Here is a 72,089-nt window from a genome sequence, read left to right on the forward strand (position 1 = left end):
CCCCTCTAGTCGATATAACACACTTTCACCTCTACCTTCTCCTCTTTTTTTTCTTCTTCTTCTCTTCTTCTCTTTTTTTTCTTCTTCTTCCTCTTTATTTTATCGGGAACGAGGGTCGTCGAGGGTCGCCGAGCGGTAGAGGAGAAACCCTAAATAGAAAGTATCGTCGGTGTGAGATACATGTACCGTCGGTGTCGGACACTGCATCCACGTCCCACAAGTGGTGCGGGCTTCGACGCCCACGTCACTTATGGGACGTGGATGTAGTGTCCGACACCGACAGCCACATGTATCTCACACCCACGATACTTGCTATTTAGGGTTTCCTCTACCGCTCAGTGACCCTCGACGACCCTCGTTCCCGATAAAAAAAGAGGAAGAAGAAGAAAAAAAGAGGAGAAGAAAGAATAGAGGAAGTCTTACTCCTCTATTCTTTCTTCTCTTTTCTTCTTCCTCTTCTTTTTTTATCCTTGAAGCGTTGCCGAGGCCACCCCAAACCCTAGAGAAGCAGCGTCGAGGCCACCCCAAACCCTAGAGAAGCAGCGTCGAGGCCACTAATTAATATTAGTTATACGTTTGCCACTAATATATCCATCTGTCATGTTTGAATAATAATTGCCATGTTGTCAATATTTGTAGAAACTATGGACATCGCCCGAGACGAAGTACAAGAAGAGTTGTTGGGGGACATAATCGCACGAGGAAGTGATGTCGTCTGCTCGTTGTTTCTCAACGACACCGATGGTCTGGAAGCAGCTGGCTATGATTATGATGGCTCCGCTGACCTAATGCCGGTGCAAGAAGGAGACCGTGAGGACGGCTCCGGTGACCCAATGCTGGTGCAAGAAGGAGACCGTGATGACGTCTCCGGTGACCGAACCGAGTCCGGCCAGGTATATATATTAGTTAAGCTTCTGCTGGCTAGCTAATTGATGCATTCATTATTTTGGTATGTACACATATTAATTAAGTCTTTGTTCTTTTTTCTAGCCCTCCGGATCGAGCACAGCTTCGGTAAAGAGACGAGGCCCGAAGAAAAAGTTGAGCTCGGATGAAAAGTTTGAGATCATAGCAATCGCGCCCGACGGCCAACTGATTGAACCCCTCCGAACAAAGAGTGCATTTGTTGCTCAGTGCGGGGTTTTGGTTAGGGACAAGATCCCGATCAGCATCCAGCAATGGTTTAAGCCGGCTACAGAAGACCCTGAGGTGTCTTATGTCAATGATATGCAGAAAAATGATCTTTGGACTGAGCTGAAGTCAAATTTCACCCTACCGCCAGAGGATAATCCAGAGAAGCCAGTTAAAGAGCAATTAATCAAGTCTTTTGCTCTTAAGAGGATGGCAGAACTATTCAGGAGGTGGAAGAAAGAGCTGAATAAGTTTGTCGAAAATAATGAGACACCAGAATTCAAGGGCAGATATGAGAAGATCAGAGATCACTGGCCCGCATTTGTGGCCCACAAGACATCGGAAAAGAGTAAGAAGATGTCGGCGACAAACAAGCAGAATGCTGCGAAGAAGAAGCATCACCATCGCACGGGGTCAGGTGGCTACCTCGTAGCCCGGCCTAAGTGGGCCAAGACTGAGAATGATCTGGTTGATAAAGGGATCAAACCAGAGACAATTAACTGTCCAGACCGTTGTCGGACTTGGTTCTTAGGGGCTGGCGGAACCTTGGACCCTGTAACAGGGAAGTGCATTTGGACGAACGATCAAATGGACATACCAGACAGGAAGCTTCAGCACTATATCGAAGCAGCGCAGCAAGGGACGTTCTTTCCAGACAGAGAGAACGACAAGCTCACAATGGCCCTCGGGAATCCTGAGCACCCTGGACGGACAAGAGGCACGCCAGGCTCCATTCTGTGGAAGGTTGGGTTTCTGGATGCAGGCGGTTACAAATCCCATGAGAGGAGGAAAAAACTGCAGCAGACCCAAATGCAAACGCTGCAAGCAAGGGTACAAGCGATAGAGGAACGAGAAGCAAATCGCAGCAAACGTACTGCCGAAGCTTCCCCCGAAGCTACCCCGCCATCTCAGCGGAGAAGCAGCGTGGCTTCCACCGAGCTGCTTCAGCCGGAGCATGCCTTGACGGCTCCTGCCAGCTATCCCGTGGATGCTATCACGGAGTCTCAAAATTGCCACCTTATGACGCAATGGATGAATTTGAAGGTCAAAGCGGCTGTTGGCTCTGTTTATCCTACTGAACCCGGCGCAACTTTTCACTGCTGGCCGATTCCAGAAGGATATGCTAGGGTGATGGTGGATGAAATAACGGAGGGATTTGAGGTCATCCAGCTTGACCACCCTACCGGTGAAGGGGAGACTAGGCTGGGGTCTGCTCTGAAGACTCCATGCCTATGGTGGAAGGAGCTCATCAATCTTCCGAACTGGACGCCTCCGCCTCCTCCTTCTCCTCCGGCAAGTCAGGGCACTCCGCCTCCTCCACCGCCTCCTCCTCCGGCGAGTCAGGGCACTCTGCCTCCTCCACCGCCTCCTCCTCTGGCGAGTCAGGGCACTCCGCCTCCTCCACCGCCTCCTCCTCCGGCGAGTGACGATCAGGGCACTCGACCGGCTCCTTCTCCAGCGCGTGGCGGCACTCCACCTCCTTCTCCGCCTGCGGCGACGCGCCCGAGCAGCCAGCCTCCTCCTTCTCTGCCTTGTCAGCAAGGGCAAAAGAGACCTGCCGCCGCTCCGGCTGCTCCAGTGTGTCGTAGTCCTTCTCCTCTGCCTCGTAAGCAAGTAAAGAAGACAACCACTCCGTCTGCTCGGCCGACGTCTAGCAGTACAGCCAGAGGCGGGAGGACATACAGATTCGGTCCTTCTCTGAAGACTCCAGAGAAGTTACCATACGAGAGGACCCCGGAGGAGAACGCCGAGATCGCGCGAACCGAAGTGGATGACTGGTTTCAAGGGTTGAAAGCAAAGAGACATCCACCTCCGGAGGAGAAGGTAGATCCGGTGAAAGTGAAGCGCACTCTGGCTGCCCTGACAAAACCACCCAAGTCTCCGCCGAAAGGAAACTATGAGCGCATTATTGGAAAGGAATTTGCCAAAGCGGAGCGGTCGGGAAGTACTGTCAGTGATCAAAGGCTGAAAGAACGACCAGCTGGGAAACAAATTGCCCAGCTCGGCGAACAAGCGAAGCAATCGTGCCCCCCGCTCAAGGTGCCTAGCGACAACGTCACTAATGATCCGAGGATGGTGCCCGGTTATAGCAATCTTGTCGATTACCTGCCCGACGATGTACATTATGAACCCATGGAGGTGCAGATACAAAGATACGAGTACAGGAAGCCTCTCGTCAAAGATGAAAGATCTCTATCAACGATGATGCGAAGATTGCATGATTGGTACTTGAAAATCTGCAGAGACTCTGGGGGGAGGAGTACTTTGTATGTGAAAGTTAAAAAGGAGCATGACCTCGTTGGAATTGAACTGTTGCCTGTTCCATTTGAGGAGTTCTTTCAGTTTTTCAATCAATTGGCCCTCGATAAAACAACAGTCACCTGCTACTGTCTGTAAGTAGTACTACTTCTGTCATTAAGTCTCTATATAGCTCAGCTCTTTCATTGCATGTATTTATAATCATCCTCACTATATTATGCAGATTGAAGATTGCCGAATTGAAGAAAAGACAAGTCGGTGATATTGGATTCATTAACACATATCTCATAGATGCAACTCAGGTTAAATTTCATGCGCAGATACCGAGGCCAACTTGCTACGATCGTTGGTAATAAATGAAAACAAAGATATAATACTCTTTCCTTACAACTTCAAGTGAGTGTTACTGTCTTGTGCATATTCGGTTTCCCTTATATATATATTAGTCAAGGTTATAGTAATGTAATTGATGAGTTATGCATGTGTGTGCAGTTACCACTATATTCTCCTAGAGATTAAGCTTGAGCAGGGACTAGTAACTGTCTTAGACTCAAAACGAAAAGATCCCCAGGACTATGCGGACATGACTCAAATGCTCGAGAAGTAAGTTAAATCGATCATTATCCACCATATCAGCAACTTTGTTCATTTTCTGATATATCAAGTAATTGTTCTCTTTGTCTGGCAGGGTTTGGAAAAAATTCTCCAAAAAAGCTCCAGGACTCCCGAAGAAGCTGCAATTTAGACACCCGAAAGTAAGTACTATAGTAGCATGTTCCGCGCATCTCCTATTGATTTGGCATTCTTGCTTATCAGTTTGATTGACCTCTATTTCTTGTAAAGTGGTTGTGGCAGGAAAAAGGGAATGATTTCTGTGGATACTACGTTTGTGAGTCCATCCGCCACACGACCTGTGAGCAGGGCTACACTGACGAACAATATGAAGTACGTAAATAACAACATTCACAATTTTATTTTATTACCATCATTTGTGTTGAGTTTCATTCATTCATATATATATGTATTGACCCCCTTCTTCAAATTAGATGTTTCAGAAGCGGGATGAACTCCTAGCACCAGTTCGCATGCGAGCAATTCAAGAGGAATTGGCGGCATTCTTTCTTGACCACGTGATCGCTGAAGACGGAGAATACTATGTGGACCATGAGTCCGTATGATTATATTTGTAAGAGATAATTATTGTATATATGTAGCCGGTAGTGTCGGATAGATATACGAGAACTTGTTGTTCGACCAATCTCTCGGAGAAGGAGAGGTGGTCGATATCACTTCTCTCTGTATGCATATATGTTCATGACGATCTTCTGTTTCCTTCCTTTGCTTACTAGCTAGCTAGCGTGTCTAGTCCTCTCTATACGTATGTATAGTACGTAGCGTCGACCAAGCACGAACATAAGAGAGGACACTTCTCTCTATTAATTATAGCTAGCTAACACAATATATGAAACACCTAAATTAACCCCCCAAAACCCCCAAAACCCCTTTCAATAAAAACAAAAACCCCAGCCACAGAAATGCTGACGCGTGGATGCCTATTGGTCCCGGTTGGTGCCACCAACCGGGACCAAATAGTCTCCTACCTGGGCTCCGCGCACAGGCCACGTGGAGGCCCATCAATCCCGGTTCTGGATTAAACCGGGACTAAAGGGGCAGGACATTAGTACCGACCCTTTAGTCCCGGTTCAGGAACCGAGACAAAAGGCCCTTACGAACCGGGACAACAGGCCCTTTTTCTACCAGTGTACATAGAACATTGCTACACGTACAACACTCCTTGTACAATTTTTGTACAACAATTCAGCTTAGCCCTCCATTGCAAACAGTCGTACATGAAGGAGCTTTAAATAACTTAGGCTGGTCACAATGGGGAGGAACTTTGCTTATGTGTCACATATTTAATGAAGAGAGAAGTGCTTATGGTAACTAGCTAAGTTACCGGAACATCACACACTCCAAGAAACAATGAGTATATAACCTAATAAATACATTGTTGCATGACACTACATAGATGTTCCTACCCACTGTGGAGGTAGTAACATAGTCTAGGGAAGTGTGTAAGTTACTAGACTATGTTCTTGCCCATTGTGACCAGCCTTAGTACGTGGTTGTGAAAATCCGCTAAGCATTCACTCCTAAATGTCTCCCAGTCCCATGCTCTCGAGGTAGCATCGATTTCTTCTTGCATTGTCGTGTGCTAGCAGTAGGTGTTCGAGAGAAAGCTGACCTCCCACACTCTTGGAAAAACATACACACTATCGGGCCTGCTTGGTAGTATATATATGCAATGATCGCTAACAATGTACTCCCTCTGTAAACTAATATAAGAGTGTTTAGAACATTAAAATAGTGATCTAAACGCTCTTATATTAGTTTACGGAGGGAGTACCTTGTGATTACTAGGATTTGACTTTTATGAGATAGTTTTGCACGGAGGATCTTCAGATCTTGCTACCTTTAATTTGACTTTTGGTCAGCTTGTGGACGAGCCAATCTCTCTCCCTCCCCCCCCTCTCTCTCTGTCAGAGTAATATTTAATTAATTTAACCAGCATTGTGGTTGTGCAGTTGCACGAGCAGAATCTTTAACTGCATTTAATGATTTAGAAAAATGAGAATGTAAAACCCAACCCAAACCATCTATTTCACCAAACCACAATGCTGGTTAGATGGTTTGGGTTGGGTTTGACAACCACAATGCTGGTTAAATTAATATATATGTGAACTTCTCATCTATTTCACCAAACCCAACCCAAACCATTTATCCACTTCTACAAATAAGCATGTAAAACAAATCATCGATTTAGTCTGGATAAACATGATGCAAAAACACTCTACCACAAAAAATATATTAATCATAACATATTTCACCACGTGAAAATGAGAATGTAAAACCCAACCCAAACCATCTATTTCACCACGTGCAGATGCAAAGAGAATGTGTGCATAATATATATGTGTAAAATTTATTGCAACACACTTAATTGAAATTTGGCTGTACAAACATGTAAACAACAAACCATAACATATTTGTTCTTACATCTTTACTTTAACTAACTAAAAATATAGAGAAGAGTCATAATTTAGAAAAATGAGAGGAAAAGACAAAATCCGCTACCTTAAATTATAGACATATCTTGTATGTACTTTTAAATGTTGCAAAAACCATGTGTGTGGGCCAAATGCTACTTCTCTCTTGAATCCAGCTAAAAATCTTATGATTGGTTCATCTATGCTTCAATTAAAGAGCATAAAGTATTGGATTGGTACAGTATATAGGTATTTAACAAAAATAATTGCAAACATATTTAATGATTTCGCATAAGCGGGGTGGGAATCATATGTTTAAATCCTACACTGGTAAATTAGGATTAATGATAAATTTCATCCATTGAGTATTAACGATAAATCTCTCTCTCTCTCTCTCTACATACACACACATGTAGCCTTTAATTAACTACCACGATGGCTGAGCAGTTGCATGGGCATCATCTTCAATTGCATAACCACATGTTTTGATGTCATCTATTTAATCCAACCAAACCAAACCATGTATGAACTTCTAACAAATAAACTAGCAGTACACATCAAATCAACAACTTAGGAAACAACAAAGGCTGCATAGACATGATGCGGAAACACTCTACCACAAAAAATCATGCATACAGAAGGTCCGAAGAATCTTTCATAATAAGAAAGGTTGTAAACTGGCCAACTGAAATGAGCTTTTGATGCAAAGAAAAGGCGTGTAAAATTTCTTGTAGCCTAAATTAAATGTTGGTTGTATAAACTGAAGGAAATATGCCCTAGAGGCAATAATGAAGTTATTATTTATTTCCTTATATCATGATAAATGTTTATTATTCATGCTAGAATTGTATTAACCGGAAACATAATACATGTGTGAATATATAGACAAACAGTATGTCACTAGTATGCCTCTACTTCACTAGCTCGTTGAATCAAAGATGGTTAAGTTTCCTAGCCATAGACATGAATTGTCATTTGATTAACGGGATCACATCATTGGAGAATGATGTGATTGACTTGACCCATTCCGTTAGCATAGCACTTGATCGTTTAGTTTGTTGCTATTGCTTTCTTCATGACTTATACATATTCCTATGACTATGAGATTACGCAACTCCCGTTTACCGGAGGAACACTGTGTGTGCTACCAAACGTCACAACGTAACTGGGTGATTATAAAGGTGCTCTATAGGTGTCTCCGAAGGTACTTGTTGGGTTGGCGTATTTCAAGATTAGGATTTGTCACTCCGATTATCGGAGAGGTATCTCTGGGCCCTCTCGGTAATGCACATCACTTAAGCCTTGCAAGCATTGCAACTAATGAGTTAGTTGCGAGATGATGTATTACAGAACGAGTAAAGAGACTTGCCGGTAACGAGATTGAACTAGGTATTGAGATACCGACGATCGAATCTCGGGCAAGTAACATACCGATGACAAAAGGGAACAACGTATGTTGTTATACGGTCTGACTGATAAAGATCTTCGTAGAATATGTGGGAGCCAATATGAGCATCCAGGTTCCGCTATTGGTTATTGACCGGAGACGTGTCTCGGTCATGTCTACATAGTTCTCGAACCCGTAGGGTCCGCACGCTTAAAGTTTCGATCACAGTTATATTATGAGTTTATGAGTTTTGATGTACCGAAGGAGTTCGGAGTCCCGGATGAGATCGCGGACATGACAAGGAGTCTCGAAATGATCAAGACGTAAAGATCGATATATTGGATGACTATATTCGGACATCGGAAAGGTTCCGAGTGATTCGGGTATTTTTTGGAGTACCGGAGAGTTACGGGAATACGTATTGGGCCATACGGGAAAGAAGGAAAAGGGCCTCAAGGGTGGCCGCACCCCTCCCCTTGGTTTGGTCCGAATTGGACTAGGGAAGGGGGGGCTCCCCCTTCCTTCCTTCTCCTTTTCCCTTCCTCTTTTCCTATTCCATATGGGAGGTGGAATGCTACTAGGACTAGGGAGTCCTAGTAGGACTCCACACTTGGCGCGCCCCCTCCTAGGGCTGGCCTCCTCCTCCCTTGCTCCTTTATATACGGGGGCAGGGGCACCCCAGAGACACAACAATTGATCTGTTTGATCTCTTAGCCGTGTGCGGTGCCCCCCTCCACCATAGTCCTCGATAATATTGTAGCGGTGCTTAGGCGAAGCCCTGCGTCGGTAGAACATCAACATCGTCACCACGCCGTCGTGCTGACGAAACTCTCCCTCAACACTCGGCTGGATCGGAGTTCGAGGGACGTTATCGGGCTGAATGTGTGCTGAACTCGGAGGTGTTGTGCATTCGGTACTTGATCGGTCGGATCGTGAAGATGTACGACTACATCAACCGCGTTGTGATAACGCTTCCGCTTTCGGTCTACGAGGGTACGTGGACAACACTCTCCCCTCTCATTGTTATGCATCACCATGATCTTGAATGTGCGTAGGAATTTTTTAAAATTACTACGTTCCCCAACATAAACATGTTAACAATAAGTCATAATGTATTTATTATACTTTAGCTAATTAAAAATATATTGACAAATGCATAATTTAGAAATGAGAGGAAAAGAGAAAAGCCATTGCCTTAAATTTATAGACATATTTTTGTAGGTACTTTCAAATGTTATAGAAAAACATGTATGTGGGCTAAATGTCACTTCTCTCTTGAAACCACCCGAAAATTTAAGATTGGTTCATCTATCTTTCAAAATTAAAGGGCATCAAGTATTGGATCGATGCAGTCTACAAGTATTTAACTAAAAAAAGGTCACACACATATTTCAGGATTTTGGATAAGCGAGATGGGAGCCATATCTATACTTACTACTAGTAGAGTGCCCGTGCGTTGCCACGGACTCTTGAAATAGTTTGCAAGATTTACATGTTAAATTTCACACATACAAACAATATAACACAAACACAATTATTGAATAATTGAAGTCCAATTTTGCAATGTAAATTGATAACAAAAAGAAAGATTAACGACATGTACATGTAACAAACTGAGCGATGTTCGACCTTAACATCTATTACAAAACTATCAATATCTAGATGATGCGTTTAAAAAATTCTTTCACAATATCAGGAAAGTTGCCTTTAGCTTCATTCCCACGATGTTTTAACAAGTATAATAAAAATTGTTTCCTCAACTCATACCCATCTTGCACAAACATTATATGTAGTTGGTATGAAAATTTCACGCCGAAGGTCTTAAAACATGTAACGGATAATAGTCACCCCGCACATCGGCTTACCAATTCTTTACCGTTCCACCAGAGCATAAAATTAAAAACAAAATAGCTAGACACATTCCTGCAATTTTTTAAATTGATAATATAAAGAATATGGTGATAACAAAAATAAATGTTTTTATTATGAATTCATTACCCATCTATACTCGTTGAAATACCAAACGGAAATAAATGTTGCATTTAGATATACCAGAATTTCAACCAGGCAGCTTTATTTCGAGTGCTTCTTTGAAATCTCTTGCAGAACTTTTTAATTTCAGTGCATGCCTTAAATTTTTATCCTCTAACGATCATGATGTTTGAATAGGTTCCATAATATATAGACGACGTACCTCTTTGTCGATGACGTATAAAATGTATCGGCCGATGGATGCATAGGGAAAATAAATCTACAAGTGGAGCTATTAGAAACAACAATAAACCATGATAACAATAGACAAAATACTTTACTTATCATGTTGCACGATGAGATGTCGTTGTCTATCCCAGGCCAGCTATCAAATAATGTTGCCAACGTTTGGATAGTTTCCTTGTCGCAAAACTTCTAACCTCGTGTTGACTCTAGCATAATGGACCTTGTGTCCCCCTCGCAACCGATTCTCTCACCGCAACCACCCCTCTCACTCATTCTCTCTGCCACGGCGTTGCTGCCACCATATCTCCCGATCGTGGCATGTCGCTGCCACCTTCCCATCCACGCTCACCATCCCCTCCCCTCCATCAATCGCTATGTCGCCCATCCCCTCCCCGGTTATATGTTTTGGTTAGATCTGATGAGCTGCGGTGAGCACATATATGTCACGGTGAGTAGCCGGATTCAGCGACGACATCAATATGGCCATCCCATGGCGATTTCTGGTGCCATGGGCTTCATACTATACGATTTCTACCTCGGGCAATCTGTGTCATCGACCTGGCCCTCCCAGGTCGATTTTCGGTGCCGAGGGTGATCTTCGGGTAAATTGGTGTCTTGTGCAACCACGTTCTTGGCTCCTTGCCCCCGCTAGACGTTAACTGGATGGTCTTCCCCTGAGTCCATCGCAAGTTAATTGCCCATCCGTTGCTACAGAGCATACATATTTTTGTAGTTTAATATAAACCTTTAGGACACTCGTGCAAATAGGGTGGTGTTATCGATAATTCTTTGACCATTAAATAACTCTTCATCTTCTTTTCTTTTTCTTATTTCATCCACTATTTTCGTCTCTCCACCATCTATCCAAACTTGCCACCTCTGGCAGTTGTGCATGATGCAGTCAGCTCAAATTTCCTCTTACACCCCAATCACACACACATCAAAATTCAAACCCATCGGTCTGTGGTAGTGAACCCCTGGAGATAGCTAGACCTTCAACTTGTTATAGCTCATGTTGACTGATAATCACATATAAGTGCCTCACCTTGATACTTGATACCACAATAGTTATGGTAGAAACTGGTTGTGCCATCCTAAACGGGTCAAGACAATACAACTGAAAAGAATTTCACACATGACATCTGCATAACAAGATGTCCATACATCCATCCATTTCATCGATCAAAAGTAGTTTTGTAATCACTCATTTCATTTGTCAAGATAGGAGAACATATACCTACAAGCATGCACAACAATTTCATTGATACAAAAAGATTCCTAATCCTATATAGGTACATTATTCCCTGGGTGTTCATCACATTTCATTTCTCAGGACAAACCACTTGATAAAGTCTGAAACCAAATACCTTCCCGAGGAACAAGACAGATAGTAGAATAGGGAAGATGGACTCCATGGCCTCGATCGGGTGCGTTAAGGAGACCAAACTCACGCTGGTGATGACATTGCCCATCAGGTGTATTAAGGGCAAAGGCAGGATCTTTCTGTATTGCACAAAAGTGTAATTCATTCATTACAAATTTGCATTACTTTAGAATGTCACATGAATCATGAATGTGTTACCGAAAAGGAAATATTTAAATCCCAACACTATCAGGTAAATTTTAAAAAGGGACAATTTTTCAGTCACTCATGTGAGGCCTTATCCCATTGTAGAAGCTAAAGCTTGTTTGAAAAAGGTAACCATGGACAAATATATGTAAGAAACAAAATTCATGCCAAGTTATTAAGATAAGCATCGACAGGAGGTTGGGACCTTTTTTATTTTGTTCCTAGGGGGCTCCCAGTTTTCTGTCGCGGCAGCCTGCAACCATGAACCATGTTAGCACGAAACATTCCGTCATGCTGAGTTAATGTAACAAGAGCACAACTGAAGCAAAGAAGATCAAAAGATGAAAAAATAGATCAGCATTATAGACAAAAAATTCCAGATGAATGAATAAAACAACTCTTTCTCCTAAATCTAACATAGCAGAGTATGCATGTCTAGCTACTAAAATTACTACACATGTAATGTACTCCCTCCGTTCCAAAATATAAGTCTTTTTAGAGATTCCACTACGGACTACATACGGAGCAAAATGAGTGAATGTACACTCTAAAGTATGTCTATATACATCCTATGTAGTTCGTAGTGGAATCTCTAAAAAGACTTATATTTAGGAACGGAGGGAGTAGTTTGTTTAAGATCCAATAAGCTCATAACCATGTTTAACACAATTTCTTTCAAACCCAACAAGGATTAAGGTTGTAATACTAAGAGAAAACGCCCAAAAAGCTACTCCCTCCGTTCCTAAATATTTGTCTTTCTAGATATTTCAACAAGTGACTACATACGGAGCGAAATGAGTGAATCTACACTCTAAAATATGTCTATATACATCCGTATGTGATAGTCCATTTGAGATCTCTAGAAAGACAAATATTTAGGAACAGAGGGAGTACATGATTTTCCTGATTGACATACTGTATAGAGTTCTTTCAAGGTCTTTCATAAATGATTATGTTTAGTACAAAACCAACATAAGGAAAACTGACATTGTTCTATCCTTACCAATTGCCGCATTAATTAGTAAGAAAACTGAAACTTCTTTTGGCATCCCCAACAAAGTTGCTTTGCTCAAAGAACGAATTATCTGGTCCTAATTCTTTTGTCATCCAGAAGGAGGTTGCTCTGCTCACAAAAACAAACAAGAAGAAATGACCTTGTAAGAGTGCATGATAAAAAAAGTTGTGACATTAGAACATTGTCAATGACACATATAGGAGCAAGCTATATCACAAATTATTCTCATGAGCTAGTTAAGTTACCAACAATCATTTATTATTAACCTCAAGCACTACTTTAATTCAAAGAACGTAAAAGTGAGGAAAATCTGAACAAACATAACCATTTGGATTTTGGACACTGCTGAGATCAATATACAGATAGCTTGATGTTTTAAAAAGCCTATCAATGCTTTTGGAATAGTTATGGTCAGAATGGGCCATTTGTTTTGAGATTTGACCAATACGCAGTATATTCTCATATGGCAACCTGTACATGAACACCAACCTGCTGAGATCAATTTTTTTGCGAAACGTACTTGCTGAATAATATATAGCCTGTAATTGAAATATTGTATCTCGGTCTTTTGTCAGCAACATCTAAGATTTCGTAAGCTTTGACAGTAAAAGACCAACAAGTGCAAGAATTGGAACATGGAAGAAGCTTACGTGGGCACGATGCCATCGGGTTGTATGCCAATATCGTGGTTGTAGAGCTCCCTCTATCTCCCTTGCCAAGCTCTCCCTCCGACCAGCAGTAGAACAACTGCTCATGCTGCTTTTGAACACTCCTTCCACGCTGCCGCAGATCAGTTGGCGGTGCAGGCCAACTCTCGCTTGTATCATCACGTTGAACACAATATGCGCCTATGTTTACTTTCCTTGTGGGTGCTAATATAGAGGCGCTAGGATATCCATCCTGCTCGATTGTCGGTTGAGCCATCGATTCCCGGCATAGGGGGTGCATTGACACGAGAAATAGCACCGAGTGCCTAGGTATCTCTTGCCGTGTTGGATGGATCGCTGCTACGCCGGCAAATTATATTAGCATCAGGTACCGTCTGCGTTGAAACAGATCTGCGCTTGGGTGTTTCTTTTTACTGTATTTTACAAAAAAAAATAGTTCTCTTAAGCGCGTGTATAAGAGTCTTGCATTGAAGATGTCCTAAAAAGCGCATGTCTTCCAGTTTGGTGATTGCAGAGAGTATAAGACATTCAAAAGGAGTCGAAGGAGCATAAATGAATAATGTAGGTGCAAGAACAGAAACAGGTATACATTTTTTATATGCATTATAAACTCAATAGAGGAAGAGAAGTGCAGAAACATCCTCTTATGCTTTTGCCAGTTGGACCTTTCTTGCCTATCGAGAAAACAAGATAACACTTGGTTCAAAAATCAAGAGAAATGACCGTCCAGAGTTACTTGACACTGAAATGGATGTATCTAGACGTGCATTTCAGCATCAAGTAATTCTGGACGGAGGGAGTATATGATTATTTTAGTTCTCAAGAAATAATTGGACTAAAAGGAGAAAATAGAGGAATATAAAAGGTATGAGACTTGGAAAGGATGTCTAGAAACTAATTGGAGGCACATTGTTATCAACACGTATGAAAGAACACTCTTCAAGTTACAAAAGGAACTTCCTTTGATGTCCCAAGCTAATTTAGTCTCGACTGTATGCATTGTTATTATCTTATAGTACAAAATAAAATAAAAACTAATAATACCTCCAGATGTTTATACTACATGGAAGATAATTATTAGAGAAAAATGACTAATAAAGCATGACTGAAGTTTAAAATTTGCATCCCTAAAAAGTAATCATTGTACCAAAGGATTTGATCTGTGAGCATTTTCCTTTTTCCCAAGCAACAACATTTAACTTTTCAGGAGAAGGGTATATACAATATTTACTAAACTGAATGCTTTCCACCTGTTTCTAAAAGGAATGGATCCTTCATCTAGTCCTTTGCTATCTTCTACAAATTCTTTAAAGAGTACACCTAAACTGCGGCAAATAATGCAATGCCTAGAGGTAAATCTATCAATTTTGGCACATACGTACTTGCATGGTGTTCTCCTCCTCTATCAACATTTGTCCGTCCAATTTGTGCCTACATGAACAATCGACTTCAGTTAAGAACATTGTACAAAAGTAGGCACATTAGTATATTGGAAGTGGTAAGGAATAAACACTAAAACATAGTTCCTGATATCAGCTATTAAAGCAGGAGCATAATTTTCACACCAAGTAAGTCCCTGCAATAAACACACATCAAAAGATGAGAGAACTTTCAGGGACATGAAACAAAATAAATCTGAATGAATCCATTTATATGATTTATATGTAAGAACAATGTGTGGCTGCTGTATTAGAAGATGTCCTTTGAAAGATTTATTCATAGGAAGGCAGCAGGATTTGTATTGATCCTTATATATTGTCCAAATTTCTATATTGGATCGAACCCAACAGAAATTGCACACATTTAGCTTGTAGTGCAGATTTACAGAAATTAACTGTGAGCGACATTCTCTAATAATTAATCGTACATTCTGATTTCCAACTAACCCATGATCACAGAAGCAGAAGCAAACAACTCATTTCCTTCACAATAGCAAGCCAATTTGATCACAGAAGGCAATCGTTAACTGACTTATCCATGTGTGTGTATATTAAAGTTTACAACACAATATCTATTCAGCAGCAGAACTTTGATTTTATTTTCTTATATGTGCAAAGTTGAACCGCTAGTGGCCTCACCTCTGAGCCTATGCCCCACCTTTGAAAGCATGTATCCTGCAATCAAATGAGAGAGGGATTGACAAAGGGGAATTGAAAGTGAACAAAAAGAAAAGCAAATTCTTGAAGTGAACTCTTTCCCAGAACTGAGAAAGGAGAACCATAGATGATTCTTCTATGACCCATTTCTTTTCTCCTTTGATTTCCCAAATCCACACGAACAACTTTCTAGAACACACACCAGTAGTGTGAAGGTTTACCACACAAACAGAACTACTACCATAACACATGCATCATGAAGAAAAGCCAATGCATTTCAATAGGGATGCTTAGTTATAACATGTTAAGAGCAGAGATAGATACATATTAACTGCATTGCAGAGATGAACTGGACCAAACAGAGAGCAAGTTGAGACGAAGTATTCCAAAGAGATGGCTCTCTAGGTTGCCGAAGGGCATGTACTCGTACAATAGCAGGCGCTTGTCCCCCTGCGCGCAGAAGCCGACCAGGCTGACGAAGTTAGGCTGGCTGAGCACCGTCAGCATCAGCACCTCCACCAGGAACTCCTTCCTCCCCTGCACGCTCTCCGGAGCCTGCTGCTTCATTGCCGCCATCTGTGCATCGGAAGCGCCTTGTGAGAAGAAGAAAAATAATCATATTTGTGATGATGATATAATACATATATCATGTATAGTCCAGACTCCAGACCAAAGAATGATCAGAAAATCAACATGGTAGTTGGATTTGTGAAACATCTGCGACAGAAGAGATTAACAATAGACTCCAGAACCACATCATTCCCGAGGAATTAAGATCCATCCGGAAATTTTAATGAAATGGTCAAATTGAATCACAACGGATGGTATAAATTTGATTGTGTCCCTGACTCCCTGTCATAATTCCGAATCCTACACAATGTGAAAAAAGAAAAGACAGATTTGTTAATACAACATTAGGCAGATTTGTTAATACAACATAGTGATATTACATGCACTGACAGGATCGGTATGTGGTATCTTGTTTGCTCCCGGAGAGTGTGATGCCCTTCCTCCTAATCTTATTTGAGCGCTGGATCTAAAGAGGCATCAGCATTATGATATGAACTATGATAGTAGGAATATAATATGAACTAATCTAATGGAGAGTTTGATGTCCGTTCTTCTAATCCGCGCTGCACTGCTCCCTCCCTGTGCTAATCTAACTATAGACAAATCACCAAAAAATGGATTGGGCACCCACCTTCTGTCGGGCTGCTGCTGCTCCACCGACATGGAGGCTCTGCGGCGAATCCCCCGGCCGGATCTGGCCACATCAAACACCGGAGTGGCAAGACCTGGCCCTCTCTCCGTCAGATCGGGTAGGGGAGGGGAGCTCGTGGCCTTGCACGAAGGGAGGAGATCGGGTAGGGGAGGGGAGTTCCTAGCCTTGGGCGAAGGGAGGAGGGAGGCCGATACCCATCGCTGCCCCGCTGTACATGGCTGCTGGGGGAGGGGGAGGTGGCGGCCGACTGGGGAGGGAGGTCATGGTGTCCGGTGGCCAGCTCATCTCGGATCTCGGCGGCGGCGGCTCCTCTCGGATCTCGATGGCGGCGTAGGACTCCACTATGGCGGCTGGGCGTGGTTCTCGTACTCGTAGCTCTGCTTAACCTTCGTAGGTCTTTTTTCGTTGGTTAACCTTCGCAGGTCTATTTTTTGGTACGTGGATGGGTGTGGGTTGAGGCCTCAAGAGGAGGTTTTTTCGGTTTCTGGTGGATAAGTCAGAGGTGGGAGGAGGTACCAAAAAAATCAGGAGAGGTGGGACTAAAGAAAACCTGGAAGCGAGACTACCAACTGCTCCATTAGGAGTAGAGATTCGCAGGTCTATTTTTTTGGTACATGGATGGGTGTGGGTTGAGGCCTCAGGAGGAGGTTTTTACGGTTTCTGGTGGATAAGTCAGAGGTGGGAGGAGATACCAAAAAAATCAGGAGAGGTGGGACTAAAGAAAACCTGGAAGCGAGACTATCAACTGCTCCATTAAAATTATAGGAGTAGAGATTAAACAAGCAAACATATTAGGGACGGACGAAAACTCTGCCAACGAAACGTCCCCCGCCTCGCGTCAGCCCAATACATCACTTCCCTTACCTAAAAAACATCCCTTCCCGAAGGAAAATACAATCCGAACGCGCAGGACCCATGGTTAGCGATGGAAGTTAGGGTTAGAGCACCGCCGCACTGCCCCATACCTTCGTCCGCCATCCGTCCTGCTCCCCTTCCCACCATCGCTCTGCCGTCGCCCCCATGTTCCACCCGATGCGCCGGCACGACGCGCCCGCGGGCCGGTCTTGCCTTGCCGTCCACCCACACATCTCCTCCCTCGGATTCTGGCGAGCTGCGGCGGCAGCCACAGTGAACTGCCATGGGTGCAGCCAATCCGAGCTCCAGTTTGGGCAGGTCAACCGTGTCTCAATGGTGGCGCGGGCCAACCTGGTGGCGCCGGACGCTGCCAGTCTCGGCCGTCGCGCGATTGTGCGGATGACGCTCAGCATGTCCCTGTAAGCGCCGGCTACTGCTGCTCCCCGCCCCAATGTAATTATCCAATGCTCGAAAACTATTTTTTTGTTCAGACCGATCTGCTCTTCAATTCTCGCTGGTTTGTGGTTTTCAGACCCCAACCAATCACGGTTAGTGCTAATGGAGAAGAACCTGTTGTTCCTGGAGGCATGGCAGGCACTCCACCACGCTACCACCATTAGTCTCATCCATGACGAGCTGGTGAACACGTGAGACATGACATGTCTGATTCCAGTTGTGCAAAGTCTGCTTGTATTGCTATCCGTCCTGCCCCTAGCAGGCTAGTAATATAATTTGTCTGCTGCCTCAACGGCTCACACTTCTGCAAGTCATTACAGGCCACCTATTAGTATTGTAGAAAGTACAACTGAATTTAATAATTGGATCAAAATCAAATGCAGCTGTCATGTACCGCCTTTGTTTGAATCTGAAATTCTATTAGAAACATGATGGTGTCGTGTTTTTGCAGTTCTTATGCCGTCTAACGAATTTTCTTTTCCCACATTTTATTTCAGATGCTGCAACCTTGGTCTATCCTTCACTCGATTCTTGAAACTGTTTGCGTTTTCTGAAGTAAGTCTGGCACACGAGGTGCCCTCATGGGTGTAGATTTATCCATTGGCTACCCATTGGAACATCACTTGCAGGACTCTCTATTTTAAACGCAAAATTGATGTACTACTTTTTTTCTTAATTGTATTCAGTAAGGATTACTTTATTCATACATTGTTGGCATAAAATTGATGCTCAGTCTTGTGGCAGACTTCCTGTATTAGGAGACACTTTCCCCAGATCCAATTCGTCGATGGAGTTAGAACAATTCCGTACAACAGATTCTTGGGTAATTTATGTTCTAATCATGTTATTATTATTGCAAAACCAAATACGGATGCTTAATCTGAGCTATCTCTCACCCCATTTCCTCTAGGTCTCTGCCAATTATTGTTATTCTTTTGAGGTGAATGCAGCTGTTGGTCATGCTTTAACCACACGTCAATTGCAGGAGTGCGACAGCGCCATCCTGTTCCACAAACCATGTGAAGAATGATGGGTGGTGTAATCCCATCCTAGCTAGAGTGCTAGACAGATTTAATAAACTCTTTCGAGCTCATCTTTTGGCCTGAAACACAACTAAACTGCCCCAGTAGTGAGCAATCATTAATAAAACGGAGTTCATTTGATCCATCTGATAAAAATAACTATTGGGGAATAAGAATGAAAAGTAATCACGTGTTGTTTTCTGCAGTGGAATTCAGGTATACCCTCTCCTCTATTTATTTGACTGTTGTTAGATTGGTTCATCTTGGTCTGACGTGTTAACGGAGTTATTTCATTCCTCACATGACCCCTTTCAATTGGATCAGTTCTCCTTGTTTGGTTACTCTATATTCCCTACATAGATCTTTATTATGTTCATCGAGACTTTAGAGTAAGACTTTTATTTTGTTCATATTACCTTCAAGGTAACATGGTACCTACAACACAGGGGGACTAATGGCAATCAGTTCTAATTTCTAAATCTAATTAAGTGTAAGCTTCTCTGTTGTCTGTACTACAGCCGTGATGATCACAATCTTACTTTTTTTGTTAGTGCTTCCATTACTTTCTATTGAAAAATGCTCAATGGGCTAGGGAGTGGACCCTTTTAGTAAGTTATATGTATAACCAGAGATTACTTGATTTTCTCATCGTTATCTGGTTAGTTATCCCTCACAAAATCAAGTGATAATATATGCAGTATGTATAAGACTAGGAGTATTGGATGGTTGTGATTCGGGAGTTTGTATTTTGAACGAAGTTTGTAGTACGTATAGGGTGATAGATAGGTTGGGTAGGAACTTATGCTCTAATTTACTATGGTTGTACGTAGTTAAATTAATTTTTGGTCGAATCGTGTCTTTCACACTGATCTTAATATACTGGATAAATTATACAATAAAGTGGTTTGTGATTTTTTGGTTTTACAGTATCCATCGTAATACATAACTTATTATTCGCACTTCAACTTCCCGTGTACTATTAATCCAAATCAATTTGAAAATCCTATAAACTTCTATATGTTCTATATTCTTTTCAAACATGAGCATTGCTGCTTAATAAATTGATTTACATTAATTTCTTAAAAGGGGACCGCACACATGTCCTGGTGCTAAAAGTTTTTAGAAAGGGTTTATGTAATTTTGGTAGTATAAAAGTAACCCAAGATCTTTAGTATTATCCAGAGCTAGGATATGTAAATGTATAAACACATGGTAGAAGGTCAGTCAATTCGCAGGGTCTAACCTTGTAGTGCTGCTATTTGTCCCAACCATCTAATACTCATAACTAACTTCATTTCCTCCATTGTTAGGCTAAAATCTGGAGCCGCAAACGGAGCATTACTAACCATCAGTTCACAGAAACGCAATCTGACCTGAAGGTACAGAGTAGTCAAGGATGATATACGGATATGCCATGACCATTTGATAAGAAGAAAGCAGAATATCTAAAGAAGGAATACATACCCCGCTAGCAAGAGAAAGTTGTGGCGGCCCGTGAGAATATCGATGGACCTCAAAACCCCACAACTTTATTTCTCCATATATATTTTGCCTTCTAAAGAGTAGTTATTGCCAATTGATTGTCAATAGAATGTCTAGATGCATGAGTATTTGACATCTGCGTTTGTTCTGATCTATAGAAGCACTGGAAATAATACTTTATCATTCAGTCAGAAATAACTAAATTTTCATGAAATCTCATATCTTCAGTAATTTGCTCGCAGGAGAGCGATGACTGTGGCAACAAGCTCACTAGGGATGGAGAGCACTGCATAGAGTAGGGAGGGAACGTGAATGGAATTGGGCATTGGTATAGTGAGTGTCAGTTTCGGTCAGGCTCCACCATGTGTGGTGTTTCAGCTCAAACACCATAAAGCTATTTAATTATTCATGTTTATTTATCTTTCTTCTGATCAAATTAAAATGTCTAATCAAAATTTTGTAATCACATAGGTGGATTATATTGGGGTTTATGGATAGGAATATTTCATTTGACTATTTTGAGCCTGTATATTTCACTTAGAATTTCCACCATTGTTCTTTGTGGACTAATTCTGATTAATACTTGGCAAAAGCATATTAGACTATTATTTTACAATTAATTCTGATTACTATATTTTCCGTAATTTGGAGTACTACCTATTTGGCAGTAATACAGGACACACTTCAGTCCAAAATTATTTACAATTTTAGTGGACTCGGAATTGAATGATGATATGGTGAGAAGTAGAAATATGAAAGTGATGAGCACAACAGTGAACACTTATATCGTGTGATTTTGGACAGCCATCCTAGAAGAGGTCACAAGACCAAACTCATCTTGTAACGCGAACTCCTAATACCATCAGTGGTGACCTGTCATCAAACAGATAAATGCCGGCTTAGGGCCTGTTCGGATCCACCCCACTCCACAACTCTGCTCTGGGAGCCGGCAGAGCCGGCCCGAACATTGCAACTCCCTGGAGTCGACAGAGCGGAGCAGAGCGATCTGCAGATGGAAATCGCAGAGCTCGGAATGAGCTGCTCCGTAGATCCTGGAAATGAAGGAGTTCGTCAAATTTATAGCACACTGCCACCAGGGGCGAATCTACTAGGGGGGCTTCAACAGGCTTGAGCCCCCCCTCCAGCACTGCAAGAATTTTTTTTACTACTAGTTTCATGGCCCAATTCAGCCACTTGCAAGCCCAACCCAACAGGCTTTGAGCCCACCCTCCAGTTTCTGTCTAGATTCACCACTGACTGCCACCGATAGGTGGCGTACCCATTTGTTCACGTTATGTCTCGCCTGGAGGAGTCGGAGAGTAGGATTTTATGAAGCCGGTGGATTACCGAACAGGCTCTTAATAGATGAACTTTACTACTTATTGTCTACTAGCAAAAGGGCTCGTGCGTTGCAACGGGAGAATAAGTGTTATCCTCGAAATCGGGTCTCCTTTTCTTGTGATAGACTCACTCATGATCAATGCTTTAAAAGTATAAAAGAGAGGTAGTGGTAGTAATTTTAAATACAAAAAATAACTTTTCTTCTAGGAATTGTTTTGTGTTTTCAACAATTAGAAATATATGAATATATATCTAAATATCTCCAAAAATATTAATATATCACATCCGAGAAAAAATATGACCAGTGTTCACAAAAATGTTTGGAAATTTAAAAACAAATTCTAGCCATGCATGATTGCATAGTTGCAATAGATGGATGAATCTACACATAACTATGTTTATCAATTATCACTTACACGTTAAATAGGTTGTAAACAATTTTGCATATACCAAACTCAAAATATTTTTGAACATTGTAAATGGTATAGTTGAATATGTACCAATATCATACACAAATAATTATATTAGCATGTATGTATGTATGTATGTATGTATGTATTGACTGAGCAAATAACAAAAAATATATAAGAGTAATAGTTTAGTCCAGATATGTATGTTCATGCATGCAAACTTGGGGGGAAACATACTTGTCATAGCGATGTGCACGACGACACAGGCGGGGCTGCAAGACCCAAGGGCGACGAAGAAAAGCTTCTTAAGATGAGGAGATCTAACCCTGCTCGCGTACCTGTTTTTTTATTACTCCTTCGTAGGAGGAGTCCCATCCAGACTACGCAGGAGCTGGAAGCCCCTAGGGAGTCTCGTGGCCGATAACTCTCTTGGATATGCAATAAAAAAACAATAGCCAGAATGTACATAGATCTTCTTTTGAATCTTATAGTCGTCAGATATTTATGGTTAACACAAAATCGACGGATATAAAGAGGTGATGTATGGAGAACTATGAAATCTTGTGTCCTTTAATATTAGGTAAAGATAAAGATAAATATAAAATACAATCTCAACATTGGCAAAGCTTCTTGAGGTTTAGATTGAGGGGGAGGGGGGGTGTTAGAATAACTATATAGGAGATGTATAAGGTTAGGAGAGGTTGTTCAACTTGTACCTAAATTCTATCTCCTCTTCTCCTGTATCTCTCTGTAACGACCCCTTTGGTCGATCTCTCTCTGTAACTTGTGTACCAAGGCTTTTGCCCAATATGTACAATGCGGCCCGACACAAAGGGTTCTACGCTTCCCAAACTACTTTCACAAAAATGACGGTCGGCGCCTGTTCCCTATCTCTGGCCGGTCATGAGACCCGGAAAATGAGGTTCCGCCTCCTCCCGGCCATGAGCCCCGGGAACTGAAGCTACCCGCCTCCACATCAGCGCCAAGAGGCTAATCGGCCGACAATTTTGAGCCCGCAAGCTTGGCTTCAACGGGAGGGGAGGAGCGGTGGCCTTCCTGGGACCCGAGCCCGGCAACCTCCCATGTCCTACTCTTCCTCCCTGCTAGTGGCGCCCTTGGACGTGTAGGCTTCGTGGTCATGGCGACAGGGCGCGATCGAGCTGGCGAGCTCGTCTTCATCCTCTCTCTTGCCGAATACCTCATCCACCGCCTCGTCGAATTCCATGTAGCCTAGCACTGACGGTACAGCCAGCGGTCGCAGCGGATGTCGCAAATGGTATAGTAGGAGTAAACGAGCGCCTCTTGCTCGTCCACGTCCACGTTCCACGCGATTGTCGTGCCGGTGGTGAGTCGCTCCTGCACGTACCGGTACTCATCGAGAAGACAGAGATTGTACTCCTGTTCGGCCTGCGCCTGTCGAAACAAGGTCTCCCACTCCTCCAGCAACATGTCCATGTAGTGAGAATGGGCCTCACCCAGGTGTCGGCATTGGCCGGCGAGGAGGGTGGAGCCGGCTAATCGTCTGTCATGTCCTCCATCGGGACGTCCACAACGCCGACCTTTGTCTGCCTGTCGGCCTGCCTGCCAGCAACTATGGCAGCGATCTCATGTTTCTGCTCAGACGAGATGCTGTCCCAGACGGCTTCGGAGCTCGAGGAGGCCATGGCGGGCGTGATGCAGCGAGGATGAAGGGAGCGGAGGATGATGGATGCGGTTATGGCCAGGCATACGGTTTATATAGCGGGCGGATGGCAAGGTACCTGGCGACGCAATTAATGGTGAGTGGCAGATGGACGGGCGAGTGGTGTCGGCTCGCCGTTCCTCGGCAGCCGCACAAATGTTTAATGTAGGCAGGCGGACGGACGGGCTGTCGTTTCAACGTAGGGCAGCGGCATGCACCAGAAAGCGATGAAGGCGGCACTCTCGGTCGGCGCACCATTTGAATGCCGAAGCGCAGTGAGAGGTTGCGTCACTTTGAGCCGGCATGAATGCGGCACTGGTGCTCTGGAGCGGCGTGACCTTTTCAGAGGGAAAAGCGTGCGGGCGCGGGAAAGGGGTTTTGGGGGGACCGATACAGACTCGCGTTAGATGGCAAAACACATCCGGACAACGCGGTCCGGAAGGTTGCGGGTGGTTTGAGGGTCAGTGTTGGAGTTGCCCTAAGGAAAGAATCTGAACCAACAGTAAACAAATAAATAAAAGATATATACCATGTGGTCTTGATGTATGGCATAAATGCAATATTTATGAAGGCATTTCCTGTAAACTATTCATGAAATTGATTCTTATATTAGTAACCACAAGATACATTATATCAAACACTCTGAGCCTTCGTGTACATATATGATGGAGGACCAATTGATCTCTCTCTCTCTCTCTCTCTCTCTCTCTCTCTCTCTCTCTCTCTCTCTCTCTCTCTCTCTCTCTCTCTCTCTCTCTCTCTCTCTCTCTCTCTCTCTCTCTCTCTCTCTCTCTCTCTCTCTCTCTCTCTCTCTCTCTCTCTCTCTCTCTCTCTCTCTCTCTCTCTCTCTCTCTCTCTCTCTCTCTCTCTCTCTCTCTCTCTCTCTCTCTCTCTCTCTCTCTCTCTCTCTCTCTCTCTCTCTCTCTCTCTCTCTCTCTCTCTCTCTCTCTCTCTCTCTCTCTCTCTCTCTCTCTCTCTCTCTCTCTCTCTCTCTCTCTCTCTCTCTCTCTCTCTCTCTCTCTCTCTCTCTCTCTCTCTCTCTCTCTCTCTCTCTCTCTCTCTCTCTCTCTCTCTCTCTCTCTCTCTCTCTCTCTCTCTCTCTCTCTCTCTCTCTCTCTCTCTCTCTCTCTCTCTCTCTCTCTCTCTCTCTCTCTCTCTCTCTCTCTCTCTCTCTCTCTCTCTCTCTCTCTCTCTCTCTCTCTCTCTCTCTCTCTCTCTCCTCCTCTCTCTCCTCTCTCTCTCTCCTCTGAGGAGGTTCACAGAGTTCTCCCGTCACAAGCTGTTAGCAACAAAACAATGCAAGAAGAGAACAATGCTAACTTGAGAATAGGAGTAGGAGACATTCGGGAGCGAACGCTTAGTATACATTGAGAACCTTGTACTGGCAAGATCGCCTCGCCAACGGAATACCATTCTGTGACTACAGAATGGGGTCTGGAATCTCGTCCGGCTAAGGCATAATGTATGGAAATATGATTTACTCGCACTACTCTTGATTTGAATCTAAGCACAAAATGCCTCTCATGTTCCCTTCCTGTCATGGCAACTTTCTTTTAGAGACATAGTGTTGACAAGTTTATTGTTCATGCGATTGCCATATTGTTTTTTTAAGATCCAACATTGCTGGCATTTCATTGATAATAGCAAAGAGCAACGGAAAACAATAAAATGGTGAAAGTCCTAAAACCAAAAGACCAGAAGGTAAAAAAAACGGCAGCCCTAATAGCTACAACACAACACACCAGATAAACCACACAAGACAACGCAACTCCAACACCGGCGGTAAACTACGAAGAGAGTAGGCAAGGTTGGCATCACAAAGGATCGCCAAATGAACCACCTCTGACGCGTCATTGTATATCATCGGTGCCTGCCACTGTGGCTTCGACTTCACAGCAACAAACAGTTGAGGGAACCCATGGACATGCCGGGGAAGAAGAGCCGACTACCACGACCAATGCCACGCTTCCCACATGCTCACCACCATCATTGTAGCCACAGAAGTCACCGTGCAAGTCCAGTCGTAGGAAGCACCAATGGGATCAAGGTCTTCAAGACGATGCCATAAAGAGGGGAACGGCATTCAAGACGACGCCACCGCCTGACCCTGCAGCAGGATCTGTGCTTTCACCCAAAGAAATTGATCCGGGAGTAGAGGCTATGAAATTCCCTACGACGCCTCCAAGGAGGATAATGACGCCCAGGGACGCCGTCGCCACCGGCCGGCTAACACCGACCAGGCTTTCACCCGGGACAGACACTCCCACGCAGCAAGCCGAGGCCGACCCGTGCCTCCACTGGACCGCACCCCCCCCCACACACACACACACACAACAAGCATGCCACCACTGTGCAGGGACACCAGCTAGCCTCCCTGACGATGGGCCTCCAAATACTAGATTGGGTCCTGCAATCGAGCTTACGAGAGTTGTGACTCCCATCCCACTTTGAAGGTGTTTGGTCACTTGTGAGTAGTAGCCGACGTACTTGTTTACTTCCCCTTGAATGATCCCCCAATGATGTTGGAATGATGCCACATTACGAGTGGTCACGATAGGATGCGGCACCACATACTCCTTTTGCTCGTGGCACTCCCTCCAAATCTTCGTCCAATAGGTGTTCCCCTTTTGCTCGGTGCCGCATATTGGATCCATCGTTGTGTCCAACTAAGCTTTGACCAACAAGATGTCCTCAAATCTTGAGAATGCCGGACCTCTTGCCTTCGGCGTCTTGGTCTTCTTCTTTCTTGCTCGGATTGGGATCGGATATTGTCCCAACTTCAAATGCGGTGCTGGCCTCCAATTCATACTCCATTTCGGTCGGTTGTTCTTCATTGTCATTGATCATGTTCAAAAAGAACGCCTCATATATGATTCAAATTTGCAAGCATTCATCATGATCAAATGAACTAGTGGTCTATGCAAAAATATGATCGGACAAGAGTAAATAAAACGTACGGACTCTTGTTCGGTCATTTCGTCGAACATGCTGGGGGCAGCATGGGCACTACCGGAGCCCCTACTCATCCTCGCCCGAACGAGCTGCGGCGAGTCAGACACATCGACCACCGGCATCTGCGTGGGCGGAAAGCTCTCTGAAATGGCTCAGTCGATGCTCGGATCATCCTGTGTCCCAAAAGGGGCGGACAGCGTAATCCGCGTAGGCGCTCGGAGGGAAGGGGTGCAGGGATCCGGGCGCGGCCGAGGAGACATCTGCTCCACCACGTCTGAACCTCCCTGCGACGCCGCCGCCACCGCCTCCCTCTCTCGCTGTTGGTGTCGCCGCAACTTGTGGGCGACGTTCTCCGCCTTGCAAGTCACCTCCGACGACACTGCGCCTCCCACAAACGAGGCGGACTGCATCTCCGTCGCGGCGGTGTGGCTCGGGCTAGACGACATCTCCAACGGTGGATCAGGACCGGAGGTGAGGATTGGGAGCAAGGGTGGAGACCGGCGAGGGTCCGGGCGCGGGAATGGTTGGACGGCGGCGGGAGGAGGAGGAAGGGTTTGGTTGATTTGATGCAATTTGAAGTGGGATCGGGCTGTTGGGTCCGATGTGGCGGGCGCGCCGGGCAGATATGGGGGGTGCCGGTCAGCCCGGGCGTTTAAGAGCCGTTTGAGAAGTCTGCCTGGGTAAAAAAATCGTGACCGGGCAGTGACCGGGCGACCTGCCTAGGCGTTTGAGACGAGTTTGAGGGTCCGGTTGTAGATGCTCTAAGGAAGCCAACTATTTCCCCAAGGCAGGTAGTTTCTGATAGATGAAGTGAAGACGCACGAGAAGGGTCTAAATGTGGGCTCTGCGGTTATAATTAAAATGAAGGTCAGCAAACTAGTGAAGCTAGTTTAAGCTGGAAAGATGGGTTTTCTACTTTTAATCTTCAAGGATTTTCCTTAGGCCTCCTTTGATTTATAGGATAGGAATAGTAAAATCATAAAAAAAAGTGAGATAGCATGTATCTCAATTTCTATAGGAAAAGAGATGTTACATGATTCATAGGATAGAAATTTTTTCACTGGGTCTAGGCTAATTTTTTTCTTTGAAATGTGAACTATTGGTTTCTGTCCTACATAGGAATAAGAATCCATTCCTACAAACCAAATGACTCTAGAGGAATTTTTCTTAGAATTCCTATGTGTAGGTTGTGTCTCAAATATTGTTTCTCTAATTTAATAACTTTCTTATCACTATATATACATATATAATACTAGAAATTAGTGGTCAAAATTACATTTTGAACACCGTGTCAATGTTTGAAACATCCATTATTTTAAATCCCGGGGAGTAGTCAGGAGTCAAGCCAACCCTATATTCATTTGAATTATTTGGCCAAAGAACAAAGAATATTTACAGTCCATTTCATCGTATTAGAGAGACAGAGACAGACCATTTCATCGTACTCCCTCCGTTTCAAAAATAGATGACTCAACTTTGTATTAACTTTGTGTTAGTACAAAGTTGGGTCATCTATTTTGAAATGAAGGGAGTATTAGAGAGAGACAGAGTGAGAGATTAGAAGAGTGTGGGGACCAGCAATAAATAAATAAAAGAGATATATAGCACGTGGTCTTGCTGTATGGCATTATTAATGAGCAATATTTATATGAACAATTCTTGTAAAATATCTCATGAAATTTACATTTATTGACTACATGCAGTATATATTACTTGACACCCTCGGCTTTCATGTACATATATGGAGCACCAATTGACTGTGAACGTTCTCCCGCTCCCTAGTTGAGGAGGTTCGCGGGAGTTCTGCCGCACCAGTACAGATCGAAGTGTCAAATCTTTGACCAAATTGTTCATGGTGAAATGGTTGGGATGCGTCTAATGGTCTCGCCCAGTTTTTACGTTAACCGTATTATGTTGATTTAGTACAGTCGATGAGTCTATGTAGTCATATCTTAGAGATAAAGCATTGATCATTGAATCTCATTAACAAATATCGTCTCTCTATTTATTTTTCATGCAATTTAATCACGCAAAATATAACACTATGTACTAGAGCTGTACGACACAATGGTGGCTCTAAAACGTCAAAGGCAAGCCTGGCATCGTGTGCAAGTAGACAACGAGCGAGATATCAAGAAAACTCTTCATGGTCTCTTCATCTAACTATGGGTATAAAACATTTCTCTCATCTCTAGATTGCCATGGTTATTTCTCATGGAGGTAATCTTCACATGTGTGTTGCATCTTTATTTTGGTTATTTCTTTTACCATCACGTGGATAATCCTGAGAAATAAACAACAAGCTAAATTCCTGTAAAATGGTATCCCGTCCATTCATGCAGTTTCTGACCACCACGTGTGTGAAGACCATGAACGCATGCTCCAAACTACTGCTGGTATCGATTTGGTATTCTAGATGTTGGTAAGAAATTCTATAAACTTAATCAAAGTTAATAAAGTTTGACTTTAAAAAAATCTAAGACACAATGTATTTTGGGGCGAAGAAAGTATTGGGCAGTGGCGGAGCTACATGCAATGCTGAGGGGGCCGTGGCCCCCCCAGCTGCAGCATATTTTCTGAAGGGAAAAAATTTAAGAGCCTTACATTAATTAATTGATGTCATTTGGTCCCTCCAAACGTGCTTATTTTCTCTTTGGCCCCCCCTTTGGTTCTCCGCTAGCTCCGCCACTGGTATTGGGTACGCTTGCTGCCAATGGTGTCTTTTGCATGTACCTGTCAGTCCGTCATCCTCACATTCACCTCTCTCCTAAATTTATTTATTCACAAGTTAGTTGGAGGATTGGAATCTCCGACAAAGTTTTATATTGTTATGCTTTGCAATAGTTTTGCCAAATCCCGTATTCGGTCGGCTAGCCCTTCGCATAATAGTTAGATTTGATATAAATTTCCACAAAGTAAGAAAAATAGGTGCCATGTGACTAAGTTTATGCACAAAGAAAAATAGGTGCCATCGGTTAGTCGACGTGGTCGGCATCTTGAAGACTGTAAGTGTTGAAACCATCAAATAGAATTGATAGCAGGTGGACAGGAGTCAAGCCAATCCTATATTTGTTTGGATCTTTTGGCCAAAGAGCAAATAGTACCAAGGGCAAGATGATACATGCACCACACACACAGTTCTTTCCAATTCTTTGTATTAATTTCGGAGTGAGATAGAGAGACGGGAAGAGTCTGGAGCAACAATAAATCTCTATTCTTAATGGACGAGTTGGTGAATAGTCTCCGCGATTTATTTTCGCTGGTTTTTTTCCGTCTCTCCTCCCACCACCCCCTCCCACCCTGGTCCATCGGTTTATTTTTCTCTCCACTCTTTATTACAACCAGAACTTTCCTAACGTATAACAAATCACGAATTTAACTTCCTTAAATTATGCAAATCAATCGATTCCTTTTAGTGGTTCAATTTGTCTTAGGAAACAAATAACAGATTTTTAGGAAACAAATAACACATTTTAATCTAACTTTCCAAACTTATCTAAATCAATTGATTTCTCTTATTAGTGAAATTTGTTTTAGGAAACAAATAACAGACACGTCACAATTTTTCTCCCAATAAATAGTTCTTAACATTTGTGAACTTTCCTAATCAGACACGTTACAAACGGGCAGGTACTGATATCACGTTACCAAACAATAAAACCTCATTTGCATAGAAATCAGTTCAAAAATCCTAACTTTCCCAAATGTTTACCTTTCCTTGATAAAAACCAATATTTCCTATGTTTTCCACCTATTGAAGGAAATCACCCCTCCATCGATATTAACATTTTTTTGGAATGAGATCTCCGGGTTATGATTTATTTTATTTTTTTGCGATTCTTTCCAATTGTGACCTCTCCTTCCACTGCGGCTCCTTCTCGCATAAACACCTCCATCACAACCAGGTGACACCACCCCAAACCTCCTGCCTCTCCACACATTCTCCGCCACCTCCTTCTCGTACTCCATTAACAATCCCTCTGCCACATTTGTCCACGGCGGTGTCGAGGGCATGGCGCAGCAGCGTACCAGCGGTAGAGCAGCGCATAGCAGCAGGAAGCAGCACGCAGCAGGCAAGGCGAGCGGCCGACGGTGGAGGGCAGAGATGCGGCCGGCGTGGTTGAGGGGGCGGCCGGCAGAAGATGGCCACGACTGGAGGCGGCGCGAGGCAGGGGCGCGACAGCGGGGCGAGCGAAGGGATAGGCGGCAGCAGATGGGGCGAGCGCAGCCAGCGAGAATGTGGCGCGCGGCCAGGGTGTGTGTCGTGCGGGGCATAGTGGTGCGATGCTGTGGCGAGCGCGATAGCAGCGGCGGGCGCGACCGACGCAGTGTAGCACGGGCGTGGGCATGGAGAGGGAGTGGCCCCGCGGGTGCGGAAGAAGAGCGGCAGGCTCAGGCATGGGCGTGCATAGGAGTGGGCATGTGCCACGGGGTCAATCTGATGAGCTCGGTGGTTACCCCTGCAATGGCCATGACGGACTGCGGTTCTCGGCCACGGCGAAATACCTAATAAGAGCAAACGAGAGGGGAAACAGGGGAAAGGCAAGAGGAGATCATGGCTGTGTCAATGGCGCCCTAGGGGAAGACATGGGAGCTCGGGGCGGCGCGGACCGAACGACAATGTCACGGTGGCCCAAAGTTGAGGAAGACGGCAGCGACGTCGGTGCGGGGGTGCTGGACTTGATCTTGTTGGCGCAGACGGAGTAGCGAAGGCGTTAGAAGCTCCTCGACAAGCTCCTAGCCCGCAGGGAGGGCAGTGGCCGTGTGGACGGGGTCGGTCATGTTGGTCGTGGCGTCTGACTTCGTCCAGATCGACGGGATCGAGCGAGCGAGGAGGAGAAGTGGATTTGGGAGGGGGCATCGAGGAGGAGTGAGGCCATGAGGGCAGGGAAGGCAGGGCGTCACCCTTATCCATTCCCCTTCGATGCCAGCGACGTGGTCGGGCGGGAGCCCGGCTCTATAGCGACGCGGCTCGAGGAACAGGAGAAAACGACCGCGCGGGGACTGGACCTTTGAGCCGGTTCGGTGGCAAGGCCCCGGGGGCAGGGTGAATCCCCTTTTATATCGTCCTTTTGGTTTTTCAATGTATTCTAATCTGTTTTTCCTTTTTAACATCGTTTTCTATTTATTCTTATCAACTAAATGGTCTCTACTCCTAATGTCTTAGTTGGTAGTCTCCATTCCGGATTTATTTTTGTCCTCCCTCCCACCTCCCAATTTCTTGTAGGTGCTTCTCAAGCTGGAGGACAACATATTAGTCAAGACATTAGGGATCCTCATTGATGTTTTATCTCTCGTCTGCACTTATTTTGTTTGCTCCAATTCTATATATTCTCACAAGTAGATGAGGTGTAAGCATGTGCAATGTAGTTCCTTTTTCTACATATGGTGATTGATTTGTTCTTTGGTAACCCAACTAACGGATGGTAATCAATCTTCAAATACCAAAATCAAACGTACAAGGCAACAATCAATTCACGTATCACAATCAGATTCTTCTTTAGTACGCAGCTTAACTCACGGATTGTAATCAATCTCCAAACAAAAGAAACAATCACCATCGTTTACCTCTCGCCAATATTACATAAAATTAACGCTGAGAATTTAGATGTATTGTTTGTCATGGAGCTGTGGCTGGCCGATTACATGAAATTAATTCCCTCAGTTATGGTGGCAAATATAATACACATAATCCATATTGTTATGCACTAGCGCGTGTGCGTGTGAAATAGATGGATTATGGTCCCGTGCCCAATAAGATGGATATGTGTGTGTTAGAGAGAGAGAGAGAGGGGGAGAGAGAGTGAGGAAGAGGGAGGGAGAGGGTGTGTGTGAGAATTTGATGGTAAGAAAGGTCTTCAATGTCACTTAATATGTATGAGAATATTAAATGTAATATTAACATAATTGATGTTGAATTCTTAAAGTTAATGTGGCTCCGTTGCAACGCACGGGCGTTCTTCTAGTAAATACTAGAAGATATATAACATGTGGTCCTGTTGTATGACATCAGAAATGAGCAATGTTAGTTTTTTAAGAGAAATATTTGTAAGGGCATTTCTTGTCAAGTATCTCATGAAATTGAATCTTTGTGACCACATGATGCATCATTTAACACTCTGAACCTTCGTGTGCATATATAGTTGAGGACCAATCGAGTGTGCAAGTTCTCTCTCTCTCTCTCTCTCTCTCTCTCTCTCTCTCTCTCTCTCTCTCTCTCTCTCTCTCTCTCTCTCTCTCTCTCTCTCTCTCTCTCTCTCTCTCTCTCTCTCTCTCTCTCTCTCTCTCTCTCTCTCTCTCTCTCTCTCTCTCTCTCTCTCTCTCTCTCTCTCTCTCTCTCTCTCTCTCTCTCTCTCTCTCTCTCTCTCTCTCTCTCTCTCTCTCTCTCTCTCTCTCTCTCTCTCTCTCTCTCTCTCTCTCTCTCAGTAGTTTAGGAGGTCCACAGGGGCTCTCCCGTCATCAGTTGTTAACAACAAAACAATGCAAGAAGGGAGCAATGCTACCTTGAGAATAGGAGTAGGAGACATCATGGAGCTAACGGTTAGTACCAAATGAAGGCCGTGTACCTGAAGTTTGCTTCATTGGGTGAACAACATTCCCTGACTACATAGAGAGGTCTCCAATCATGTGTGTCTAAGATGTAACGTATGGAAATACGATTTACTAGCACCTTCTCTTGATTTGAATCTAACCACAGTAATCTCTCACATGTCCCTTTACTGTCATGGTAATTTTCTTCTAGCCGTAGTGTTGAAGTGTGATGTTCATGCGATTGCCTTGTTGGAGATGCTCTAAACTGGGTAGAGTGAGAACGATTTGGTTCATGGGGAATAGTACCGCCGGAAACACTTGTTGATTCAGACGGCACCACAAACATCTGCACTTCGAGTGCAAACCATGATAGCGACCAATAGTTTGTCTACCACGTGACCGCCTCATTTTTAATCTTATAACAAGTGTCACGAGTTGTACTAAAAAAATTAGCGGGACCACATGGATGATAGGCCAAATTGACAAGAGGCATAAATAACATGCATCAGGTCAGAAATGATGCATCTCGTCCTTACTTATTTGGGCATTCTGATGTATGATTGTATTCAATGCTTTATTTGTTGACTGTAGTAATCTTTTAATGATGAATTGATGAAATATATAATTTGAAAGATATTCTGCAAGTGTGAAGTTAAGTATATATGATATTATTCTGCCAATTATGTGAAGCACTTCAACCATTTGCAATAACATAATGTGTCCCGCCATTATCTTCCTCAACAATAGATTTTTGTCTTCTTTAACATACGAATCACAATGCTATCAACATCCGAAGATACTATTTTGGGGTAGACTCAGGCCTCAATTAGTCACAATACATATTCATCATGCCCATGACCTGCTTGCTATTTTGTAAAGATGGTTGGAATCTCCTTTATGCACTTGTTTAACTACCTAGGAATCATTTATTCCCATTCTTGTATCCTGCATTACCAAGTTTTTTTCAATAGACATAAAGTTTCTTATAGTCATTGTCTCTTCGTATCGTCGTGGTATCTTGTAGCAATACAAATGTACCTTATTTGTACCATATAGAACTAGAGATGTTCATTATTTATGAATACTATACCTTCCGTGCATAAAGTATCTTGGGAAATTGATTCGTAGCAACCACAAGATTTATTATTAACTATATATATATATATATATATATATATATATATATATATATATATATATATATATATATATATATATATATATATATATATATACGGTGGCGCTAAACTGCGCGGGAGCGCAGAACTTCTAATCGTACGCTCCGGTCGGTAATTGGACCGCACAGTGCGCCGCTCATCCCACGTCCCCTACGGTTGTAGCAAACGAAGGTAAAAGCCAGTACAAAATATAGTAACGAATTAAATTCCTGTTACCGAACCCACACGTCTGATCTCCGCCCCGTAGCTACAACCGTTTATGACAGTAAAACTACAAGCAAATATAGTAATGCATTGCATGCACCGCACTGTGACCCACTAATTAGCATTGGTAATCAATGTATGGTAATCGAAATAAATCTATTACGGCTGGCCCACTAATTAGCAATGGTAACAATATTCCATATATGGTAATATAACTAAATCAATTACGGCTGTAGTTTCTACAGTTGTAAAATGAAGTGAACTCATGGTAATATAATAAAAGTGTGTGAGTTATAGTAAAAGTAGTAAGCATACGTGGTCCATCTAGTAACAGGTTTACTATATTGGCATTGGTCCTCGTTAATGAATATCCTTTCATTACTATGCTACTTGACTCCCGTTACTATATTCACTAATTCATTACTACATGTCCAAAAATTGGCATGATCGTGCCATAGTTAAAATCAACCACCGCAGCAGGGGCGCGGACTAGTACTGGTCGTAATTTAATTAACTCATTACGATGAACTTTAAAGCGGGCACGTGGACCAGGTTACCTGGGCTCATTAGCGCACGGATGGCTGGTTGCGTTGGTGGCCGGAGCGTACAGTAAGTTATAATGCGCTCTGGCTTATTTTAGCATACCTATATATATATATATATATATATATATAGGTTCCCCAACTTTCTCATCAACACCAATTGTTACCAAATAACGATGCAATGAGAGACATGTTTGAAAAAAAATGCAAAGAAGGGATCAATGCTACCTTTAGAATAGGAGTAGGAGACATCTGGGATCAACCACTTAGTGTGAGGTTTCTATCTTGTACTAACTATTGGAATTCGGGTGTAATATGTGCATAGGGCTACACCTGTAGTTGATGTAAGTGGAGGTGAAGGTTTAGATGCTGGAGTCAAAGGCAAATAATTTGGGTCTAATAGGTAAGAGCACATGCCGGAGGTAGCAAAACTTGACTAGCCAAATCTGATAAGGGTACACGCTGATCAAAAGGGACGGCAAGACGTTTGTAGTTTGAACCTAGCAGGACACCATCACTATGAAAACATAAGGACATCAAGAAAAATATATTTAACTCGCTGTCAAACCTCGCAAGGAGGCCACCGTGGAGTCGGTCTATGTTGCCACTTGCCACCCAAATCTGTGCCTGCCTCTGACCCCCTATGGTGCAGATCGTCATTCGCTTTCTGCTCTAGTATACCTGTGGTTCCACGGTATCACTCTCCTCTCTTTTCATCGTAACCAGTTTGTTGACACTAGAGAAGCCACATCGTTGTACAACCTCTTCAATTTATCCCAGAATAAAGTTGAGTTGTAGATAGTCACACAAAGTCTTTACTGTCCCAGGGGTTCAAGCATTCCGAGGCCCAATTTAGTTCAGGGTGATGATGCTGACAGAGTCATACTATGACGCGTGTGTAGTTGTAATCGCCGTTTCCAAATAGAAATATACTGCACTAACAATCATTCTAGTTCTGGGTACCATGTCCCTTGTTTAATTTAAAAGCATGAACAGATAGAAAAATGGAAAATGTCAGTAAAATTCCTGATGCTATGTTCACTTGCTTTCATCGACTGGGAGATAAACGCCCTCCGCTGTCGACCAAATATTCTCAGCTCGCTTGTCTCGAACACCACAGACCTGCATGAAGAATGTTTCAACTCAGAAAACAGGTAACTTAAACAATAGATAAGCAAACCAAGGTCGCATTAACTGAAAAGCTCGTGTCTATGAAAGGCAAATGTCATACTGCCTGAATTCATAGAAAATATTGTAATAAGACCACATGGTAATAGCTGAATCCATTGCAACTTCTTAAAAAAACATATGTATTAAATAGCTGTGACATTTTCATGCCGTCTCATTTTATTGATAAAATAAATTTCCTTGATGTTTGGAAGATCAAGGACTGCTAATTTAGAGTTCTTGAACAAATAGTGTGTGTTGACATCGAAGCATACTGCATGTAATTCAATTTTATTATTTCTTAGCATTAATAGCTGTAGTTTCTAAACATGCATTACCCAATGACATTGGCATATAAGGTTAATATATGTCAGAACAAGGTTGTACTTGTAAGTTATAACTATTATCACACTCACCTCTTGCTGCCCACCACCAAGCCTGTTATACTTCTTGTTGTGACTGTGCAGATAACCTCCCGTATCAACATGACGCAATCTTACCTTCTGATCTCGCTTCCATACCTTGTCCTTTCCCTCAATTTCTAGCCTGCATAATAGAAATGCAAGACATTAAGCTAGATTAAGTTAGGCAATCAAATAGGTAGCATGCATCACATACTGTAAGCAATCACACCTCCAATAGTCACCGGTATCTGATTGTCCATCCCCACCAAAACAGCTAACCTGTAAAGTTCACATTCAAGATTAAGGGCGCATACTTAATTCAATAAAAAAAGCAAAAGAAACATATAGTAAAACAAAACGTCTTTGCGCACAGCAAAGAATTGTCCACATGAGTTCCTAGTGATAAGTCTATTCATAGTAATGAAGATGGTTGGCCCTGGGCCTACCGATAGGATTTTAGTGCGCCCAAGCTTCGGTACGACAGCAATTACATGACACACAACACAAGCTGCTAAAAAACAGCCTGGTAGCATTTGGGCTTGGCAGTTGCAAGTTATTGTAGACATTATCGGTCACTTGATTCAAGAACATGGGCAACAACTTCTTTCTTTGTGACAAAGGACACCGTGTGCAAGACAACATGTGTCAATTATCCACCTACCATGGATAGGGCAAGATGAGGAAAATAGAGACAGGATGCTCACCATATAATGCAGGATATAAGTTTCTCTTCACAGGTGCTGCTATGCCATGATACCCTAAGGCCTAGCCAGGAAACTACAAAGCCGTCCTCCGGAGGCCTAGCCAGGAAATTACAAAGCCGTCCTCCTGCCTCACGCCGCAGTCCTCCATCCCCACCCATCTTGCTCTCTGCTGCATTCTCCCTGCCTCCCTTCCCAACACATTCGCATACTGTTGCCTAACCTAGTCAGGCCTTGGGCTGTCTGCCACCATCGATGCTACCAAAGTCGTCAGTTCAGGCCACTGCCAAGCCCTGACCAGGCGTTCCACTAACCTAAAAGCTGTTCTGATCCTGTACTCCCCCAATCCCACCCCCTCCTTCCCGACCCTCCTCCATCATTGGTGCTACAAGTGCTGGTGTCTGGTTGCTAACTGACAGAGCCAATGGAGGCCTTCATCTTGCTCACCGTGAGTTACGTATATACTCCCTTTGAATGCACTGCCTCCGTGCTTGTTGTTTCGGGAATGGAATCTAAGTGGGGTTATTTGTGCACTGTGAGTTAATTTATGAAATTGACTTGCAGAAGATGTTTCAGCCACCAAGGAATTAGGAAAATTAATCCCAGTTTGGTCGTGTATTTGCAGAATATATTCTAGATAGTATAACGTACACAGATGTACCATGAATCATTGGTAAATAGGAAGGTTTAACTTATAAGCAACAAGTATCTGTAGATTGTGTGAATCAAATTGCTATGTGGATGATTCTCGTGGCTGGGCAATGCTTCGCTAAAATGTGTGATCAAATTGATTGTAGTCAATGTCCAGTTCAGAGATGTTCATGAATAAGCTTTGTGAGTGTGCATTTTTTTCAGTTAATTTTGATTTGCTAGTATTAGTTACACAATTAACATCTAGATAACGCAGTTGTGCTTGATTTGGCTCAACAATGGTTTGTGCAGCCACATGCCACGAACAAGCCACATAGTTGGAATTCTACCATTAATCACAAAATCATATTAAATATGAACTCTTTAGATACAAAGCATATGAGAATTGTATATAAATGCTTATTTAGTGTATAAGATATAGCTTTAGATATGATGCATTGGGAGTGGTTAGGAAAAAAATTGTATCGTCTAATCGCAAAAGCTTTACTCCTGGCCATAGATACGATGGCTACTGGGAATCACATAATGTACAAATATTCATTTCTAGAGAGCAAAATAGATTTAAGTAAATTAATGTTTACAGGTTCTTCAACATATCAAAACGAACTTACTAGGTATCACACTAACCTCTAGGTTACCAGATAATGGTGAAGCATGCAGGTGGCTATGTAACCATCTTCGTGTCCTCATATGTTGCAACCTGATGATGCTACCAGTTTCAATAGCATCACCTTGTTTGGCAGATGAATCAAGAGTAGGTCTCACGACCTGCAGGAATACAAGCAAAGTCAAGCCTAGATGTTCAACAGCATCTTCTAACCTTGCCTACTTCAGGATGGAATATCAGACTACATGAAAGACGAATCATATTAATATCGCAATTAACTGCCAATTCTTTAGCCACAAAATAACATTAGGTTGGGACTTTGGGTTTGGGAATGAAAAAACTAGCAGCATTGCAGTGTCAGTATTGGAGTTTCATCATGCTACTGTTTTGATTTATCCATCTATTTAGTGAGATGTCAGATTGGATAGCTACATATAATTATCCAATGAATCGAAGTGACAAATTTCCACAGTTTGGACAATGTAAGTGGCAGGTGAACAACTGATGCCTAATGATTCGGTTTTCTCCGTCCAGACCTTACAATTTTTTTAATTCTCTATACCATTCCTATGTTTCTTTGATATGACATGCACACCTGCACCCTGATTTCAATCAGTGCGGGTAGAGCATTTGCACTCTGAACGAAGAGCCAACGCTGGCTTCATCAATTTTCAAAACCACGGTTTGACATGAACTTGGAAGATGGCGGCAATCGCGCGAAATGAAACCATAAGAGATGGAGAGGCACCCACCCAGTAGCTATTGGAGTCGTCGATCTCGGGGAAACCGGTGACGGACTGCTGGCCGCTGCCGGAGCCGTAGGCCACGTCGTGCGAGTGAAGCCTCACCTTGGTCTTCTCGTGCATCAGCTTCACCGTGCTCCCGTAGGTCACCTGCAACGCCATCCAGATCCAGATCAAAACCCAGTTCCTCGCAAAAATCCCAATCTCTTGGCGGATCTTAAGATCTGGGAGGCGGACCTGGAGCCCCTCTTCCGACACGGGGGCGGCGGCCGCGCCGTGGTCGACCCGGGAGCTGGCGCCGAGGAGGAGCGCCACGGCGAGCGCGAGGACGGACGCGGCCATCGCGACGACGGCGGTGGCGCGATAGGGCCTCCGCGGCGGTGACGGCGAGGAGCCTTTCCCCTTGGCCGCGGCGGCGGCCGGTGGTGCCGTGGCCGCGTCTGGTTCGCGCGAGGCGCGCGGGGCTTTGGCCTTTCCCACCGGCGATCGGCGAAGCAGGGTGGTCTCTCGTGCCTGGGCGTGCTGCTCTGTGCTTGCGACCGTCGAGATCTCGCGGGCTCCGGGACCTTGTTGTGCTTGCCGTGGTCGTTGCTTCCGTGGAGACTGGCTTCGGGTCGGGACCCATCCGGCTTCCACGTGTAGAGGGCCAATCAGAGGGCGACACGTGTTACAGGCGCGTCAGTGGTGTGTAGTACTATAAAGGACCCCTCAAGAACTTATTTTCACACGTCTGGTCCCTTCATATACTATGCCAATGTCTTCAAAAAATGCATAAGTAGGTGCTTAAATAACTAAAATTAATGTGAAAATATATGTAAACGTGTCATGAGTTTACATTTTAGAAACATTTAAAGTTAAGAAGTATGTAAGTGCTTGATGGGGTGGCATTTTTGCAATCAATGTAAAAGATATACTCCCTCCGTTCCTAAATATTTGTCTTTCTAGAGATTTCAACAAGTGACTACATACGGAGCAAAATGAGTGAATCTACACTCTAAAATATGTCTATATACATCCGTATGTGGTAGTCCATTTGAAATCTCTAAAAAGACAAATATTTAGAAACGGAGGGAGTAACATGCATAACTTGATGAGCATTGCATGGAGGATATTAATGCAAAAGATGTAGAGTACTGTAAAGCAATCTAATAGTGGGCCGGCTATTCAGATATAGATGATATTGTTCACTAGGATTGATGGTAACTTACAAATAGTTTCTCGGTTCCACGGGTATGCAGATGTTACAACTCTATGTTATTGCATTCCACACCTACAAGTATGATGTGTCTAAGTCGTATCCTCTCGCTATAGAACTTGGACCGTCTTGGCCTTCGTCATCTCTGGACCATGGAACTGGGTGGGGGGCGGGGATTCAATGCGTCGTTTTCCTTACCACTCATACGCTCTTTCTCCTCCCAACTCGGTTCCCATTCACTGGTCCCCACGCTGATTACAACCGTTTGTGTTTTCTCTATGGTGGTCGCATCGCCTTTCCGCACCTTGTTGGTTTAGCCATCATTTGGATCCAATGAGCGTGATGTCCGAGGATAACTAGAGGTCTTCAATGAGGGCAGGGTCGCTTGCTTTGTAAAACCGGTGCGGAATTTGGTTGCAAGGGAGGAGTTGGAGCAAGCCCCATGGAGGAAGGAATCAACATTGTTGCGGCTCTTGAAGGTACTTCGACACCCTACGTATAGATTAGAATTTTCAATTCGATAAGAGGGATTGTATGGATTTGGTTGACATTTTAAATCGATAGGATATGCATACCGTCATCAAGCATAGATCATTGTGTAAATGAGATTATCCAAAGTAACTTCGCCATGTTTGTTACATTAGGAAATCTTTGTAGCGAACTCCAATTTATATATACTCCCTCTGTAAAGAAATATAAAAATGTTTAAATTATTACTTTAGTGATCTAAACACTCTTATTTATTTATTTTATAGAGGGAGTATCTGCTGAGAAACTCCGCCTATGTTGTCTCAACATAGCCGGTCCCAAGCCCGGGTAAAGGAGGAGGGTTGTGATAGGCTTGGCGAGCCAACGTAAAAACTCAGCCACTCTTATGGAGATGAAACCCAAAAGATTTTCGTTGGGGCGTAACCCTCTCAGCGACGCGCCACATCGGAACCCGGGTGTGGTGGAAAATGGGCAAGGGCCGGGCCGTCACCCCCCAAGTGGCGCGCCATATCTTGATCCGGATACGGTGGCAAGTGAGCGAGGATCGGGTCGTCGCATCCTTAGTGGCGCGCTACATCGGCGCCCGGATGTAGTGGAAAATGAGCAAGGGTCTTCGCATTTGACTCGACGAGTGCGAAGGGTAAGGAAGCTAGCCGAGCCTAGGAGGATTCGCTTAGGTAGCTGGAACGTAGGGTCTCTGACAGGGAAGCTTCGGGAGCTAGTTGATGCAGCAGTGAGGAGAGGTGTTGATATCCTTTGCGTCCAAGAAACCAAATGGAGAGGACAGAAGGCGAAGGAGGTGGAGGATACCGGCTTCAAGCTGTGGTACACGGGGACGGCTGCAAACAGAAATGGCGTAGGCATCTTGATCAACAAGAGCCTCAAGTATGGAGTGGTAGACGTCAGGAGACGTGGGGACCGGATTATCCTGGTCAAGCTGGTAGCTGAGGACTTGGTTCTCAATGTTATCAGCGCATATGCCCCGCAAGTAGGCCACAATGAGAACACCAAGAGGGAGTTCTGGGAAGGCTTGGAAGACATGGTTAGGAGTGTACCGATTGGTGAGAAGCTCTTCATAGGAGGAGACCTCAATGGCCACGTGGGTACATCTAACACAGGTTTTGAAGGGGCGCATGGGGGCTTTGGCTATGGCATCAGGAATCAAGAAGGAGAAGATGTCTTAAGCTTTGCTCTAGCCTACAACATGATTGTAGCTAACACCCTCTTTAGAAAGAGAGAATCACATCTGGTGACTTTTAGTAGTGGCCAACACTCTAGCCAGATTGATTTCATCCTCTCGAGAAGAGAAGATAGGCGTGCGTGCCTAGACTGTAAGGTGATACCTGGGGAGAGTGTTGTACCCCAGCATAAGCTGGTGGTTGCTGACTTCCGCTTTCGGATTCGTGTCCAGCGGGATAAGCGTGCCAAGGTCGCTAGAACGAAGTGGTGGAAGCTCAAGGGGGAGGTAGCTCAGGTGTTCAAGGAGAGGGTATTTAAGGAGGGCCCTTGGGAGGAAGGAGGGGATGCGGACAATGTGTGGATGAAGATGGCGACTTGCATTCGTAAGGTGGCCTCGGAGGAGTTTGGAGTGTCCAGGGGAAGGAGAAGCGAAGATAAGGATACCTGGTGGTGGAATGATGATGTCCAGAAGGCGCTTAAAGAGAAGAAAGATTGCTTCAGACGCCTATACCTGGATAGGAGTGCAGACAACATAGAGAAGTACAAGATGGCGAAGAAGGCCGCAAAGCGAGCTGTTGGTGAAGCAAGGGGTCGGGCATATGAGGACCTCTACCAACGGTTAGGCACGAAGGAAGGTGAAAGGGACATCTATAAGATGGCTAAGATCCGGGAGAGGAAGACGAGGGATATTGGCCAAGTCAAATGCATCAAGGACGGAGCAGGCCAACTCTTGGTGAAGGACGAAGAGATTAAGCATAGATGGCGGGAGTACTTCGACAAGCTGTTCAATGGGGAGAATGAGAGTTCTACCATTGAACTGAATGACTCCTTTGATGAGACCAGCATGCGTTTTGTGCGGCGCATCCAGGAGTCTGAGGTGAAGGAGGCTTTAAAAAGGATGAAAGGAGGCAAGGCGATGGGCCCTGATTGTATCCCCATTGAGGTGTGGAAAGGTCTCGGGGACATAGCGATAGTATGGCTAACCAAGCTTTTCAACCTCATTTTTCGGGCAAACAAGATGCCAGAAGAATGGAGACGGAGTATATTAGTACCAATCTTCAAGAACAAGGGGGATGTTCAGAGTTGTACTAATTACCGTGGAATTAAGCTGATGAGCCATACAATGAAGCTATGGGAGAGAGTCATTGAGCACCGCTTAAGAAGAATGACAAGCGTGACCAAAAATCAGTTTGGTTTCATGCCTGGGAGGTCGACCATGGAAGCCATTTTCTTGGTACGACAACTTATGGAGAGATATAGGGAGCATAAGAAGGACTTGCATATGGTGTTCATTGACTTGGAGAAGGCCTATGATAAGATACCGCGGAATGTCATGTGGTGGGCCTTGGAGAAACACAAAGTCCCAGCAAAGTACATTACCCTCATCAAGGACATGTACAATAATGTTGTGACAAGTGTTCGAACAAGTGATGTCGACACCGATGACTTCCCGATTAAGATAGGACTGCATCAGGGGTCAGCTTTGAGCCCTTATCTTTTTGCATTGGTGATGGATGAGGTCACAAGGGGTATACAAGGAGATATCCCATGGTGTATGCTCTTTGCGGATGATGTGGTGCTAGTTGACGATAGTCGGACGGGGGTAAATAGGAAGTTAGAGTTATGGAGACAAACCTTGGAATCGAAAGGGTTTAGGCTTAGTAGAACTAAAACCGAGTACATGATGTGCGGTTTCAGTACTACTAGCTGTGAGGAGGAGGAGGTTAGCCTTGATGGCCAGGTGGTACCTCGGAAGGACACCTTTCGGTATTTGGGGTCAATGTTGCAGGAGGATGGGGGTATTGATGAAGATGTGAACCATCGAATCAAAGCCGGATGAATGAAGTGGCGCCAAGCTTCTGGCATTCTCTGTGACAAGAGAGTGCCACAAAAGCTAAAAGGCAAGTTCTACAGGACGGCGGTTCGACCCGCAATGTTGTATGGCGCGGAGTGTTGGCCGACTAAAAGGCGACATGTTCAACAGTTAGGTGTGGCGGAGATGCGTATGTTGAGATGGATGTGTGGCCACACGAGGAAGGATCGAGTCCGGAATGATGATATACGAGATAGAGTTGGGGTAGCACCAATTAAGGAGAAGCTTGTCCAACATCGTTTGAGATGGTTTGGGCATATTCAGCGCAGGCCTCCAGAAGCTCCAGTGCATAGCGGACGGCTAAAGCGTGCGGAGAATGTCAAGAGAGGGCGGGGTCGACCGATTTTGACATGGGAGGAGTCAGTTAAGAGAGACCTGAAGGATTGGAGTATCGACAAAGAGCTAGTTATGGACAGGGGTGCGTGGAAGCTTGCTATCCATGTGCCAGAGCCATGAGTTGGTTGCGAGATCTTATGGGTTTCACCTCTAGCCTACCCCAACTTGCTTGGGACTAAAGGCTTTGTTGTTGTTGTTGTTTGTTGTAGTATCTGCTGAGTATATGTGGCCATGCTTTGCCATGCTTGTTGTCCATCTCAAACAGCGTTTTGCTTCTTATAAGCAGCTTCTTTCTATGTCCTGAAATACGTGGTCTCTTTTGCTATTAACTGTCGAGCAAATAACTGAAGCGGCCAGTTTTTTACTTTTCTAATCCAAACATAGTTTTGTATAAACTGGTTATTCTCAAAAACGTAGATAAAACCGATTTTCCCTAAAACCAGCTTAAAACGCATTTTCCATAATCCCATCGCTAATCTCCTCTATCCAAACAACCACTTAGGGCATCTTCCAACGCTCTTTCCAAAAACAGACACACTATCCATCCACAAATCACGTCCGAACATGTCCATGAACAAGATACAAGTCAACCCTGTCTCTCAAATAGGCATAAAATCCAAACAGCAAGGGTGGGTCAAACGGACTTAGAGAACAGAAGACATGGACTGTGAAGACATATGGTGAAGCGAACCTAGAGAACAAAGACAAGACTACGCGGTACCGATTTCATTTGAAAATGCCCTTGTGCGTTTTCTCAGGGCGATAATGCAAGCGTGAATGCATCTCACGTGCTTCCGAGACCAACACAACACAGGCAGAGCATTTGCCCCAAGAGGTGTGCCAATGGCGCTGCCCAACCACTCAACAGGACATTACCAACTAATGCTGCGTCTCTGGCAACAAAGAGACCACCTCCGTCTCTTTTCCTCAAACCAGCTGACTGGCAATGGGTAGCAAAGATGCAGAGATCATTCACCGAGCCGTTTGACGAATAGCGCACCGGTACTAACAAAGATGACGTATTAGCTATAGCCCACCATACTACCATAAGATTACCCAAACGAGTCCACTGTTAATATCCTCGGCCGTGCTACTGCCTCAGAAGAGATATCAGCTAAATAAGATTTACCATTGTTCAAGTAATACTGCGTGTTAAAATCCTCGGTATAAAATTACTCGGTTCTCTATATCCCACAATAAAGCACCAGAGAATTGAAATGCTAAAGTTGGTAGTACGACGTTACAACCAAAATGATGCTCTATCTCAGCATGGTCGACCTGGATGGATGACTCCACGTCCTGAAATGAAAACAAGCAGCCAGTTAAATATTTGTCCATAGCAGTATAAGACTTGATTTAAAATAACTGTTACTCCCTCCGTAAAGAAATATAAGAGCAGAGGGAGTAGAAGGCAAGCAGAATAAATATGCCTTCTTTTAGTAAATAAAACTGCATTCTAGCCAACTAGGTCCAGAGCATAAATTACGTCTAAAGTATTGACATGGTTTAACTCAAATTCTATAACATCACATTGTTTAACTATCCAGTATGTTCATATAAATCAACTCAAGTAGCATAACAGGTGATCAGAGCACCATTCACTGGGAAAGAGGCAGCTTTAAGACGTAATATTGCTGCTCTCAACTAACACTGAAAAAAAGGCCCAAACACCAGTGTTTTATACAAGTCCAATGCGCTTCATGTTCCCATCTAGTCCAACACCAGGATACTTGGCTGCTATTTCTGGTTCAAGCTTTTACCCACAACATCACTGTAATCATAATGGATACATATTGCAGGATGTGTCCTTAGAAGATGATGAATACAAAGGCATTATATTGGCTAATCAAACAAAATTTATAGTCACAACATGGGCACAAGACAGTAAGGCAATAACTCAAGTGATCTCAGTTTAACTTTCTTTTTCTTCATTGGCTGTCAGTAGACAAGACCATGTGGAAATAAGATGAACGAATAAGTATGCCATTACATACAATGTGCATCAAGTAAGGTAAAGCCCCAAAGCTTGTCTATATCTCAGGCGTGCCAGATAATTCAATGTCGACTCTTTGTATGAGTATAGCCTACATTTGGTCGTTTTCCTTTTAAATGTCAGGTTAAACATGAAGTTGAAGTATCATTACATCGCACCCCATTTAGCAGCAAAAAATCCAACAAACTGATAGCTTAAACCAGATTCGAACAAGGACAGCTGCTGTAAAATGTGGTGAATTAAAAATATAGATATGGTTCAGCATGTGTTTTGTCAAATGCTCACCCCAAATACTGGGAAACATCTCAACTACTCAGATGAAGTTAATATCAGTAGACTTATATTGTTACAAATACTTTCATGGTACAAATTCGTAATGCCGTTAACCAACATGTACTTGTAAAGATGCGGTATAAGTTGAAATCACGAACGAATCCCCAGAGTATCCACCAGATGACTACTCCCCACGTTCCCTCCATTTCACAATATATGCCCATATTCGTGGTAAGACATGCAAGTCGAGGTGAGAAAATCACAAGCGCAGTTATTGCAGTATCTCCAACCTGTACACTTATTATAATGCTGTGACATGGGTTATTGGGTTGGGTGGCAATAAATATAGTATTTGCTACTCCCTCTGATCCATAATAATTGTCACAGTTTTGGATCGGAGGGAGTACTATTTAAATGGGTTAAGTATCACCATGGAGCGAAATATGCTGGGAATACAAACTTATCCAGCATGCTCACTATTCATGAACTCGCAAGTCATTGGTTGATACAAAACACCTCATCATGTGTGCTCACTTTGGTCCAAACGAGGCCAGGTCAAACGATTTTGCACATGTGGGGCAGCAGGTAAACCTGATCATACCCCGGGTCAGGCCAGGTCCCGGCCAGGCTTGATAAAACCCAAAGTGAAATTTTGTGCATCCTTGGTCTATGTTCTTGTACCATCACTACGACCATGTTGTTCAAGTAATTCATAGATTTTGTGCATCCTTGGCCTATTTTCTAAGGGCACTCACAGTGCACACATCTAAATCACTACATGCTAATAGTTTCACCTCATCTAGATAAAATCATGCATGTTACTTCCCCAAGCGCAAAGTGCCCAGGTATCTACAAGTGGGCCAAACCATTTAATAACCAACTACAGCTTCTCTGCGGTAAAACTAGCTCCTCCCAGACAGAAGCATATTTCACCATCTCATGTTCTCTCTCCTTCACACCTTAAACATTCTCAGATTTGATAGCAAAAACTAGCCATAGATCTTGGTGAAGGTCAAAGGATTTGAAAATGGTACCCTGCAGGCAGCAAATGTTTTATACAAGCGGAAATATGGAACTTTCAGAACTTGGTCATGATAGCAAACCAAGGAAAAAGAAGATGGGCAGTGCCCTAGTTCTGAGAGATGGAGAAGATTCCGAATAGGAGTGGTAGTCGACCGCACCATAATATGGTGGTGGTACGATGGCTGCAACTGCCAGGCGGAACCACGTGCAATCATGGAAGCGCTATAGTGTCCTGTGTTGAGCATGTCCCATATTTCTGGATATGATCTTCTTTCTCCGCAGGAACATACTCATGGTTGTGCTGCTTCGCTTGCTTGTCTTCTCCCTTGCAGCGCCAGAGAGCGGGCAGGAGGCAGCAGGAGAGGGCAACTGTGGCGTCTGGAAATGGTGATGCAAGTGTCGCCGGCAGTAGTCCTTGGTTTCGGGTGACTGCTTCGTGCGTGAGGCTGGGAAAGCCAACATGAGTTTATTCCCTTTTTCTAGACTCCAAACCAAATTGAATTTCAATCACGAAAATCATTCAAGGTCAAAACTAGACGAGGACTCTCAATTTAGTTATGCTCCGATTTTAACAAATGTATAGTCGTTTTCGATTAACTCGACGAGTCGAATCAGTCTCGAATTTCCATACAACTTACAGTTAACAAAGTAAAATTTTGGTCAACTCTTACGACTTGTGTCAAGGTTTAGCCTTCATAATTTCTGGGGTATTTTCATATGTGTATAGTGGGGCTTGGACTCATATTGTGAGACAGAGAGAGTATACAAGAAAGAATTGCAGCTTCACAAACTAACTCTCTGAATAGACATGTAATCATATGAATCAATCATGTGGGTATTTGAAAATTTGCCAGATCATTTTGCCCACGGATAAAAATTAATTATAGCACCAAACCTGAAATACTTCTGCTTCTGAGTCCCAACGTGCATTAATATGTTAAACAGCATTATGTAGATATATGGTTACAACCAGACTAATAATCAACAGTGAGACTGCGAGAAACCAATAGCACCAAACACATAGATACTCCATCTAGCACAGTATTGTATTTCAGTTTTGCACTGGCCAAATACGAATTTGACTATAAATTTCTGTCACAGTTTATTTGTAAAGCCTAATAAATTATATTAATTTTACACTCGGATGTCATTTTCATGTCACTAATACTAACAGCATCAAACTCCAAACCGTTTAAGAGCTTCTAGTTAACGAGCTCTTACTCTGACAAGACATCTAGACGATACATACATCTTTTCAATAAATGGGGGAGGACACATGGTATATTCATATAATCATATTGCAGGACAAAACGTCAATTGTACAGGACGTGAATCTAGGTGAAGGCACTATACTAATGCTTGACCGAAATAAATACAATCTTGTTGCCTCACTGTTTTAAGATATAGTTTATGATAAGTATACTCAGTCTATGATTATATCCCATAAATAACAAATTATGAATTAGATTAGAGGTCATTGAAGTGTCTATCATAAAGTGTTTTAGGAAGGGCCTGGCCAGTGATACCCACTAGAAAATTACACCATCAAAGTCATCACATTCCACAAAGACAAAGGACAACCTACCACTCTACCATACTCCATTTTATTCCGTGTCACTTTACTACATGCCAATTAAAATATGCTTCTTGAAATAAAAGTACGTATACATTATAGAAGCATATTTGACAGTGAATCTAGAATTATGATTCCATTCTTGTAGATGTAGATAGGTTTTCCTATATCCATGGTCCTACCTTAAAATGATTAACTGATGTGGATCTCAAACAACATACATTGTGACGCTGAGGGAGCATAGGAGCATTTACAGAGGGAAACTGAAAGAAACGAAAGAAGTCTATCTGCCATACTAGTCTTCAGAATCAAGGAAAGAAGTTGAGGGATGCGTCCCAAAGTAATTTTGAAACAAAACCAGCAGTTTTTCCTGAACATAATTGATGTTCTTCTTTATTACAGTTGGAGAATCGCATATGATATTATGAGTCGGTGTGCATTTCGTTTCAGCTATAAAACCATTTCCGAAATGACAAATTCTCTGACTCATCTAACAAGATTGGGTGAATTGCTAAAATATAATTAAACCCATCATGTCCAATATTCAAATTGAAATCATCTGAACCAAAATGCCATGCGCAGCAGGGAAAAGAAGAGATACTATTACATACCTCTGCAACCAAAGGAAAGAAGCATCGGTCGCCGGTTGAGACAACATTTACCTCCAGCTACTTGGCCAGAAGGTATGAATGCCATATCCAGTCTTCCAGTTATCCAGGTAAATCACCTTCCTGACTGCCCACCACCCAACCGCCATGATTGCCAGCATCGCAAATCGCTGTGTCTGCAGGCTCTCCACCTTCACCAGCAAGTGTGTCATCACAGCTATCATCAGCCCCACGAGGGTGTACAGGAAACCCACGGCAAACCCCTCTGCGCCGAGCTGCATCCCCGAACCCTGGTAGAAGAAGACGAGCTTGTTTGGATCCTCCCGGTCCGTGATGAACATGGGCGTATGCCTGATGATCCCGTACATGCCCCCTGAGACGCTGAAGAAGTAGACGAACAGCGCCCCGGCCATCCAAAGCTTGCGGTCATGAAGCAGGGTGTCCCCTTCCATGATCCTCTTGATCCCGAACGGGATGGAGATCAGGAACAGGAGGCCGAGCAGGATCATCTGGTTGCGGGAGACGAGAGGCGGGCGGACGATGGGGCCGACCTCGAGGCCGGTGCGGGCCTCCACGAACTCGACCATGGAGTCGGCGAGGCGGGAGAAGTGGGACTGGTCCATCTGCTCGGAGTCGGCGAGGCGGGAGTGCTCCGGGCGGATGAGGCGGACGTGGGGGAGGGAGTTGACGCCGAACTGGGAGAAGGAGTGCTGCGACTCGGAGAACTCGATGTCGGCGAAGAAGAGGTCGGAGGAGTCGGGGTTGTTGGCGTGGAAGGAGGCGGAGAGGAGCGCGAACTCGCGGCGGAGCTGGGGGAGGTGGAGGTCGGTCTTGGAGTGGAGCGAGGTGGCGTCGAAGAAGACGAGCACGGAGTAGGGGCGCGGGGCCGGCGAGGAGAGGAAGCGGGTGACGGAGGTGTCGGTGAGGTGGATCACGCCGGCGGGGGAGCGGGAGCGGAGGGACTGGAGCTCGCCGACCAGGTCGTTGGCGCCGGCGAGGGCGGAGGCGGCCGCCGCCGCGAGGAGGAGCGGGAGGAGGAGGCGGGGGAAGATCGCCATGGCCATGGGTGGATGTGGATCTGGGGAGGAGACCGACGGCGAAAACTGAGCAGGTGATAGAGCAAACAGGGGAAAAGTATGAGAGGAGACCTGTTGGGTGGACCCGCGAGAGAGTGCAAGCACTGAAAATAGGCCCGCTAAGAGGTTGCAATGGGCCAAAATCTGGGCCTTAACCATTTCTTTTTCTTAAAGCATGTCCTCCACCCTCGCTCGGCCGGCCCATTCGCACTGCGAATAGGGCCGGTAAGAGGTTGCATATATATTTTATAATATTTTCATTGTCTCAAAAAAATTATAATATTTTCAATCCCTAAAAAATTAGATTTTTTCCAAATATAAATAAAAGAAAAAAGAAAATGAGAAAATAGAAACAAAAAATGCGAAAATAACGCGGACAACGGGGACACGGCGCGGGCAGCGCTCACGGTCGTCGCGCCGCTTCAGTGCTGGTGCAAGTGAGAGGTCGCGTCTGCTCTGCGCCGATGTCAATGCGGAGCGGCCGCTCTATAGCGGCATGAATGCGGGCAACTGGCACTGGGCGGGAATGCACGCGAGAGAAGGAGGAGGGTTTTTTTTGGGTCGGGATAGTCAGGAGCGGGCGTGATAACGGTCCGGACGCCCGCAAAGCCCCCCCCCCCCCCCCCTCTCAAATAACTTTATCTCCAGTTTGCATGCGATTTTGGGGTCAGTGTTGGGGGAAAATGCGTCCGGAAGCGGACCGATACATGACCGTTTTGGATGGCTTCCAGGGACTGAACCACACGGTCCAGACGTATGTGTGTGATTTGAGGTTAGTATTGGAGATGCCCTAAAGATTGCACATGGTCTTCCTTTCTTACAACACAAGGTCTTATTGAATAGCATTAAAGCCAGTGACAAGTCTTCATTCTGTGTGAAAATGTCTTATAAGATTAAATTCTGGCAACCAATTGTGAGAAAAAGGATAACTGTTTGTTCATGCGTGCGTGCGTGCGTGCGTGTGTGTGCGCATGCGTGCGTGCGTGCCTGCGTGTGTGCCTGCGTGTGTGTGTGTAGAGACATGACCGAGGAGGACCGATCAGATCATATGTGAATGTTTTCTCAATAGTCTAGGAGGATCACCAGCTTTCACTAGAGCACCTAATGTCAATAATAGACAATGCAAGAAAAGATCAATGAGTACTTCGAGAATATGGGAATAGGACGACATGCAGAAGAGAATGCATAGTACCACCAACCGTGCTTGTACTTTCAGGACATCGTATCCGACGTTGCGGCATCCTTTGGCTACACGGCGAGGCGGTTCAACTTGCATCACTGGGAGTGCATGTACGAAGAGACCATGTATTCACTCCACCGTATCATGCACCGTATCTCTTTTTTATACTCATAGGGTCACAGCTGAGTAACCGATAAACTGATAAATCAGCAAATTAATAGTTTAGTGGACCGATTAAGTTATCGATTAGCCTATTAATCATTTACTCGTCATCTAATTGAGTAGCTACCAGTTAACGATTTTCTCAACAATGCATATAATATTTCAAACACACACCTAGTAGTTAGAACGACACAATCTCCTAAGTCACGCCTAGGACGTTAACCGCCACCAAAGGCACTATGCGAACACCAACCGCCTTGTCTACACCTACCGCTTTTTTTTTACCTAGGCACGAGGAATAAAAATTAAATCTTACTACAACATCAAATATCATACCTCATGCTTCCTACAAAAAAGGACCTTAACCTCGCTGGGCCGGCCCATTAGCACTGCGAATAGGCCCGGTAAGAGGTTGCATAGTATATAGTACCACATATAATATATGAACATATTTAAAATGATAAAATAATATATATATAGTACCACATAGTAGTATATGAGATATGTGGGGTAACTATCACTGGGTGGTAGGATGGATTTTCCCTATATATATACATACATATATATATATATATATATATATATATATATATATATATATATATATATATATATATATATAGAGAGAGAGAGAGAGAGAGAGAGAGAGTATTTTCAAATATAATAAAATAACAAAGAGATGAGAAAACAGGAACAAAAATGCGAAAAATAACAGAAAACCGAGCGCTTAATGCACCCCCCCCCGTGCTAGGCCGGCCTAGCGATCCCATCATCTCGCGTTAGGCGAGGTATAGTTGCGTGCCTGTTTGGAAGAAAAAAATGGGATGCTCGGTTTTCCTTGTCCGGGTGGTCGCTAGGGCGAATGCATGTCAAATATGAGACCTCTTAATCGGCGCCTTCTGCGATGGTAAGGAGCTCTGGCGCGCACACGCCCATAGCCATGGGGCGGGCATTCACATGCGCGACGCGGTCGCTTTGTGAGGGTGCACTTGTTTTGCTCGATAATTGGTTGACCAGTCGATGGTTGGCCAATTCACGTTGGGAAAAATTGCAAGAAAAACAGAAAATCCAAAAAAAAAGGGAAAGTAAAAAACATGAATTCAAAAATGTTCATGGATTTGAAAAAAAATCACAAATTTAAAAATGTCAGCCATTTATGAAAAAATAAGACTTAAAAAAATTTCCTGGATTCTGGAAGAAAAAATCATGAATTTGAAAAATATTAACGAGATTTTAAAAAAAGTAATTTGAGAAAAAATTTGTAATTTGAAAAAAGTTCACGGATTTGTGGAAACAATTACGAATCTGATAAAAATAAAAAATAGAAATGAAAAATAGAAAAAATAAACTAAAAAATGAAAAACGAAATGAGAAACCGAAAAAAAAAACATCCAAAAGAAAACCAGAAGAAAAAACCGTCAGTGCATCATTGCGAAGCTTCTTGGAAAAATGGTGAAAAAGACCCTACGGCCTCATTCGGTTAGGAGGAAATCAAAACTTAAAAATTGGGGGTAGCGTAGGACTTTGATAGGATGACACTTGCCATCCTAAGAAATTGACTTGCCTCGTTTCTATGCGTAAAATGAGTTTTGAGTGGATGTGTAGTTTTCTCCAAAAACATAGAAAATGAATAGTATTCCTATGAAATTCATGAATGCATTTTCCTACGAACCGAATGCATCTGTCAGAAAATTTCCTCTGAAATCTTTGTTCCTATGTTTTTCGCATGAAAATCCTCAAAACTGAATGAGGCCTACATGGGTCAGTCCATTTACGTAGATAGTGTAGTTGAGGGTGTGCACCGATTGCGAATTGTACTACAACCGGCGCTTAAGGCGCAGAATAAGAACCGGGGTCAAATAGCCTTTTTTTTTTGAACACACCGGGGTCAAATAGCCGGGCGGCACACAAGGAGGATGGAAGAAGAAACCGCTAGGGGGCCCATTAGTTAGAAGGTGATTACGGTTTTAAAAACCTTCTAGAAGGTTCTTGTATGGTTTTTTACTGGTCTTGGGAACCTTATAAGCCGTTCTGGTCTAGTTTTTCTTTTTTCCTTGTTACCCTTTAGGAGGTGCCCGTCCCAGATAAACAACCCACGTTGTTGTTTCCTGCCCCCCCCCCCCTCCCCGGCCCTAGATGAAAATATTTATGAAACTTTAGAAAATGTATGTGTTTTAAAAAAAAGGTCTCCAAAACTTTAAGATTGCTCATGTTTTCAAGTCGGGATTTCGCAAAATGTCCGCACTTTAAAATTTTCATGTTTAAAAAAATGTTCTTAAAATGATTGTGTTTAAAAAAAACTAAAAAATTTAGTAAATGTTTGTGTTTTCAAAAAAAATCTTGAAACTTAAAAAATAGTGTTTTAAAAATAAGCTAAATTTAAAAAATGTTTGCATTAAAAATCAAAGCATGGTGAAAGATCGTGGATGTCACCTAGAGGGGGGGTGAATAGGCGTTTTAAAATAATCACGATTTAGGCTTGAACAAATGCGGAATAAACCTAGCGGTTAATTTATCAAGCACAAAACCTAAAACAACTAGGCTCACCTATGTGCACCAACAACTTATGCTAAGCAAGATGAGCAACTATGTGATAGCAAGATATATGACAAGAAACAATATGGCTATCACAAAGTAAAGTGCATAAGTAAAGAGCTCGGTTAAGAGATAACCGAGGCACGCGGAGACGATGATGTATCCCGAAGTTCACACCCTTGCGGATGCTAATCTCCGTTTGGAGCGGTGTGGAGGCACAATGCTCCCCAAGAAGCCACTAGGGCCACCGTAATCTCCTCACGCCCTCGCACAATGCAAGATGCCGTGATTCCACTAAGGGACCCTTGAGGGCGGTCACCGAACCCGTACAAATGGCAACCCTTGGGGGCGGTCACCGAACCCGTACACTTTGGCAACCCTTGGGGGCGGTCACCGGTCCACAACCTAATTGGAGACCCCGACGCTTGCCCGGAGCTTTACACCACAACGATTGAGCTCCGAACAACACCAACCGTCTAGGGCGCCAAGGCACCCAAGAAGAACAAGCTCTAGGGTGCCCAAACACCCAAGAGTAATAAGCTTCTCAAACTCCACTTCCACGTATCACCGTGGAGAACTCAAACTGATGCACCAAATGCAATGGCAAGGGCACACGGAGTGCCCAAGTCCTTCTCTCTCAAATCCCACCGGAGCAACTAATGCCAGGGAGTAAAATGAGAGGAAGAACAAGAAGGAGAACACCAAGAACTTCAAGATCTAGATCCAAGGAGTTCCCCTCACATAGAGGAGAAAGTGATTGGTGGAAATGTGGATCTAGATCTCCTCTCTCTTTTCCCTCAAAAACTAGCAAGAATCCATGGAGGGATTGAGAGTTAGCAAGCTCGAAGAAGGTCAACAATGGTGGAAGAACACGAGCTCAAAAAGGTTAGGTTCAAAGGGGAAGAAGACCCCCTTTTATAGGAGGGGGAAAATCCAACCGTTATGTGCTCAGCCCGCACACGAGCGGTACTACCGCTCCTGGTCCCGGTACAACCGGGACTCACAGTATACGTGCAGAACCTTACCAGGCGGTACAACCGGGCGACCAGGCGGTAGCATCGGTTGAGAAGAACAACCGGACCAACCGCCCAGCCACCGCTCAACCACCGCATAGGAACAGAAGGGAGTCACCCCTGGGTGCGGTAGTCGAGCGGTACCGGGCCGGTGCAACCGCATGGCCTTGAGCGCTCGGGCGGCTAAGTCCTGAGCGGTCGAACCGCTCCGGACACCGATGGTACCGGTACGACCGGACCAACCGGGCCACCACCGCCCGAGTACCGCATCAAAATAGAGGCCTGACCGGTACTTGGGCGGTGCCTGGCCGGAACAACCGCTCAAGTCTTTGCTGAGCAAGTTGGCGGTACCACCGCCCGGAAGCAGCGGTACAACGGCTGAGAGCTCCAAGCGGTACTACCGCTGGGGCACGCGGTACTACCGCTGGGACCAGACAAAAACCACTCTCAAGAAAACCAGAACTGCCATAACTTCTGCATATGAGCTCTGAATTGAGCAAACTCAAGCTTGTTGGAAACAAGTCGACGAGTAGCATCAAAACAGTGACTGGATATAGTAAGAAGAGGCAGGGGAGGTATGCCAACAAATAGAGGAGTGAAACCTCCAACCGAGAAGAACCGGCAAAACCTCCAACATCGAAAACATCATAGAAGATGCATGTGAACTCCGTTTTCGATGAACTCGAGCTTGTCATCAAGATGACCATAAGCTCTAAGACTCACAAAGAGAACCAAACAAGAACCAAGAAAAATGATGCAAGGATGCAATGGTTTGAGCTCTCTACGAACGATACGATCAAGCTACTCATCGAGAGCCCCCCTTGATAGTACGGCAATCGATCCTATAACCCGGTCTCCCAACTACCATCATGAGACCGGTAAAATAGAAAACCTATCAAGGGCAAACCTTTGCCTTGCTCATGGTCCACTTGAGCTAGATGATGACAATCTTGACTCCCTCAAGTTGGACCACCTTTCTTGATTGTGTTGACTCGATGAAGACTAGTTGATTGCTCCCCCATACTCCACTATGGGTGAGCCACTCTTCCGCACATCTTCACAAGTCCATTATCACCACAAAGGACGGCAAGCTTCAAGCATTTGATCTCTTCGTGATGCTCCACTTGAACTTGCACACCGCAACCTAACCCCACAAAGAACTCTCACGAAGACCATGGGTTAGTACACAAAGCGTAATTGACAATTCTTACCACACCATGGGATCACTTGATCCCTCTCGGTACATCTTCTATGCTTTGTGAGTTGATCAACTTGATTCACTCTTGACTTAGTCTTGATCATCCTTGAACCTTTCCAATTCTCTTCATTTGAATGATGTCTTCAAGGTAGACATGAATGATCACACAATCTTCTTCTTCAAGACATGCTTGCAATAAGCTCAACTCTCACATGACCAATCTTTGGATAATTCCTTGAATAACACCTTGGCCGACACAAACTCTCCTTGAAACCAACACATGTACTCCAAGAAAAGCCTATGGACAAAACCTTCAAATATAACTCAAGGCAACCATTAGTCCATAAAGATTGTCATCAATTACCAAAACCAAACATGGGGGCACCGCATGTTCTTTCACATGGGTCGGCAGTACATCGCTGCATGGGTCAGCTCACCCGAGCAGCGCGACTTGCCACCTATTTGACGCATAATGCACCACATTGGGGTTTGATACATCTCAAACGTATATATAATTGTTGGGTATGTCTAAGGCACATCTAGATGTGCCCTAGTTATTGCATATCTAAGTGACTCAATCAAACAAGAAAGAAAAAGAAAAAAGACAAAAGAAAATACTTGCTCAAATCTTAGTGCAAAATCAATGACATAGGACTTAGATGTGCAATACTTAGAGCACATCTAGATGTGCTTTAGCAAAACTAATAATTTTTCTTGTTTTATGCTATATTTATATCATAATTATATATCTTTTGCACCCAATTTTATTGGGCTAAACTTTTAATTTATTGCCCAATGTTAATTGATGTTTTTAGTCTTTTCTAGAAAATCACCGCTTTCGGGGAACTAAACAAATCAGAAAGAAAAATCGTGAAGTTTCATATCAGGATGAAGCCAGGGGGCTCGACTGCCATGTGGCTTGGGCATGCACCTTAGGGCCTGGCCGCGTGGCGGCCACGAGCCTTTGCTCGACCACTTTTTTGTGCGCCCTTGTGTTTATATTGCTCCCAAAACCCTAAAAGCAATTATAAAGGGTTTTTTATGCCTCTGCCACCTCTTGTTTTGTGCGGTCTAACCTACAGGCCTTTTATGTTGTTGTGCCGATGGGGAATCCATCTTAAGATCCATTTTCGTCGATCTTATTACCACCATGACCATGTGTGAGTAATCTTTCTTGGACCATGGATCCATAAGACTAGCTAAATGGCAATCTCTCTCCCTTGTTCTTCAATACAAATATCAAATGAGTTGCCCTACATGATTGTGATTCATCTTATGTAATTTATGGTGTGTTGTTGGGCGTGATGAATTTTCACTCTATGATCATGCATATATCATGGTACTCACATATTCTAACTTGTATTCATAGACCAACATTTTTTAGCTAGGTTCAGAAATCGCCAAAATGTGCATATGTTAGTGCACAAGAAAAATGTCTCTACCTATATTTGTAAAACAAGTACTTTTTATGTGGGTAGAGTTAATAGTCTCCCTATATGGAATTACACAATCTCGGATTGGCTAGCAATTAATGACTTTGTCTTTGGAGAAGGAGTATGTAGCTTATTACCACATGTTTTTCCCCATTCTTACATGTTTTGTGTATGACATCAAATGTAACAGATATATCATGTGACCATGAGGTAGTGAAACAAAAGATCGATTATTAGTTGCTTTGATAACGTGATGTTTTTGTTGTTAGTAGTTGCAATAGTTTCGTGGTCTGTACTTGAGCAGACTCTAGAATATTTAAGTAACTAGTAATTGCTTTTGTTCCTCGTGTATGGTAGATTGTAATAAACTTATTTTGGTTTTTCCTATAAGACAACCACCTGCCTCTCCTCCAAATATCTCATGATCATCCATAGACGGTAACTTAGCATCGCAGGTTTACATCACACACTACCTGGAATTACTAACAAACTATTACTTTCTAAATGGGTATGCTGAATGTCCGGTTTAAATGCTCAGCTGTGAATGTACCCTCATATATTTTTCTTCAAACATGTGTAGATATTGTACCAAGGATCATCTTATTGCATATAAGAACATCACATGTTCCAACATTAGAGTTGTGCAATGAACAATGATCGAGTCCTAATGTGTGTAGTATACACATGTCATTCTTGAAGGTCTATTGTTAATTGTGGGTTTAGCACTTTATCATGATTGTTTGCATCAATCTTTCATGAAAACATGGTATAAATGCATGAGGGCGTAACGAACTGCATGTCATGATAGATCAAATCACCTTTGTGTGCTCATCTATTGTAAGATGGGATACCCTCAAGCTCCACATTCATGAAATGGTCTATCAACAACTTAATCTTTTCCTCTACCTTTCACACTTCTCCAATACCATAATGGAGAAAAATTATCATTAGTCCTAATTGACTAATGTAATATAAAACACTAGTAAGTATGCACGTGCAATGCACGTCTATATTGAACTCGTCTAATCTTCTCTCAGTAAGAGGTTTAGTAAACACATCTGCAAGTTGATCCCCTGTGGGGATAAATCGAATTTCAAGCAGCTTTCGAGCTACTCTCTCTCTGACAAATGAAAATCAACTTTAATATGTTTAGTCCGTGCATGGAAAAGAGGATTTGCTGAGAGATAGGTTGCACCAATATTGTCACACCATAATCTTGCAGCCCGTGGAGCTTTAATTCCAAGCTCATAAAGTAATGTTTGTATCCACATCACTTCAGCTATTGCATTTGCCAAAGATTTATATTCAGCCTCTGTACTTGACCTTGAGACAGTAGCTTGCTTTCTTGCGCTCCATGACACAAGATTTGATCCTAGAAACACAACAAAACCACCAGTAGATCTCCTATCATCAGCACACCCTGCCCAGTTTGCATCAAAATATGCAATAACAAGCAAGGAAGAAGACTTGACAATCTGAAGTCCAAGCCCTTGAGAATACTGGAGATACCTTAGAATTATTTTAACTGTTGTCCAATGAGTAGTTCTAGGAGCATGTAAATATTGACATACCTTGTTCACTGAATAAGAGATATTAGGACGTGTAAGTGTCAGATACTGTAAAGCACCTACAATGCTCTTGTAATTTGTTGCATCCTCTGGGCCAAGAAATTCTCCACTGTCAACTGTAAGTTTTTCTGAGGTGGAGATTGGCATGCTTACTGGTTTGCAATTCTCCAATCCCACTCTCTTTAGAACATCAGCTGTATATTTCTCTTGTGAAAGAAGTATGCCATCTTTGATTTGCTTTACCTCTATGCCAAGAAAATAGTGAAGATCACCTAGATCCTTGAGAGCAGATTCAAGTTTTAAATCCTTAAGCAAACAAGCAGTGGCCTCTTGACTTGAACTAGCAACAATTATATCATCAACATAAACAAGCACAAAAATAGTGATATTGCCTTTGCTATAAAAGAACAAGGATGTATCTGCCTTGGATGATGTAAACCCAAGATGTTGTAGCTACATGCTCAACCTAGAATACCATGCTCTTGGAGCATGCTTTAGACCATATAAGGCTTTATCCAACTTACATACATAATGTGGTGTGTTGTGATTTTCATAACCTGGTGGTTTCCGCATGAACACTTATTCCTCAAGAACACCATGAAGAAACATGTTCTGAACATCTAGCTGTCTTAAGCTTTAACCTCTGGAAATAACAATGGACAAAAGAAGACGAATAGTAGTTGCTTTAACAACAGGGCTAAAGGTATCATCATAATCAATTCCAAACCTTTGCTTAAAACCCTTTGCAACCAACCTTGCCTTATACCTGTCTATACTTCCATCAGATTTTCTTTTAATCTTGTATACCCACTTACAATCAATCACGTTAGCACCATGTTGCGGTGGTACTAGATGACAAGTCTGATTTTTTTATAAGTGCATTATATTCATTATCCATGGCTTCCTTCCAATCCTTGTTAGCGAGAGCATCATCCAGATTAATAGGTTCACCAGTAGTGGCAAGAAAAGCACGCCTAGTTGGATTATACTTAATTGTACCATCATTGTATTGTTTTTCCTTGACAATACCTGACCGAGACCTTGTGTGTCGATGAAGAGGTGAAGAAGACATAGGAACAACTACAGTTGACTGTGGCACATAAGATCCTGCTGTTGCAACGTTGCCCACAGAAGATCTAGGCTGATGAGGCTCCTGATCCGAGGAAGATTGGAGCTGCTCCACATCTGACGCGCAGCCATGATCGACTGGCGAGTCGGAACCAACAGGTGGGTCCCGCGTTGTCGCGACACGGTCGATTGCTAGGCCCCCTGGCGACGTGGCAACCGGGAACTCGCTCCGCCCCGCGCCTCGCTCGATGGGCGTCTCGGGGCGTACAGGCGCTGGTTGGCGCGACACGCCTGGACTGGTGAGGTCCGCCTGTTCTGCGGCGCTGTCGGCCACCGGGGTGCGCACGTGGTAGTAGCGAATCAGCGCAAGATCGCGCGCCGCCCAGCGCTGTAGTCTGCCGCGAATCTGTCTGGGATCGCGCGCTGTCAGCCGAATCAGCATCGGAGGCCGTGCCTGTTTTGTCTGTTGTGCACATAAAATGACGACTGGAATCTGCACAGAAGGCATTAGAAACACAATTTTCTTCGGATTTTTGCACATGATCATGGTCAGATAATTCACCCTCGTAATCAGGAAGTGTAGCATAGTCTGGTAGAAGTGCTATTTCTGCACGAAGCAAAGCTCCTACATTGGGATGAAGTTTGGAAAAAGGAAAGAGTGTCTCATCAAAGATAACATCACGAGATATATAAATGCGTCTAGTAGATATTTCAAGACACTTGTATCCTTTATGAAGATTACTGTACCCAATAAAGACACATTGTGTGAAACGAAACTCAAGCTTATGATGATTGTATGGACGTAAATTGGGATAACAAGCACACCCAATTTTTTTGAGGTAATTGTAATCTGGCTTTTGATGATACAAGCGTTCTAAAGGAGTGAAGTTGCCAATAACCTTACTGGGAAGGCGGTTGATGAGATATGTAGATGTGATAAAGGCCTCGTCCCAATACTTGAGGGGCATGGACGCATGAGCTAAATGAGAGAGACCAACTTCAACGATATGACAGTGTTTGTGCTTAGCAGAGCCATTCCGCTGTTGAGCATGAGGGCAAGACACATGGTGGGCAATCCCAATGCTACGGAAAATTGAGTTAAGTTTCTCATACTCCCCTCCCTAGTCACTTTGGACTGATAAATTTTTTCTATCAAAGTGTCTCTCAACAAGTTTCTGAAATTCTTGAAAGATGGAGAAAACTTCAGATTTATAATTAAGCAAATAAATCCATGTAAACTTGCTCTAATCATCAATGAAACTAACATAGTATTTTTTTTCTCCCAAAAGAATCTCTGGCATGACCCCATACATCACTGAAAATAAGTTCTAAGGGAGCATGAGACACACTAGTTGACTTAGGATAAGGAAGCTGATGGCTCTTGGCACATTGACAGACTCGCTATTTGAACTATGTGACAAAGGAAGATTGTCTTTATTGACTACTTGCCTAACTATGACTGATGAGGGATGTCCTAATCTTTGATGCCACCTTGCCAAAGAGGGCTTGATGATGGAGTAGACTTGACAACGCTTGCGGCTAAGTGCTCCGGATGAGATGGGGTAGAGTCCTCCAATGCATCTACCGTGGTAGAGAAGTGCCCTCTCGCTCCTTGATGAAAAATAATGAGGGTGAGTTTCAAAGAAGACATTGCTATCGGTGGCTAAACAAGACATAGAGGCAAGATTTTTGTCAGCTTGTGGAACATGGAGAACATCCCTAAGAACTAAATCACGTTGAAGATTAGGGGAATTAAGTGAAGCTTGACCAATGTGACAAATATCCATACCTCTACCGCTGGCGGTGTGGATCTGGTCTTTGCTGTGATACGTCTCGCAAAGGGCAAGTTGCTCTAGCTCATTGGTGACGTGGTCCGTAGCACCAGAGTCGACATACCAGACTCCATCCCCTCCTTGATCGCGCATAGTAGCTGCAACCAAACGAGCATCCGGGACATAATTTTCATCAAACCTATGCCAGCAATCAATGACCTCATGGCGGCCTTCTTGCAGAGTTGACAACGAGGGTGGCTACGTGATGAAGAGTTGCGGCGGCCATTGTTGGAGTTGAAGCCACCACCCCCGTTGTTGGTGCCGTAGCCGCCACCCTCGTTGTTGTTGCCGTAGCCACCACCAGAGCGGGCACCATCGCTCGACGAAGCGCCAGGTCTGCCGCCACCACCACGGTTGGCGCCCTGGTGACCACGGCCACGACCGCGACCCCATGAAGCAGAGTATGCAGAAGATTTCCGTAGATCGCCGCCATGGAGGAGGGTGAGGCGGACATCAAAGCTGAGCAGCTGGCTATGCAGCTCCGAAACCGTGATGGGTTCCACCCATGCAGCAAGGTCAGAGACGACTGGATTGTAATCCATGTCGAGTCCAGCAAGGATCTGGGAGACGATCTTCGGATCAGAGAGCGCCGCAGCGGTGTAGGCGACTTCATCGGTGAGGCTCTTGATTTTGCCAAGGTACTCTGCCATGGCCATGTTACCTTTTTTAGGTTGGTGAGCTCGATGCGGGTGTTGATCGTCTGCGCTTGGCTCTGAGCAGCGAACATGTCGTTGATGGTGCGCCACACCTCGACCGGCGTCTGGAGCGTGGCGACCTGTGAGAGGATCTCGCGGGGAAAGGAACCCATCAAGTATCCTTGAAGTTGTTGCTGTTGTGCATACCAGAGAGTTCGTGCAAAGTTGACGACTTTCTCTTCTTTGCCGTCCTTGGTGATGGTGAGAGTGGCCGGCGGTGGCGGGCTCTTCTCGTTGAGGTAGTGCTCCATCTGTGCACCCTTGATTTGGGGCAGCATGATGGCCTTCCATAGCAGGAAGTTCCCCCTCGTCAACTTCTCCTGTGGTGGCGACCCGTGGAAGGTATGCGTGGCTGTGGATGAGGAGGCAGAGGTGGAGGAGGAGGTGGTGGTGATCGCGCCCATGGTGCTGGGCGACATGGCGATGGAGGTGGTAGACATGATCTCGGTCGCAAGGGTAGCTATATGTGATCTCTTTCAATCTAACGAGGAAGAGGCTCTGTTACCATGTGAAAGTAGTTTGGGAAGCGCAGAACCCTTTGTCTCAGGCCGCATTGTATATATTGGGCAAAAGCCTTGGTACACAAGTTACAGAGAGAGATTGACCATAGGGGTCGTTACAGAGAGATACGGGAGAAGAGGAGATAGAATTTAGGTACAAGTTAAACATCCTCTCCTAACCTTATACATCTCCTATATAGTTATTCTAACAATTTTAGAATAGGTTTATAGTCTGGTCTTGTTGAAATATGTCTAAATGTATTGAATTTGCTCCGGTTTAGATGAAAAGCATCTGGTTTTATGTAAAAGAATCCAAGTATGAATGAATATCATCCGATTTGTTTGAGTCTGAATCAAATTTAATCAACTTCATTAAAATTCATTTGAAATGTAACCAGCCATGCACGGCTAGTTTATAGTCCCCTTGTCCGCGAACAAATGCGGTGTCCGGGTTGGGGGTCGATGTTGGAGATGCCTTCGACTTATACGAAGAAACGGAAAGAACCGTGTGGTGCATGTACCGTCTTGTCCTTGATACTCTTTGCTCTTTGGCCAAAAGACCCAAATGAATATAGGGTTGGCTTGACTCCTGACTACCTCGCCTTGAAAAAAATGAAGTTTTCAATATTTACACAGTCTTCAATGTAATATTGACTAGTAATTTATATTGTAAGCTTATGATGTGTATTACCGAGAGGGCCCAGAGATACCTCTCTGATACTCGGAGTGACAAATCTTAATCTCGATCTATGTCAACTCAACAAACACCTTCAGAAATACCTGTAGAGCATCTTTATAATCACCCATTTAGATTGTGATGTTTGATAGTGTAAAAACCGTAAAAAATTAATATAATAAATAAATTAGATAACGATAATTTCAATGGCGTTGCTATTACATCAAATAGCATTTAGTCATGCAAAACAAATTCTTCTCCAAACCTCCATATATTTTATAGACCCTTGTCTCATTTCTTTCACATAAAGTAAATGCCAACTAATGACCAGCCAAGAAATTACACCTGTCCATAGTACAACCCACAAGATGTGTCTTCAAACCGACATAGCTATTCACCCCACTATAAATAGGAGCCATCCCTTTCACTGGACCATTCTACCTCACACACGCATACGCTGGAGTACCCCCATCACTTGCCTTTTCACCTTCTGCCACACTGCTGTCCTTCACTGCGGTGAAGATCTTTGGGTTACATGCGCCACCAGGTACTAATCAAGTACCTTGTTGTGTTAGCCCTTCTTGCTTGATTTCTTATCTATCTCCACCTCGGTTTGAATCAGTCCATGAGCATCTATTCACCTTGATCTCTTTACCTTACTGTTAAAAGAACAAAATGTTTGCGTAAACACCCAAGTTAGTCAAAGTAATTAGATCAATTGCAAAAGCTTGTAAAAGTTTCTGCGAATGACATCCATGGCTTGTACTAGATATAACATGCCAAGAATCAAATCCTAGGTACTAGTAACTTGCTAAGACATGTATGTATGTATCCAAAAGATCAACCTTCCTGTGTATACTACCTTGTCCTAATTATTAATCCCTGCCAATCTGTAGCAAACACTGAGAGATTGATGTTTATAATCTACTCACAAGTAATTATTTTTGGAGATTCACTGCCACTGTTTACTTCTATATGGTGTTCAAGGATGAGTAGCACTAGTTAGGAACAGCATTTAGATCTAATCAGTAGCAATACCATGACCACACCATAGATTAAATCTTGATTAATTTCTTGGCCTTGAGATAAACAAAGAGAAAGAAGGCAATATGGCTGAGTGGGGAATAGTAGGGCCTGGGATAAAATGAACAACATATGCACACCCACGTTCACATATAGCAGGCACTTGTTGTGAAATTTGGAGCACTTCATGGAGAAGGAATCAGGATTGGCACTTGCCAGTAGTAGCAGTAGGATGTGGTTAGTCCACACCGCTAGCAGCAGAGCCATGGCGACCGAGCAGCACCGGTGAAGCCGCACGCGCCCGACCCCGTGGCTGCACGCCTCGTGCGTGTGGCTGCGCTGGGGGAGGATGTAGGCATGGAGACGTCGTTGCCGCTGCAGCCGGTGGCAAGCCCACCAGACCTGGATCAGGCGGCGCTAGGATTGAGTAGTGGCGGCGATTTTGGCGGCGGCGGATCAAATAAATGGGGGGATATGATAGAGGGAGTCGAGGGGATTTCGTGGGTGTCCGCGGTGTCGCCGGAGATGGCCGGAAGTGGCAGATCGAGCCGGCGGTGCGGACGCAGCTCCTCTGACGTACGGCGCATTCGCTGACGTGTGGACCCGGACCCACGCGTCAGTGACCCAACGTCAGGTGGCCGTACGTCAGGGGATCCGGCTCCGGCGGCCTGCTCTGTAGTTAGGGAGAGAGAGATGAGTTGGTTCTGTTCGGCTGAGCATACCAGTGACAGTGAGAGAGAGGAAGAGAGCTGGGGAAGATGACTAGTTGGATAAAAAAAATGATATTTCTGCCGGGGTTGGATTCAACCAGCTAAACACGTTTTTCCTTTTGAGCTTGCTTGCTTGCTCTTTGTGATGTGCACGTGCGTACTACTTCTTGATGTGATGTATGCATTTTGCTTCTAATTACACACTAGCACGTACCATTACCTCTTTAATTAAAATGGATTGCACCGTATGGAAGTGTTGCTTGATGCTTGGATCTTGATTAGGGAAAATATAAACTTCTTTGTGAAATAATTATCAGGAGTCGATCTCGGACCCATAGGACCCACTTCTGGTGGTTCTGAGTTGGTCGGAGCGCTATCCGGCAAGTCGTCATCTCCTTGACCATGTCTTGATAAATGTTTTCCAGGCTATGAGTCATTTTCAAAATTTTGCATAAGAATTAAAAATAAATATTTTCCGTAAACAAAATGAAATTTGGATCAAGTTGATCCACTGATTTGGCAGTTTGACCAGACCAGACCAGGTGAAGTATCTATATTAAGTAGTTGTGACCCGGGCAAGGTTACTAGATAAATAAATATTTGGTGGGTAGGGGAGCTCATGTTGGTGAAAGCCACCCAGATAGGGTCGGCTTGGATGGCGGGCTCCTCTACATAGGGTATCACATTAGGACATAATCAACTGGCGCTTACTTCAAAAGCAGCGCAAACCGTACTGACCATAGACCTGAAATAGGACGGGCTGAACCGACTACCCTTGCCAAGTAACTGCCTCTGCATGGGTGAGAAGGTGGCTGTAGCCGGGTAGGTACAGTCACCCTAGGGCGGGACCGCCGGCCAGGGGTCTCAACCCGCGGGCCTTTAGTAAGGCAAGGTGGAAAAGTAGAGGTAGTGTACGGGCTGGTCAAAGGTTCTGGTTTCTTGGTCTAGTCGTGCGCACGGGTAGCGCATGGACGACTTGGACCAAGTGATGCTATGGGCAAAGCAGTAAACCTCTGATCAGAGTAAATGTGATATCACTCCCAGCTTCCGGGATTGGAAGTGCGTCGTGTGGGTTTTCCTCTAACACAGGATGTAAGATCCCACGTCGCTCTGTCGCCGGTAGTTTTTATGAATAAAAAAAATTGGTTTTCAACAAAATAGAGTAAGAAAAATATTTTTACCTACATAGTATTTTGAGATAATGGCTCGGTGGTGGTAGCCATGGCCGATAAAGTTTTTCCTCTTAAAAAAAACTCATGCATCCACTTTTCTCGGCGACTTGCGGAGTACGTATTTTATATGTACTCAGCTGCACTTATGTTGTTTTTGAGAGCAAGTGAGTTATGAGAACTCCAAGGCGATAGAGAATGGTACTTGTGATGAGTATGGTCATCTTGACGACTTCGGTTATTCTGAAGTGGAGTATGATTATGAAGAAGTCGACAATCAAGGCTATGAAGAGTAGATGCCCTCCATGGTTGGTCTAAAAGGCTCGTACTAGAGGCGGGTGACGATCTATCGTCATGGTCGCTTAGGCTTAGTCGACACTTGAGGTGTCTAGTAATAAAAGCTTGCCTACTCATGGCAGCCGCTCCGTCTTGTACATGATACTGTTCTCCTTAATTGATCCTGGCACAACTCTGAAGTGACGGCTTCTGTTACGCCTGACTCTGTTGGACGTAATGGGGCGTCACAGATAGCACACAAGGTATTCCTCCGATATTTGAGAGTTGCATAATCTCATAGTCGAAGGAATATGTATTTGACATGAGAAAAGCAATAGCAACAAACTGAACGATCATTGTGCTAAGCTAACGGATGGGTCTTGTCCGTCACATCATTCTCTTAATGATGTGACCCCATTATCAAATGACAACATATGTTTATGGTAAGGAAACCTTAACCATATTTGATCAACGAGCTAGTCTAGTAGATGTTCACTACAGACATGGTATTTGTTTATGTATTCATACATGTATTTAAGTTTCTGGTTAATACAATTCTAACATGAATAATAAACCTTTATCACGAATAAGGAAATATAAAATATCCACTTTATTATTGCCTGTAGGGCATATTTCTTTCAGTTAGTGCAAAATTTAATCAATGGTAGAAGAAGTGTCTTACCAATTGGATCAACCATTTCCCATGGTAACAAAATGAGAGGTCTGTTTAGTGGAGAAATTATGCCAACATGTGCTTATACAAGGAAATGTAGTTGTAAGTCATAGTCTGTTTTTTCCAGGTGAATAATGTATTACTCAACTCAAGAAGTTCATACAATCAATCGTAGCAAGCTCCATACCAGTCGTAGGACCCGAACCGATCCAAGTCATGGTTCTGCCTTCTAAACAAGCAAATCTAGCTGCTATCACTAAATTTATTTTGGATATGATTAACATGAGTAATACACGAATGACGAATAGACATGAAAAATCTAATCTCCTTAATGAGTGATAAATAAACTGATCTATCCACCTCCTTCATCTGGATCAACTTTACTGCAACAATCGAATCCATCTCAATCTCGATAGGAAGCTCACTTCTCTGGATCGAAAACGACAACCCTTCCATGCATGCAGATAATTCCGCTTCATGAGCATCTCGACATGAAAAGGTTTCTACAAGAGGAAAATATAGTCACCCTTGTCATCTCTCAACACCATGCTAGCGCCTGCTGAGTCATCTTCTGCATAAGAACCATTAGAACTAAGTTAACCCGGTTTTCTTTAAGCCCGTTTACAATTGATTATTACAATGAAGGATGCTCATATATTTTTGAATGCACCCAGAATTTAAAGGAATTGTCGTTAGAAAGAAGAAATACCCATATTTGAAGGAAACATTCTACATCTGCCTACATATAGTAATCCTCTTCACTGACCATGTGATGAAGTATTTTCATTTCACTTGATCATTGCATTTGGCTGAAGTACCTAAGGCCAACTCCAGCGCACGACCCCAAACAGACGTCCGTTTAGCTCGGATTCTGTCCGTTTGGGGCGGCTAACGGGGTCGTGTCCGGGCCTTTTCTGGGATGCGGTGGCCATGCGCCCAACGCGCATACACATGCTTTAGCCGCATCATATGTTCGCCTTCTTTTTCAAACGCTAGTTCATGCCAGCGGCCCTAGTTCACGCCGGCAACACAGCTAGCCTACACGACCTCGTTGACAACACAGCCAGCCTACACGACCTCGCCGGCAACACAACCAACCTACACGACCTCGCCGGCAACACAGCCAGCGGCTGGCATCACAGCCAACCTACAAAATGAATAGTTTTGTCGCCGGCGAGAGTTCCGACCACAGCTTCCTCAGACCGTTGGCCACCTTCTTCTTCACCTTTCCTGACACCCACCCGCCGAAATTCGGCGGGTCATCGGCCATGGCGGGAGGGTAGTGGGTGTAGGGGAGGTCGCGGGACGTGGGAGGGTTTTGGGGGGAAATGGCGCGAAATGGGGCGTCGGGCGGGTGCTTTGTGCCACCAACGGGCGGGCCAGGGGAGGACAAGCGCGCGCATCCCGTCCGTCCGCGCGCTGTCCGTTTCATCTCAAAAGCGGCCCAAACTTGGGCCAGGGATGGGTCAAAAGCGGACATAAAACGGACAAAAAATCGTTTGCGCCCGCGCGCTGGGCCGTCTGGCATGTCCGTTTTGTCCCAAACGGACGCACCCGGACAGGATGGGATTGCGCGCTGGAGTTGGCTTAATAAATAATAAGAACAAAATGAGACAGGGTTATTCAATAAAATCAGTTTTCATGTTTGTTGAGAATCACTGTTTGAGCAATCTTGCCAATAAAATGTGATATCCTTTAGCAGCATACCCTCGCAGCTTGCATGACCTAAATGCTTATGTAATACAAGTGACACGCATGTAAACAAACTTGTTTGTCATCCCTTTGGACTTCCAGCTATGGCTATGATCCTTGTGGCATGGGCAAGAAGGCAGTGCACTTTAGTAGTTCAAGTTTTGCAGGTACAGACTAATCTGTGAACACGCAATTTTTTTTTCAGTACAAGACTTTTGTGGGAATTTCCTCATTGCTCCGCGTCAATACGTCGGTTGAGCCATCTAACGAGTTATTTGTAGTACTCTCTTTTTGCGGTAAAATTATTTCAGCACTTTGCATCCAGTGATATGAATTACTTTTAATACTTTACATCCTATTGATATGAAGTCGTGAACTTTCCATGTTACTTTCTCTTGAGCGGCTGCCAGTTGTCTGATGTGCTGCGTGTTGTTTATGCCTCTTGCCGGTTTGGCCTATCATCCATGTGGGCTGGCTTATATTTTTACTACAGTGTGTGACACTTCTTGACAAACTAAAATGAGGTGATCACCGATCATATGTTTAGCAGCCATACTGTTGCCTGCTATCCTGCTTCACACTTGAAACACAGATCCACGAACAAAATCGTGCTCACTCTACCCAATTTATAGAACGTCCAACAAGGCAATCACATGAACACTACAGTAAAGGAACAGGTGAGAGATTTTCTGCTTAGTTTCAAATTAAAAGATGGTGCTAATAAATCATATTTCCGTACCGAATGTCATAGCCGCACAAGATTGGACATGTTGTTCTGTAGTCAGTGATTGGTGTTCCACCGGTGAAGCGAACTTCTCGGTACATTGACTCCTTTTCATACTAACTGTTCGCTCCTAGATGTCTCCTACTCCTATATTCTCAAGGTAGCATTGCTCCATTCTTTGCATTGTTTTGTTGCTAACAACTGGTGACGGGAGAACCACTGTGAACCTCCTCGACCAGGGAGCCAGAGAACATACACACTCGACTGGTCCTCCATCATGTATGTGCACGAAGGGTCATAGTGTTAAATAATGTATCTTGTGGTCACTAGGAATCAGTTTCATGAGGTATTTCACAAGGACGGTCTATATAAATATTGCTCAGTTATAATGCCATACAGCAAGAGCACGTGCTATATATATCTTTTTATGTATCGACTGGTCGGGAACCTTTCACCCCCCTCCCCACCCCGCATCCCACACACACACTTAATATGGCGAAATGGAAAGAATCGCATGTACCATGTTGGCCCCGATACCGTAAATACTGTTTTTCCATCAAAAGATACAAATAGATATTGGATTAGCTTTACTCCTGACTACTCCCTCTTTTTTTGTCCATACGCCTCCCAACTGAGAGCCGGGTTCATACAAAAATTAACCGAGAAAGAAGGAACTAGAGAAAAAAAATAACCGAGAGAGAAGAAACTAGAGAATAAACCAGAAGCATCTGAGGACGCAAACAGGATAACCTGGGACACAAAGGATCGCCAACCAACAGATAAAATGCTGCTAGGAAGCAGAACT

General features: G+C 43.9%; 3 protein-coding genes and 1 long non-coding RNA gene across 10 annotated transcripts; all 4 read right to left on the bottom strand.

Moving 5' to 3' along the window:
- Positions 1 to 11,219: 11,219 nt before the first annotated feature.
- On the bottom strand, positions 11,220 to 13,132 carry LOC123153040 (uncharacterized). Its single transcript, XR_006476359.1, has 3 exons — positions 12,615 to 13,132; positions 11,817 to 11,864; positions 11,220 to 11,544 (listed from the first exon to the last, which is right to left on the bottom strand). It is a non-coding gene; the product is annotated as an uncharacterized lncRNA (long non-coding RNA).
- Positions 13,133 to 13,295: 163 nt separating this feature from the next.
- LOC123150301 (probable serine/threonine-protein kinase PBL7) lies at positions 13,296 to 17,039 on the bottom strand. 6 transcript variants are annotated; one of them, XR_006475043.1, is made up of 6 exons: positions 16,592 to 17,039; positions 16,351 to 16,426; positions 16,061 to 16,260; positions 15,715 to 15,966; positions 14,677 to 14,725; positions 13,404 to 13,707 (listed from the first exon to the last, which is right to left on the bottom strand). XR_006475043.1 is itself a non-coding variant. In XM_044570156.1 (4 exons), exons 2-4 carry the CDS (start codon positions 15,964 to 15,966, stop codon positions 13,499 to 13,501), a joined length of 327 nt encoding a protein of 108 aa, XP_044426091.1. In that variant the 5' UTR covers positions 16,592 to 17,039; the 3' UTR covers positions 13,296 to 13,498. The 6 variants fall into 6 exon arrangements, 4 of the variants coding, with proteins under 4 accessions (XP_044426091.1, XP_044426089.1, XP_044426090.1 ...); XR_006475042.1 differs by having other exon boundaries at positions 13,406 to 13,707; positions 15,821 to 15,966; XM_044570156.1 differs by lacking the exons at positions 16,061 to 16,260; positions 16,351 to 16,426 and having other exon boundaries at positions 13,296 to 13,630; positions 15,821 to 15,966.
- A 19,124-nt stretch (positions 17,040 to 36,163) lies between these two features.
- Positions 36,164 to 40,131, bottom strand: LOC123150083 (stromal cell-derived factor 2-like protein). Of its 2 annotated transcripts, none has more exons than XM_044569877.1 (6): positions 39,777 to 40,131; positions 39,549 to 39,689; positions 38,817 to 38,957; positions 37,052 to 37,116; positions 36,850 to 36,979; positions 36,164 to 36,388 (listed from the first exon to the last, which is right to left on the bottom strand). In XM_044569877.1, the coding sequence occupies exons 1-6, from the start codon at positions 39,879 to 39,881 to the stop codon at positions 36,305 to 36,307; spliced, it is 666 nt and encodes a 221-aa protein (XP_044425812.1). In that variant the 5' UTR covers positions 39,882 to 40,131; the 3' UTR covers positions 36,164 to 36,304. The 2 variants fall into 2 exon arrangements, with proteins under 2 accessions (XP_044425812.1, XP_044425813.1); XM_044569878.1 differs by having other exon boundaries at positions 37,067 to 37,116; positions 39,777 to 40,128.
- Positions 40,132 to 45,742: 5,611 nt separating this feature from the next.
- On the bottom strand, positions 45,743 to 51,212 carry LOC123148765 (probable dolichyl-diphosphooligosaccharide--protein glycosyltransferase subunit 3). The gene is made up of 2 exons (XM_044568253.1): positions 50,085 to 51,212; positions 45,743 to 45,910 (listed from the first exon to the last, which is right to left on the bottom strand). The coding sequence occupies exon 1, from the start codon at positions 51,143 to 51,145 to the stop codon at positions 50,132 to 50,134; it is 1,014 nt and encodes a 337-aa protein (XP_044424188.1). The 5' UTR covers positions 51,146 to 51,212; the 3' UTR covers positions 45,743 to 45,910; positions 50,085 to 50,131.
- Positions 51,213 to 72,089: the final 20,877 nt, after the last annotated feature.

The sequence above is a fragment of the Triticum aestivum genome, chromosome 7A (assembly GCF_018294505.1).
Source record: "Triticum aestivum cultivar Chinese Spring chromosome 7A, IWGSC CS RefSeq v2.1, whole genome shotgun sequence".
Taxonomy (NCBI): domain Eukaryota; kingdom Viridiplantae; phylum Streptophyta; class Magnoliopsida; order Poales; family Poaceae; genus Triticum; species Triticum aestivum.

Bases quoted from the DNA above. Each gene is read 5' to 3' on its own strand.
- LOC123150083 (XM_044569877.1), bottom strand. From the start codon at position 39,881: ATGGCCGCGTCCGTCCTCGCGCTCGCCGTGGCGCTCCTCCTCGGCGCC. The intron at 38,958-39,548 runs GTGGGTGCCTCT...GTATTCCTGCAG, and splicing joins ACGACTCCAATAGCTACTGG to GTCGTGAGACCTACTCTTGA. The intron at 36,389-36,849 runs GTGAGTGTGATA...TTCTTCATGCAG, and splicing joins TTGGTGGTGGGCAGCAAGAG to GTCTGTGGTGTTCGAGACAA.
- LOC123148765 (XM_044568253.1), bottom strand. From the start codon at position 51,145: ATGGCCATGGCGATCTTCCCCCGCCTCCTCCTCCCGCTCCTCCTCGCG.
- LOC123150301 (XM_044570154.1), bottom strand. From the start codon at position 16,664: ATGTGGCCAGATCCGGCCGGGGGATTCGCCGCAGAGCCTCCATGTCGG. The intron at 14,726-15,820 runs GTACGAGTACAT...TTGTTCATGTAG, and splicing joins GGGGACAAGCGCCTGCTATT to GCACAAATTGGACGGACAAA. The intron at 13,631-14,676 runs GTACGTATGTGC...CCGGCGTAGCAG, and splicing joins AGGAGGAGAACACCATGCAA to CGATCCATCCAACACGGCAA.